Below are 72,089 nucleotides of genomic sequence, written 5' to 3'. Positions count from 1 at the left end.
ATGTAAAAACAGCTGTTGAGATGGAGCAAGTGTTACGGCATCTGGACCAGACGTCAGGTGGCCAACACATGCGGACCAGGCAGACTGAAATGGTAAATATCGTGAACTGCCAAAGAAATCCTAATTCGGTCGGTCAAAAGGACCACGGGACAAGTACGCGGGAGCTGTACGCTACGAATAATGTTTCAAGGGAGAGTAGGTGGAATCCTCGTCCATGGAGAGAGGATAGACGAAGTTATGGTCGGCAATCCTATACGAGAGATAATTACCGTAAGGACCGGCGACCCTATCCGAACTGGCAACCTAGAAACGATAGGAATCCGCAACCACGGGGAGATTATCGTCAGGGTGACCAGAACGACCGTAAGAAGGAATCTCAACGATACGTTAAAGAACTGCGCGAGGCGCGAAGTAATGGAGATATATGGGAGCAGCCCATAAGGCAACTCTCCCAAACAAATGAGTGTCAAGGGGCAGAGAGTCTTGCGTTACAGCAGCATAACGCGAATCAAGGGAAGTTGAACCCCTGTGCGCCAGAGTATGAGGCCACTGAGGGGAATCGTCTTAAAAAAGCCCAAATACTAAGCGAGGAGATAGCCGGATTTTCGGAAGCTATCGATCCTCAGGATACGTCATGGACGGTCATTACGATAGACACCTGGGTGGTGCAAGCTGATGATTTACTGGAGGAACAGTTGAAAACAGACATTAAGGTCATAAGAGAACTACCCGTTATTTACATCAGGGTTAACAAGGTTCGAGTCCGTTGTCTTGTGGACACGGGAGCCAGCGTGAGCGTTGTCTCTAGAATTCTATTACAAGAACTTCAATCCAAAAATGATATCCCGGTTATCCCAATATCAAATGTCAAGGTTCGTGGAGTAATTCCGGACAGGACCACAATCTGCAATAGCCAAGCGTATCTGGACCTGGAGATTGGGAAGGATATTATTTCCCATCCATTTATCGTTTTATCCAAAATTGAATATAATATCATCATCGGTTCAGATTTCTTAAGGGAATATAAAGCCCATATTAATATGGAAACAAACGAAATTTGTTTAAAATTTGATTCGGCCCAAACCGAGATGAAGTTAAATGATTTTGAGGACTTAGAAACCGAGGAGAGAATTTGGACGACACAGATCTGTTCAGAAAACCCGGAGGGAGAAGAAAGCGGGATAGGATTGGACGGAATCTGCCACAAAGTCTTTGAGGAATCTGGAATGACAATCGCAGCATTGGAGACAGAAGAGGAACCATCGTTGGATTCAACCATTCATGGGAAAATTCATGAAGCCAAAATTGGGGAAAATGAAAAGGACCAATTACTCAAAAATTTTGAACAATGTAAAGAAGTTTTCGGTTCACGACCGGGGAAGATCCCAAACTTTCAATATACCTTGGTAGTCAACAATTGGGAACCATTTATACAACGCCCGTATCCGGTACCAGAAAAGTATCATGACAAAGTCAGTAAAATCATTGGCGAGATGGAGGCTAGTGGTTTAATTATGAAGTCCCCAACGCCTTTCCTGAATCCACTCGTAATTGTCGAAAAGGCGAATGGGTCTCTTCGCGTTTGCCTTGACGCGAGGGCTATTAATAAACGGTTAGTCCCCGAGTATGATCAAGCCCCCTGTATCAAAGACATCCTGAAGAAATTTCGGCATATGAAGTTGTTTTCTGGGGTCGACGTAACTTCCTCTTTTCATCACGTAGAGTTAGACCCGAAGACCAAAATTTTGACTGGGTTTATGTTTGACCAAACGACATACGTCTTCAAACGGCTTCCGTTCGGCATTATGAACGCGGGATCCGCTCTTATCCGAGCTCTCGATAGAAACCTTAGCGACGAGGTAAAGGCATTTACGGTAAGGTACATTGATGATATTTTGGTGGCATCTGAAACCGTCGAGGACCATCTCGAAAAGATCAGGAAGCTCTTGCGCGATCTGGATCGAAACAACTTTAAAGTCAACCTTCCAAAGTCACAGTTCTGTCAAAGGAGTATTTTATTTTTGGGACACGTGATTGACTCCGATGGCGTGATCCCAAACCCCGTCAAAATTCAAGCAATTCAAAACTTTCCAAGACCAACTAGGGTCAAGCACGTTCGGCAATTTTTAGGGATCTGTAATTTCTTCTCTGATCATTGTCCTGGGTATACCGAAGTCGTAGCACCCCTCCAAAATTTGCTAAAGAAAAATAACCGTTGGAAGTGGGACGAGGAATGCGAAGTTGCTTTCAATAAGACGAAGGAACTCCTCGCCAACAGCATTAAATTAGGTTACCCAGATTATTCTAAGAAATTCATTGTGCAAACAGACGCATCGAAAATTGGGGTCGGTGCTGTATTGTACCAAGAAGACCCGGAGGCGCGACCAAAAATCACATATCTGGCATTTATGAGCCGCAAATTGAGAACTCACGAGCTCAAATACACAGTGACTGAACTAGAGATGTTGGCTATCGTCACAGCCCTAGGTCACTGGCGGAAGTATATCTATGGCTTCCCCATTGTCCTTCGGACATACCATAAGGCATTAACTTTCATGCTCAAGTCAACAATGACGAGCGAAAGGGTCAATCGTTGGTGTCTTTTCGTCCAACAATTTGCCTTAACAGTTGAGCATTGTGCTGGAAAGAACAACATTATCGCAGATGCACTAAGTCGAAACCCGGATCCCAGCGAAACTTCCATTTTTCACATCCAGCTGGAAGATGAAGACCATGCCACTCTAGAGAAGTTGAAAACTATAGGGGAGGAGCAGGAAAGATATCCGGAAACGGGGAAATTGATCGAGTTCTTCAAGCGGAAATTACAACCGGGTACCGCCGAGCACTCAGAAATAGAGAAGAAGGCAGAACGGTACAATTACTTCAACGGGATTCTCCATAAATTTGTCGATGATAATCACACTCGATACAGGATTGTAGTGCCACCCGTTTTACAAGAGGACTTAGTCTGGTTGGCCCACCGAGCCATTGGTCACGCCGGGATTGACAAGGTTGTATCAACGTTAAAGGAAACCTTCATTTGGCCAAATATGAGGAAGATTGTCCGCCGTGTATTGATGACATGCGATATATGCCAGCGGGTGAAGCACAACACCTTTTTGCTTAAACAATTGCCGCGACCTTTGTTGCCGAAACAGCCCAAAGAGCTCTTCGCGCTAGATTTGTACGGTCCCTTACCCAAGGCACGACGCGGGATGCAGCATATTTAGGTTTGCGTCGATGTCTTTTCGAAGTTTATCCAACTTTGCCCTGTACAAAAGGCAAATACCAGAGCTGTCATCAATCAGATAAAGAATAAAATCAGTCCGAGGATGGGTAAACCGGAGTGTATTTTAACAGACCACGGTTCCCAATTCACGTCCGGAGCTTTTAAAAGGGATATTGAACGATTAGGGTTGAAGCATCACCTGAGTTCGATTCGCCACCCCGAATCAAATCCAGCCGAGCGGATCATGCGGGAGATAGGCAAATTTTACCGGATCTACTGTTCCCGTCAACATTGGCGATGGGTGGACGTCCTTCCTATCATTGAGGAATGTGTGAATGGGACAGTCCACGAGTCGACTGGGATGATCCCAAGCGTCGTTCACTTCGACGAAGTTCCAAGGAGACCCTGGGTGAATGCGATCCAATGCCCTCAAGACCCCCGCTTATCCGTGGAACTCTGCATCCAAACGACTGCGGAATATTTGAAAGAACAGGCAGAGAAGCGATTACGGCGATTGCGTGGAAAAAGGTACCATCGTCCACTGCGAGTTGGAGAACTTGTTCTTGTTAAACGACCTGCGATCTCCGATCCCGCAAATAAAATTTATCATAAGTTTGCGGAGCTATACATTGGGCCGTATCGGATCATCGAAAATTTGGACAATAATTCCTACAAGGTCCAGAGCATGGACGGCACGACTGAAACGGTGTACAATGCCGCCAATTTGAAATTGTACCATCCTCCAGGAAGCAGCAGAATAGACGCCAATCAGGTGGACGAGAACGCCGAAGAAGAGGAAGAGGATTTGGAGAGAGACGAAGATGAGGATCCAGGGGACGACGAAGAAGATGGTGAAGAAGATCCAGCAGTCCATGTAATGACGGTGGAGAAACGAGATGATTTGAATAACCAGAGTTGTGAGGAGTGCATAGAGCTGTACCACAGACGGGACATTATGGCACGAGTATGTTTCTTGCTCCAGAGAGAAAATGCCCAGTTGAGGTTGGAATCACAGAAACTTAGAGCAGCTAAAGAAGATTGATCTTAAGACGGATTGGTTAGTAGTTGTTCAAGAAATTCGCAACTCCGTTTCAAATTTCTTGAAACCAACGGAGGGGCAGATGTGACCGGATCGGCACAATTAATATTTATTCCGAGTGATATGCTTGGTAAGGAAGCAGGCAGCAAGCTCTCTTTGTGTGGATGTTGGGAGTATCGTCAGGTTGTGCAATAAGACGCCCGCCAGAGAGGCGCCTTCACCCGCCCACTGGGTGGATTAAAGAATCCCCGAACTAGGCACACGTCATAGAAGAAGCAGGAGAAGAACACTATTTAGCGACTCCATATTGGAAAATAAATGCCAGCGTACAGCGGTGCCAAAGCGATCGGGCTAAATTTAATGCATTTTCGGCGTAAATAAGGCTTGATTAGCAAAACTGCACCCGTCAGAGCAGTGTGGTGAATTTTGGTGGAATTATAAAGTCAGGAGTTCTGATAGAAAATACTCTCCAAGCGAAAGGCGTTGGTAAACAACTTATATAACTCCGTTAGCGTACGTACGCCTAGTGAAAAACCAGATGCCTTCGGGGACTCCCTATTTCCCCTCCAAGCTGATTAATTAATTACTGCAGATCCGCCGAACGTATTCAACTCCGCATATCATAGCGTACTTGTGCATAACCAAGTCACACAGTCTAGCGTATTGCTAATTTCGACAGGCTGGTTTATCCATGAGCAGTCGAAATATGAGTGGGGATGAAGTCACTAAACCGCCCCTACCACCGGGGATAGTATAAGTTTTTGCAGTTCCAGGGAGCTTCAGCATTCGTTGAGGAGCTTTCGACGGGAAACGACGGCCGGTCCGCTATCGAATTACCGCTCCTTTGTATACTATGTGAACAAAGCGGGGGTGAAATCTTTCAGTTTTTTCGCTTATAATTTGTGATAGGCAACAGAAGATTACGGTAACGAGATGTACTTTAGATCTCGGTTGCAAAGTAGACTAAGACTTCGTGAAATATGAAGTAGGGTTTTGTATAGCAACAACTACTTGATAGTACGCAGAATTTCTGTAGGAGAACTAATAACTGTATAAATCCACGCTGTTTCTGAATAAAGCGCAGGTCAGATTATTAACTGATTAACAGGTAGTGAGGAGTGTTCCTGAACTATTAAACCATACAGAAGATAGGGATAGAAAATTCTGCGTCATGCGGATGCTGGGAACGCCCGGCTTAACAGTGTAATAGACTAGCTGAAAGTATCCGATATATTCATCTCCATGTAACTGGCAGTGGGTAAACAAAGAAGTAGTAGGAGTGAATGGTGACACGTGAGCAAGAAATCGATAAATTGTGTAAATTACAATCTAATTTCAGTGATCCGTGTGCTACAAAAATGGATTACGCGAGACAAGATATGGAACTTCTGAACTCCAGGACTACAGGATCCAGCGCCATGGAGTAATCCAACATGGGTAGGCCTCCGGAGCTTCCGGATAGGGCCGAAGACATCAACCGTTGAGTACAAAGTTATGTTTCTTCTCCAATGCTAGTATTTCCCTTTGTAAATAACAGTCATGAAGTATAGGGTTAAAAATAACATATATAAATAGGCTTAATCCGGCTGAGAATGGTCGGGAATCCTTTTATTCATTTTGGTTTTAATTAATTAGATATGGGAAGGGAGTGATCCTATGTTAGTGTATAGAATATGGGACCTCTTTTTGTGGCTAGATTTGCATGTTATCATATTTTGTTTATTTAGTGCTGAGAAGGAATTGAGGGGGAAAAGGAGTAGAATGCTATGTAGATTAATAATGTAGATCTCATCTGAGCTATTGCCTAAGTTACGCAGGGACTAGCGAGGAGACAGAGTCATCAACAAGTGCCCGTATCAAAGGAAAGGCTTTTGCTAGAATCAGCACTATGTTCGTAAAGATATAGTTTGTTGCATGATAATATAAGTTTTGGCTGTAACTGAAGATGCTCAAGGAATGACGTGCCGAGGTTTGAACCCATGTCCCCCCCTACACTAATGAGATTACACATAGAAGGTCTGTTAGTGTTTTGGCAGGATTTAATAATTTTAATTAATCTTGATTATTATTATGATTCTTATTATTATTATTATTATTATTATTTTCTTAATGTAACTTGATCAGTGTTTTGATACCGATACATTTCAAGCAAAAGGTTAGAGGGTTATTATTATTATTATTATTATTATTATCATTATTATTATTATTATTATTATTATTATTATTATTATTATTATTATTATTATTATTATTATTATTATTATTATTATTATTATTATTATTGTTATTATTTTACCAAAGGTATTTTGATTGATGATTTATACCGATAGATTTCGAGCAATAGGGTAGTATCTGATAGGTACACACTCTCGCCTCAGAGGCGGAGAAATAGGAGTATTGCTGTGGTCAGTGGCTAACGGATGGTGGACTTTTGGAAGGAGAGAAGATACGAGTCGAACTCCAGACCTCCAGAGATATGAGAGAATGAAATGTGAATTAACGGTCGAATTTGAGAAATGATTCTCGTGTACTGAAGGTATGTGGGCTGGCCCAAGCATTGAGTGAAATGTGCCAGTTTTCTAATGAATTAATTTGATGGACACAGAAAGAAAAATCCTAGCGGGAAGCAGGTTGAATAGTGTCTTTAGTCTCCGGACCGTGGGACAAGTGTCAGCCGTGAATTTATGGCTGAGAGGGGGAGAATCTGGAACAGGGAGGAATAGATACAAGCAGAAAGGTTGGTCGGACCAACAGTTTGTTTTCTTTTGAGAATAAAGACAGCAAGTTCTTTAATTGCCACGCCGTAGACCATGACCCACAGAGCAATATAGATGTTTATTTTGTTATGACTGTTCGATACATGATTAGGTTAATTAGGGCTTGATTATAGTACCCTGGATGGAGACGACCAGAGTCTCAGGTTCAAACCTCATGTGAGCACAGCAGGGATCAACAGCTCGTTAAGAAAGCGGGTTACAACGGGTTAATTACAGCCATTGTCTTTATTGATACATGTGTTTGATATATTTCTTTTCCAGGAAGTGTTTTGTTTACTTATAATCGATGTCGATTTGAATCTAGACTTCTTGAAAGTCCACTGGTAGTGATTGCAAATGATAATTCGTTGTTAAAGTCTGTTTAATTTTATATGAAAGACTTGAGTCCATTTTTTATTTTCCTTCTCCGTGATTTAGTGACGGATTTCTGATATGGTCAGAATGTTCGGATTAATTATGTTTTAATATTTACTTTAATGATTTCTTAAGTTAGCCGACCATTCAAAAAAAAAGCGGATAGTTTTCTTGTGTGTAAATAGAGTCTAATGTGTAATACGGGATTCAGTCCCATGGAATACTCGCATTGGGGGAACATGGCTTGTTTTGTTTTTGTGAATATGGTAGGGTCATTTTATTGTGTATGTCGTACTCAAGTGGTTTATGGTAACCGGGTGATAGAACGCACAAAACAATCGCGATAATACACAAAACAATTTGTGTAGCATACATCCAAACTAATGTAATAGTTATGTAAGCAATATAGGACACAGGCAATTCAAAGTGATAGTATGTGAAAAAGTGAGATCATATTAATAACCTCTCGGTAATTCTCTGTTTTGGTAGAGAGGGATATGGATATTTACGTCTGTGTCAAAAGGGAAAATTTATTGGATTAGAGAAAGTACCAGTTAACGTTGCCGTCCACATAGATTTTGGTCTGTGGAATGTGGAGGTAACATCTGATGTCAATGGCAGCCCGGATTTTTCCGCTGCTAAAATAAGTGATTGCTTATATCAATTGTGTAAGAAGTATCAAGAGTGTATGTAAATTTTGTATATTTCACCGAGTGAATAGTAAATTGTTCCAAACGATTTTGCGCCTATCTATACCGAAAACATGCATCCAGAATCCTCTTCCGTTCATTGTAGGCCTTTAAGATAGTTTATGTTTGATAGCCTCTATATGCCGCGAATGGTCTTCGGCCCTGAGGAGTCCGTGTTCAGACCTCAGGAACGGGAGAGTAGCTTCGATCTAGCTGAGTCGTATGGCCGATAACCTTTCATGTGAGTGGATTAAGTATACAATCCCAATGAGGGGAAATCGGCACAGACCAAAAAGATCCCTTGACTATCGACTTCCATGGAGCATGGTCCCATGTGTTCGTGACCCGAAAGGGTTGGTTTGTTGTCACATGGTCCCATGAGTCATGTGGGACGGTGGGAAAGGTTTCAATATTAAACAACATTTCAATGATCTGGTCCTCTCATCATCCATGCTGCGCCCTCGGGCTATCCCATCCCTTGACCTCGGCAACTTCCTTGGGATTTACACCATGTTAAATATTAGCGTTGTCATGGTGAAGATTGATGTGTACCCAAATCGGCACATTATTTATACACTAACAACATACGTCTGATTTTATACACACACGTAACACACTTCTTCAATTTTTTTTTTGCTAGGGGCTTTACGTCGCACCGACACAGATAGGTCTTATGGCGACGATGGGATAGGAAAGGCCTAGGAGTTGGAAGGAAGCGGCCGTGGCCTTAATTAAGGTACAGCCCCAGCATTTGCCTGGTGTGAAAATGGGAAACCACGGAAAACCATTTTCAGGGCTGCCGATAGTGGGATTCGAACCTACTATCTCCCGGATGCAAGCTCACAGTCGCGCGCCTCTACGCGCACGGCCATCTCGCCCGGTCTTCTTCAATTTAATTCTATGTTATAATACTAACTGTTATACTAGCACACTCCCGGTGATAATCTCACTCTATCAGGGTGGTGTGACGCTCTACTACGCTTACATAATTTCCTATCAGCTGGTCACTTCAGCGGGGAAAAAAATGGCCCTCTAAAGTCTAGATCAACAGAATACCTGTCCAAGTAGGTTGGCTGGCAATTGTTTACCGTCTCTCGTTCATTTTCTTCTGCTTGTTGGACCAATGAGCTCAAGGACAGGCTAGCGAACTTTGAGACTGGTGAATACACAAGAGGTTGCCATTTACCAAAATGTTCCCTTCTCCACCTGCTAAGAATATTCAGTTTGTCTGGCTAAATTTAGCCCGTCTAAATCCACTGTTCTTAAAACAAACCGGTTACTTTTATCCCGACGTTGTATTTGCAACTTGTTTCGTGAAATCGTACATTGTCCTAGACATCAGTACGTTTTTACGCTAAGAAAGTCACCTGCTTAGAGTCGATCCTCTCCACTGAAAGTGAATCAATATAGTTTATGAATGTTCACTTACATTTCCTAATAATATTGACGTAAGCCATGAATAGTTGGTTACCTGGCGTTCACTCGAAGTCGGTTGGACACGCACGAGGTTGATCGCACTGAGAGTGAAGTAGACTGGGTGACTGACTGACGGCCTACTGTCTGCTCACTAACTGACAGCTCACTTTCCAACTGACCGAGGGTTCGGTTCACGTCTCTGTTATAAACTTCCGGTCCGACTACGTGATATTATCTCAACTTCCGGTGATAGCACGGAGCGTCGCAACTTAATCCAGTGGCATCGACAAGTCTTTAACAGGTGTCCATTGTTCCTTGTTTTTCTGGTATCACGGTATGGAGCTGAAAGTAGGTGTACGGTCGTAACGTTTTGTATAATTCCCCTGACGTGGGTTCGATTAAACTAACGTCGGCCATTTGTTCGATGGCGCCACTTCGTTCACTTCCGCTTGTATTCACGTCATCGACACGTAGTCAGTTGCACACAACGACTGTATTTCGCCTACATTGTAATTATTTTAACTAAGTCCACCAAAATTTATATTCACTCCGATACAGTCATTAGAAGCCCAGTTGACCTTCAATCTTACACAAAATCCCGAAATATAGTAAAATATTCTCAGCGGAAAATTTCGGCACTTAAAAACGGAGAAATTTGATTGGTTGAGCCGTTTTTCTACGGGGTCTTCTCATCTAATCAAAGGATTTCGGCTATCCTCTGTCCTTTTCGCACATCTCAGGTTTCTCTGCCTAAAAAGATGCGTGGAAAATTTAGAAAGTTTCTGTTCCCATGGTGCGGCGAGCAAATGTTCACAAGTGTAGCTTTCCTCTAAGTGCATTTGTGACACATTTGCTTAATAACCCCCAACAGACCGTGCCCTACCTCAGCTGAGGTGGCTTAAATTTTCTTAGTCGGTGGGCTGTGGAATGTTCTGTAGTCCTTGCTAGAATTGTCGAATGCTACTTCGTTTCTACTCAGAAATTAATGAATTAAATATTACACCATATCACCTGAGACAAGTTGGGTGCAATATTGTTGTGTAACTTGTACGTCGGCTAACGCGGATGGTGAAAGTGGATGTATCCTCGTGTGGAGAGACTTCACCTGTGACTAATAATGTGGTCCCTGATAAAACTGATAACGTTTCTCACCGGCGAACATTGTACGAACCTGCCTTCATATCATATTCACACAACGAAAGGATTTATCACATGCTTTACAGTACTCTACAAATAGTAAATGCATGGGTCCATCCACGTACCCAACCGTGTGATACAAAGCTGCGGTGGTAATGGAATGTTGGGTGCTTGGGATCTGAAAATGTCCTTGAATGATGGAGCCGTAGTAAATACCTTCTTAGTTAAGGACACAAGCTTGTCAACTTCATGGAAAATTGATCTGATTTCTTCGGTCACTCCGTGAAAAGCATGAGCTAGGAAGGTTACATGTACCAATTTTGACTAAAATGCTTTGATTGCATTGGCAGCTTTAACTATGTAAGGCGCTGCATCAGTCACAAAGAGCAGAACATCATCATAACTTACACCCTAAGGCCATAGTAGTCCCATTGATTTATCGAAGAGGTGACATATTGTAGAATGGTACAGAGTGCAAAACTTCGGTCGTGAGCAAAAATATTTTTTCAGCCCTGTCTACTACTAACGAACCCACGTTAACATTGGTAATGTAACGGCCCTCTATATCACTGGTTTAATCGATTGCAATGAATATTTTGTTTTCGAAGACTTCTTCTCTAATATTCCTTATTGTGTCGTCATAGCATTGGGATACATAGTTCTTTCTCAGAGTAGACTCATCCGGAATTACACGGCCCGTGTACCTTTCTAAGAAATCTCCCAGTTTAATATTCTTCAATTTCCAGAGTGGAATGTTCAAAGAAACCAAAGCTTCATGCAAGTCTTTAAAAACACAGAGGAAGTACCGCCATCGGAGGGTGACCGTGAGAGTAACAGATGATAAACTTTTCGTTTGCTACTATTTTGGACTGCACGTATGCGCTCTTCTCGACTGACATGATGCTGAACGGAAAATCTCCTATCTCCTGCCACTTGCACTTCACATATTTTGCAGAAAATAATTTCACCATCGGTGGTAAAATATCCTCGCCAAATTCCGGAATTATTTGTTTGAAATGAACAGTTTTAGATGGCTTTAACTTTGGCATTTTAAATAAACTCGAAAAACAATCGTGGCAAATAACGCATATCCACTTAGCACACGTATGGTTGCAATGAGGTACTTCTCCAGACTGGCATTACCGGGCTTACTGTTGCCAGTGTTCCGACTCCCTTGATTTCAACATCGCTTTCGGATTAGCTGAAAACTCAGGTGCGTCTCCTGGAATGTGAATGTTCCAAGAAGTAAGTTTTGAACAATGTTGTGAAGATTCTCATGTCTTCGTATTAATCCCCACTTTCAGTTTCGTTAATATCCAGTACTATACGCAAAAAACGCATCGGAAACCATTAAGAATATGATAAAATGACTCACGTATAATATATTCCATAAAATGACACAATAATCTCGTGAAAAGCGAGAAAATGACCTAAAAATAAAATACTTTGCAAAATTGACTCAATAAAATAATATGCATTTCTGTAATATGGGGGCCATGAACAGGATTTGTATATAAGTTAGCAATGTCTGTGGTGGTGAGGAAAAGTCATATTCTTTTACTGAGCTTATTTTACGAGAAATATGAAAAGTGTGAATGATGAGTCCCCGACCCCATTTAAAGCAATGTTATGTTCATTCTAAATGCACATTTTGGCCGTTTTGATCGTTTCGATCATGTTTTGCTCATTTAAATTATACCCTAAGGTCATATTTGGTCATATCTTCAGCATTTTTTGCTTAAAGTAAGGCGTCATTTTAATAAGGTAAATGCTAATTACGTCGATATTCATACACAGGATTTCCAAATACTGTAGTAGATATACTTTTTTTCCCGTAGTAGACAGGTACCAGCTTTAGAAGACCTGATTGCGATAAAGAGCAGCTGTGCGGACGTCTTAGTAGACAGGTACCAGCTTTAGAAGAGCTGATTGCGATAAAGAGCAGCTGTGCGGGCTGTGCGGACGTCTTAGTAGACAGGTACCAGCTTTAGAAGACCTGATTGCGATAAAGAGCAGCTGTGCGGACGTCTTAGTAGACAGGTACCAGCTTTAGAAGACCTGATTTCGATAAAGAGCAGCTGTGCGGACGTCTCACTCAGGAGGATGTCCGGCTCCATGGCTAAATGGTTAGCGTGCTGGCCTTTGGCCACAGGGGTCCCGGGTTCGTTTCCCGGTAGGGTCGGGAATTTTAACCATCATTGGTTAATTTCGCTGGCACGAGGGATGGGTGTATGTGTCGTCTTCGTCATCATTTCATCGTCATCACGACGCGCAGGTCGCCCACGGGAGTCAGATAAAAAGACCTGCACCTGGCGAGCCGAACATGTCCTCGGACACTCCCGGTACTAAAAGCCATACGCCATTTCATTTTTACTGAGGAGGATGTCACTTCAGTAGATGTATCTAACTGAAAAGCAATTAGCAAACAAGGAAATTGCATGTTTTCTCTCACCCAGTTCATCCTTGACGGCTCCAGTTTACAGCTCTCTTTCCCTTTCACCACAAACGAATTTCAACAGATTGGCCACACTTCTAGTACTACAGTGAATCCCATCATACGTAAAATGAAGTGCGCTGAAGATGTAAAATAAGAAATTCATGTGAAAGATTTTGGTGAAGAGATCTTCAGTAGGCCTACTCACAAAAAATGTCTCTTTCGTAAAACGTCTGAAATGAAGGTGCACCGATCTCGATAGCTGCAGTCGCTTAAGTGCGGCCAGTATCCAGTATTCGGGAGATAGTGGGTTCGAAGCCCACTGTCGGTAGTCCTGAGGATGGTTTTCCGTGGTTTCCCATTTTCACACCAGGCAAATGCTTGGGCCACGGCCAATTCCTTCCTACTCCTAGCCCTTTCCTGTCCCATCGTCGCCATAAGACCTACCTGTGTCGATGCGACATAAAGCAACTTGTAAAAAAGAAATGGAAATGAAGGTAGTGGCAGTAAAGCGATTTAACGTGAATTCATGTTGAAAGTTTTAACATACTGTAGCTCTGTCACTTGGCATGATTTAATCAGTATTCTGTATTATCACTAATCACTTTTTTGTATTTAATACATTTAATGATAGTAGTAGTAATCTCATATTTGCTACCTATCGCCGTGTTGAAACACCGGATCCCGTGAGATCTCCGAAGTTAAGCAACATTGGGCGTGGTCAGAGTTGCATGGGTTGCCACGCTCTGTTGGTGGGGGTAAGGGAATGGAGGAGCGGAAAGGAACTGGCTACCCTACCGCACGTAAACTCCGGCTCAGGAACACCTCTGCGGAGGTTCGGACCTGCCTTCGGGCAGAATAACCCTTACCTTACCTACTAAATTCCATGAGTGATACTTGATCTTTGCTTGGGTAAAATTTACCTAGTTTTTAGGTCATATTTGATTAAATATTTTGTACTTCTTTAGGTCATAAACTTACGAACCCTAACAATAAGAATGCAAAATTATGTACGGAACACTGCCAAGTAATTGATGATGACAGTCATACTTCATGCGATATACTGTTGTCCTAACAACCATGCGCACTTCTCATGGAATTCTGCTCGATACATTTTGTTAAGTTATTTAGAATGTGGAAGAGCACTTTACGATTTTCCATATAAAGCTCTTCGAAGGGAATAGTTTCAACAAATATGGCGATAACAGTTTATCCTTCAGCTCAAGTCATGCTGTCTTCACAGCTGCGGTGGGAATGTGGTCGTCGTGTTCTCGCCCATGTGACATAAGGAATTCTTTGTTCCCCTTTAAAGTGGAGCCGAAGGAATTACAACCATGTTTTCCTCATTCCTCGTCTCCACAATGACAAGAACTCACATCTACGGCAGTGGAGTTTCGCAAAGGTATACTGATACCTGTAGCAAAGGTCATAGAGTGTAGCCTAAGCTGAATCGCTTATGTACTAATGTGTACGAAAGTTATACAGTACATTTAGTGTCGTGCAGGTGTGTTGAGATACGGTACATGACAGATAAAAAAGTATAACGTCACGAAGGTCAATTTACATTATGACCACATGCTCGAAGTTACTTAGTTTTATTTATTTATTTATTTATTTATTTATTTATTTATTTATTTATTTATTTATTTATTTACTTACTTACTACTGCACCTATCGTTGACGAGTATGATTTGTAGAATTGAGCACTACATTAGTGGCTGCAGTAGAGGTCTAAAAACCAAACCAAACCAAACCAAACCAAACCCCATGGCACAACAGCCCCAAAGGACAATGGCCTACCAAGCGCCCGCTGCTCAGCCTGAAGGACTGCAGATTACGAGGTGTCGTGTGGTCAGCACGACGGATCCTCTCGGCCGATATTCTTGGTTTTCTTGACCGGGGCCGCCATCTCACCTTCAGATAGCTCCTCAATTGTAATCACGTAGGCTGAGTGGACCTAGAACCAGCCCTCAGATGCAGGTAAAAATCCCTGACCTGCCAGCCTGACCTGGCCAGGAATCGAACCCGGGGCCTCCGGGTGGGAGGCAGGCACGCTACCCCTACACCGCGGAGCTGGATAGAGGTCTAATAACAGTCAGTGTAATGTTATTGTTGATTCGTTTTCGAGGCTCTGGAACGCAAACATTAACGCATAAAACCGGAAAACTGAATTTTAAATAACCATGATGGGCTTTATTTTCTGATGGACTAATCGTTTGCCTATTGTTTTGGCCTCTAGCGGATAAAACATGCGCAAGTTCAGTACAACCCTTAGGCATATGTTTGAATGGTAGCCATTTAAAAAAGGTAAATCATTATTGAAAAATGATAATAGACTTGCATTTGAACCGATTGTATGAGACATATCTATACTAAATTTCAGATCAAGTGTGCCGGGAGTAAAGCGAAGGTATAGTTGTATGTCTACCCCTTAGCCCCGTTTCTTGATACATACGGTATTGGCATATTTTACGGCAGGATGATCTTCCTGAAGGCAACCACAGTCGAGGAACTAATGAAGCTGAAATAAATGATGGTGAATGACACTAGGTAAAGAGATTGAAAGAATGAGCTGTGGCTTATGTATATGAACTCTCCGGCATTTGGCTGGAAGTGAAAATGGGAAACCACAGAAAACCATACTGAAAACAGCTGAAATAAATATAGGATAGAAATATATTTCTTTAAAGTTAATTACAGTTAGGACCAGAGGTCCCTTTGGCTGTAACTTAAATGTATGAAATAATTTACACAGTCTAATAAAAAGAATACATAACAAGCGTAAGATACATTTTCCTAGACTGAGGATATAAGAATAAGATTAAATACTAAACATCTAAGAGATTATAATAATACTTTCACCATTACATAAACATAGACTATACTAACACGGATTTTATTGCCGAGGATGAATAAAGAATAAAATTGAGCATCTAAAATGTATCTGGGAGATTATGATATTTCGTACTATTTAATTAATTTGGTGAAAATTCACTTACATGGTTTTTAAGATATTTTTTTCTGAGTTCCCATACTACTTTGCTGTATTTCATATAGTTTAAGGTCTTGTATAATTGAGAGGCAGTGACAATCAACGACTTACTGCACTTTGACATACGATGCTGTGGAACCTTAAAGGGTGTTAGCTGTAAACCTATTGTTCCGATCATGCACTTGACTCATTTGAACAACGGACTTGGTCGAATAGGAGGGAGCATTCGATTTTAAAATTCTCAGCAGTTAACAAGCAGCTGAGGATGACCGTCTATCCCTGAGTTTCAACCACTCTGCGGCTTTGTAGTAAGATGTTACATGACAGTCTTTACGAATATTGAAGCCGAATCGCAGACAGGCATTCTGAATACGCTGGAGTTTGCTATTACTGTATATTTCTCTGATATATCACTGCAAATTACTGCGCCGTAATATAAGGAAATACCATAGCTTGGATCAACATCTTTCTCACCGTAAAAGGAAGATACAGCAAGATTCGTCGAAACTGATGTAATATGCCAGACACTTTCTTGACCAAATGTTTGGCATGGAAGGTCCAAGACAGAATGTTATCCATTATAATACCTAAATTCTTAACACATTACTGATACTTCAGTACAGAACCGTTCATAATTACTGGAGGAATGTCGCTGTTGAAAAAAAATGATAAATTTCTCCTATACCCCAGAAAAAATAGCTAAGGATTTGTTTTAATTTAATAGTAAATTATGACGTAGTGTATACTGATGTACTCTTTCTATATCTAGATATATTTTACTAATAATTTCGTCAACATGATTCACAGGAAAATGGTGATAAGATATGTAAATCATCGGCGTACATATGATGTCTTGTGTGGCGTAAAACTCCAGGCAGATCGTATATATACAGTGAAAGCAAAAGGGGAACCCAACACGGAACCTCGAGGGACACCAGAATGTACATTAGACCATTTAGAGAAATTTTGTTTGACAAATACTACACGCTGAGACCTCCCTTTCAGGAACGCTTCAAACAAAGAGAGAGCTAATAGAGATATGCCCATTGTATGTAATTTAGTCTATCAAATGCCTTGATTAAATCGAATAGTACCAGAAGAGTTAGTTCCTTTCTGTCCATTGGAAACTTGACATCATCGGTGACATTGAAAAGTGCCGTCGTAGTGCTATGGCCTGTTAGAAAACCAGACTGAAACGTGTTAGGAATAGAATGAATATTTAAATACGAAGTGAGTTGTTGGTAAACAATCCTTTCTAATCCTTTACCCAATATTGACAAAATACTGATTGGTCTGAATTCATCAATTTTCTGAGGAAAAGGAACTTTAGTAACAGGTCAGATAATAGCCATTTTCCATAAAGCTTGAAAGACTCCAGAATGTAAACAGAAATTATACAGGTGAGCTATGATCGGAGTGATTATATCCAAATAGTTAATTAGGAGGGAATATGAGATATCATCTGGTTTAACAGCCTTGATATTCATGCTCTTAAATACTTTGACTACATCCTCTCGGTAAATGTACCAAAAGTGAAAGAGATAATGTTGAGGTTCATTTGTGTTCATGTAGCTATGAATAATTTCGGATGTTCTGTGAGAATTGTTCAGTGGTGCAATTTTTAAGAAACAATCGTTTTGCAATTCTGCAGATATGAATGAGGTGGTAGGTTGTGAATCTTTCTTAGCAATACCTAGTGATTTTATAGTTCCCCATGGAGCAGACGGAGTTGATCTCATCTTGACTTTGGAATCTCGGATTGTGAGTTTGGTTTTAGTACGCAAGGTGTGAAAAGTCTTCAGGTTTCCTGGTTTTGATGTGCTTTCTTTTTGCGTTGTCCGCGCAGAGATTAATTTCTTAATTGTAGATATTATCCACGGGTTATCTGGGTGTTTGGCTCAAATTGCGTTTAATGGGGCATGTTTGTCGTGCAACGCAAAAATTAAAGTAGGGGAAGGTCGGCAGGTATCGGACGGCGGCTGGTATCGGACAATTCACAGATGTCTTTGTTAGCAGCATGTGGCAGAACCTGTTTAGCTACTCACAGGTCCGCCTCCATGTTTGAAGGGTGGGTACATCCTATTCAGTCGAAAGGCAGGGTCGTTTATGAGTGGTGGTGTATTTTTGTCTATTGTGTGATTTTCGGCCGGCACGGATTTATTTTTACCAAGAAGTAGCAGCAACAAGGACAAGTTGCATTGAACTTCAAGTACATTAGCAGAAGCAGTATTCCTTACTCTGTAATATCGCGGGTTTAGAATCAGTTTGTTTTCGAACGTTCTCGTTCAGTTCCAATTGTTCATTAAGGGAGTCATTCGGGCGGTATCGGACACATAGGTTGCAGTTCCGTCCGGGTTACTGATAGTATTATCCTTTGTTTTAGGTAAGCATCGGGAAGATACGAGGATAATGGGAAGAAAGCAATATAGTATTAGCCGTGAATAGTGTCAGGGACAATAGAATGAGTATTAGAGAGGCCAGTCAATGTTCCTCTGTTCCACAAAAGCACGTTAGATGATAGAATTAAAGCTCTTGAAGCTGGTAAAGAGATTCCAATAAAAGCGTGTACGGCGAACAGTGAGACTTTTCAGAGAACATTCTCAGATGAAGAAGAGAATGGCCTGTACATGCATATCAAGGCCCCGACAGTCAGCTCATGCCACTCATCAAAACAGAATTTTTAAAACTTGTGTATCAATTTGCTGAGGAATTGAGAGCTGAACATAGGTTTAATAAAACTAAAATGATGGCAGGAAAGACACTTTTTATGATTTTATGAAGAGGCATTAAGACCTCCGTTTGAGGACAGCTGAGTCTATCAGCTTGTAGCGAGCTGTAGGCTTCAACAAGGAGTAAGTGGACATATTTTTGATAAATTAATTTATCTTGTGACTAAATATTTGTTGAGTCCATCAAGAATCTTCAACTCTAATGAGTGTGATATTTGCAGAATGGCTAAACGTTAATTTGTTTTATTTTGAATGTGAAAAAAATAAATTTTTGTTAAAAAACATTGACCGTCCGATACCACCCTCCATTTTTCAAACCTACGAAAGTGTAATGACCTTCTTAATTTGTTAATATTGTCCGTGTTTTTAATTGTGATTAAATATATTCTACTGAGTACGTTGATACAAGAATATAGATGCCTATAAAATGCATTACATTATTTTTTTCCTATTCCATAAACACATTATGGCAGAAAAGTTAAACTGTCCGATACCTCCCGACTTTCCCCTATTAAATTGAGTGACTTTTTCATCGAAATTACGATGAGAAAATATTTCATACCAGGGAGCTGAAATTACCTCTTTTGGAAAACCTTCAATAATAAAACTGCGGAAATCTCTAAATCTCTAAATTTTCTTTCATATTTGGGTATTGAATCAGTCTGCAGTGATAAGAATCGAGGGCTTTGAAAAGGAAGCAGCAATCCAGAAAGGAGTGAGGCAAGGCAGCAGTTTGTCCCCTCTCCTTTTCAATGTTTACATAGAACAGGCAGTAAAGGAAATCAAAGAGAAATTTGGAAAGGGAATCACAGTCCAAGGAGAGGAAATCAAAACCTTGAGATTTGCCGATGTTATTGTTATTTTATCTGAAACTGCAGAAGATCTCGAGAAGTTGCTGAATGGTATGGATGAAGTTTTGGGTAAGGAGTACAAGATGAAAATAAATAAGTCCAAAACAAAAGTAATGGAGTGCAGTCGAACGAAGGCAGGTGATGTAGGAAATATTAGATTAGGAAACGAAGTCTTAAAGGAAGTAGATGAATATTGTTACTTGGGTAGTAAAGTAACTAACGATGGCAGAAGTAAGGAGGACATAAAATGCGGACTAGCACAAGCAAGGAAGAGCTTTCTTAAGAAAAGAAATTTTCTCACTTCAAACATTGATATCGGAATTAGAAAGATGTTTTTGAAGACTTTCGTGTGGAGCGTGGCATTGTATGGAAGTGAAACATGGACGATAACTAGCTCAGAAAGAAAGTGAATAGAAGCTTTTGAAATGTGGTGTTACAGAAGAATGCTGAAGGTGAGATGGATAGATCGAATCACGAATGAAGAGATACTGAATCGAATTGGTGAGAGGAGATCGATTTGACTAAATTTGACGAGAAGAAGAGATAGAATGATAGGACACATCTTAAGATACCCAGGACTTGTTCAGTTGGTTTTTGAAGGAAGTGTAGGTGGTAAGAACGGTAGGGGTAGACCAAGGTATGAATATGACAAACAGATTAGAGCAGATGTAGGATGCAATATTTACGTAGAAATGAAAAGGTTAGCACAGGATAGGGTGGCATGGAGGGCTGCATCAAACCAGTCTATGGACTGATGACTCAAACACACATCGAGAAGACAGCATATAGCATATCCATGTCCAGAAAATCCACCCGCTGAGGTCTGCCCAAATTTCCGAAGGGTTTCATTACAATTCGAGGCTATGGAATCGAGATTAGGATGACAATATCCAGTGTGGTATGTGTCATCAAATAGTATTCTAGTCAAATTGCATGAGTAAAGTGCATCATCGATTACTACAGTTTCCGGGGACCCTGATCCAAAATGCCCATTCATATCACCTGCAAGTATATTATGTTTATAATGAAATACGTAATTACAAATCGCCTGTACAAACGACTCCATGAAATCAATTTGGGGAGGACGGGAGATGCATGAAAATAATACTTTACCCACAGCTAATTCAAGTTCGAGGAAAATATACTCCGGCTTACGACAATATTCTGCAGGAGAGGTGTGAACTTTTTTACATTTTATGTTGCTCTTTACGTACACAGCTATTCCTCCTCCTCTTTTGTCCAATCTATCGTTTCTATTAAAGCCAGGAATGTTAATCTCTGAGTCTCGTATGGACTCCTTGCAAAATGTCTCATTTATAGCAATAACATTAATATTTGAATTAATAAAGCAGTCAAAAAACCTCATCGAAATGTACCTTATCAACTAATGACTGTGCATATAAGTGAATTATTTTCAAATCAGAGGGATAGTTTTCTGATAGATCTTCAATGGTTTTGTGAATTTTAGAAGAATTAAGTTTTGAAATATGCATGAATTTGGATGGTTAAAAAAAATCCCGAAAATTAGTATTCAGTTATAGGTTCTAATAACATTACATGGAGTTTTCGATTACGTGAAGCGAAAGTAGAGAAGAGAGTAGTGAATAGAACATACTAATTTAACTTCAACAAGGAGAGATCTTTTTAAGTTCAGTAGTATTTATCGCATGGTGTTTTTAACTCCCCTTGTAACTTAATACGATAATTGTACCATCAGAAGTCCATACCTGCTTTTCGCAGAAGATGGAAATTGCCCGTCCAAAAGGTGATGTCTGGTGGAGGTAAGATCTTCGCGAATCGTCAGCTTAGTTCTACGTAACAGCCTCTTCGCACGAAAACTGCTGATCACTTGGTGTAGGAAACAAATTTACATATAATATCCCTTGAATTCCCAGATCCAGGGGCTCCAACCTTATGCGAGCGGTCAATATCTTCCGCGCTTAAGGGGACCTTCAATGTTTGGTCTACATTGAGCACTAACTGAGTTGTAACCTCACCAGATTCTTCGGGCTACCCAAAAATTCTAATACTATTTCGCCTTTGGTATTGTTCAATTTCGTCCATTTAATGGTTTAATAAAGACTTTAACTCCATAATTTTATTTTCACGAGATGGAGTTCAAACCCACGCGACTCCTGAATGCAGAGCTTGGCTCCATAGGTGCAGCGTAGAGCGTGGACACGCGCGGCCGTTCCGCTCGGTAGAAGTTTAAACGTAACTGAGTGAGAAATATACAGATGCCACTTCATTTTAACGTTTTTTGCGACATTTTTCAAATAATATACACTGCCTGACATAAAATGCAGGACATAAAATGCAGACTAGCACAAGCAAGGAAGAGTACTTGACAGTGAATGAGATTACATATGCTGAGGGACCATGTGCCTTTATTGAACTGGTTTCAATATGGGATGAAAGAGACATGGACGTTGGCAGTTACAGCGGGAATGTTGGCGTCAGGTCAGTGTCGCACCCCACCTGGCACCGTGCATGCCCTTATGCGGTTCGGAATGGCATGAAACGGCCTTTGGATCCTCTCCTGATGCAAGTTCGTCCACAGTTGTTGCAGCTGTCCCTCCACATCCCGCAGGATGATACTGGGACGGAGTACTCTTCCAATGTCATCCCACACTTTCAATGGTGGAGAGGTCCGGGGATCTTGCTGGCCACGGGAGGACCTCAACCTGCTCTAGGAAGTCCATAGACACACGTGCTGTGTGTGGGCGTGCAATATCATGTTGGAACACTGTTCCAGGGTGCTTTGTCGTAAGGGATAGGACGTGTGGACGCAGAATGTCTGTGAAGTATCGCTGTGCCGTTAAAGTCTTCCGAAGCACTATCAGAGGTGACCTGAACGCATAATATATGGCTCCCCACACCATGATGTCAGGGAGTACGCCTGTGTATCTTTCCACAATATGGGCAGGATCTGCCCTCTGCCATCGACGCCGCCAAACCCGCACACGATGGTCATCGAAGGTTATGGAGAAGCGGGACTCATAACTGAATATGATGCGACGCCAGTCGTCCTCTGTCCATGCCTCTCGGGCAAGGCACCACTCCAAACGCAGACTATGGTGTTCTGGTGTCAATGGTAACCGATGCATGGGACTGTAGGACTCCAGTCCGGTGGATGCGAGTCGTTAAGGCACTGTGCGGGAACTCACAGGATATTGTAGGTTCTCCAGTACATGTTCGCGGATGGCGGCTGCCGAAGTTATGGGCTCCCGCAATGCATGGCGCACCATAAGACGGTCCTCCCTCGGGGGTAATGTTTATTGGTCGACCTGAAACTGTATGATGTGATTGGATAACCTCATGTACCCATTGAGTCAAACATCAGGCTACTGTGACATCTGAATGGCCCACATGCCCGGCAATTGCATGATACGACGAACCAGCCTCATGCAGTCCCACAATGCGGCCTCTGTCAAATGCTGGCTGTTGGTGGATAGGCTGTCTAACGCGAGTGTGAGGCACTGCAGGTGCTTCGTACTGTACGTAGTCCTTTCTGCACGTCTTGTTTAACTGTCTGATTCACAGCAGTTGACTGGTAACAAATTACCAGCAACAGGATGATTTCATTTCGAATGCACACTGGTGGGCGTTCAACACATTACAGATCCTTGTAAGTCTAATCATTTGTTCACACATCAGTGGTATGAATGTGTACAAAAATGGGATAATATTGGACCTCTTATTCTGGATGTTTAACGTTTTTTGTCAGGGATTATATTTTCAAGTCAATATTTTGAATCAAACCATAGTCAGTCATGAGAATGACTTTGAGAAGCTTTGCCCAAAAGGTTCATACAATTCTTTCATGAAATGATATCTTTCGGAAGACAAACAGACAGATGTCATGCCTGTCATTTTATTTTACATAATGGTAGCAACGGGAAACTACCTCACTCCTCATTTCCCTAGTACGCCTCTTCAGTGATGCCTAGGCCATCTATGACAGCTTATGGCGGAGCTGTTGAAGACCCAACCAGCCTTAGAGCTGAGGACCAAACACACACACACACACACACACACACACACACACACACACACACACACACACACACACACACACACACATTTATTTATTTATTTATTTATTTATTTATTTATTTATTTATTTATTTATTTATTTATTTATTTATTTATTCTTTTCTTTCTTTCTTTCTTTCTTTCTTTCTTTCTTTCTTTCTTAATCTGCTTACCCTCCAGGATTGGTGTTTCCCTCAGACTCAGCGAAGGATTCCACGTCTACCGCCTCAAGGGCAGTGTCCTGGAGCATGAGACTGGGTCGCGAAGCCACAACTGGGAAAGAGGACCAGTGCCTCGCCCAGGCAGCCTCACCTGCTATGATGAACAGGGGCTTTGCGGAGGGACGGGAAGATTGGAAGGTATAGACAAGGAAAAGGTAAAAAAGCGGCCGTGGCCTTAAGTTAGGTATCGTCCCGGCATTTGCCTTGAGGAGAAGTTGGAAACCACGGAATACCACTTCGAGGATGGCTGAGGTGGGATTCTAACCCCCTCTGCTCAGTTGACCTCCCGAGGATGAGTGGGTCCCGTTCCATCCCTCATACCACTTATTCAAATATCGTGGCAGAGCCGGGAATCGAACCCGGACCTCCGAGGTTCGCAGGTAACCATCCCTAACCAATACACCACAGAGATGGAGATGTATTTATTTATTTATTTATTTATTTATTTATTTATTTATTTATTTATTTATTTATTTATTTATTTATTTATTTATTTATTTATTTATTTATTTATAACATTTTCCAGCAGGCATTACTGCTCACTGTCCGCCTCCGTAGCGTAACAGTTAGCACTGTTAGCTGCCGTTCCCGGAGGCCTGGGTTCGATTCTCGGTTTAAGAATTGTAGGAGGGCTGGTATGAGGTAAAATGGTACATGCAGCCCACCTCCATTGGGGGTGTGACTGAAAAGAGCTGCACCACCTTAGGAAGGGGAAACGAAATTACTTTTACTCTTTAAAGAACAGGTGTAATATACTCACTACCCATGGCACTTCATCCCTGATAGGGCCTCAGCGTAGCAAGCGACAGATGCTCAACCAGAAGGCCTGCAGATTACGAAGAAACATGTGGTCAGCGCAACGAATGGTATCGGCTCTTATCCCTGGACTTCTAGACCTGGATCGCTATCTCACCGGCAGATAGCTTCTTAATTTTTCTCAAGTAGGCTGAGTGGCTCTCGAATCATTCCTCAGAGCCAGGTAAACATCCGTTACCTCCAGGTAAGAGGCAGGTTTACTACCCTTAGGCCCGGCTTCTCCAACAGTATGTTAAATTTTACTTAACAAATGTTAACTAACAATTGTTATTAATTTAACACTTTGTTTAAATGTGCCCTGTTTCACGAACACATTTCCAACATTTGTTACGAAACAATTGTTGAAGACAAATTAACACATTTCAGTGAGATTTCTGAACGCGTTTGGCAGTGAGCGTCTTTTGTTTCTTTACATAAAGCGCTCCTAGTGGTGTGTTGAAGTAGTATTTTGTCACACAGACAGATAGTTGACATTATTATAGGTTATGGTTAGCGGAGACCGATAAGTTGTAAACATGACAAGTAAGAGGCAACAAAAGCGTTATGATGAATGCGAGTTTTTATTTACTTTTAATTTAAAATTATGCGACTGTGCTTAAAAAATGAAAGTACGGACTGTTATATCACAACATTCGATATAGCATATTCTTATATTCTTAACACCGGGAAAATGTGATAATTTATGTGTTTTGAATTGTTTTCGAGCATTATTTTATTGCGGTGAAAATAACGTAATGCCCTGTTAATGCTGCAGTGACAGCAGGAATCCTTTGCAGGATTCTACACACTTTTCTTTTGTACTCGTGAACATAGTCGCCTACAATTACATGGAAAGTGTCTCAAGCAAGTAAAGCCCAGACCCTGCGGTCAACCGATTTCGCCGAGCTTCAATGTACCTGTGGGGAGACACTCAATGGTAACTCGTGTATAAGGGTTTAAGTCAAAACGCTTTCGTTTTCGAAAATAATGAGGTCAGATGTCATTATACAGAATCCCCTTCGGACAAAGAGGAGGTGGTAGAACAAATTTTACTTAAACATGTCAGGTCCGAAACCTAGTAACTTCTGAAAAATTGATGAATCCCCGATTACAAAGCAAGGCATATATACTTGGGAGTTAGGCCTACATCACAGCGGAGCGGAGTGGTGGCCAAGTGGTCACCGTATTTGTCTGCGAACCTCGTAGACGTGAATTCGAGTCTCGTCGCAGCTATGATTTTTGCACAAAATAAATTAATATGTCCGCCTCTGTGTTGTAGTGGTTAGTGTGATTAGCTGCCGCCCCTGGAGGCCCTGAGTGGATTCCCGGCTCTTCCACGAAATTTGAAGAGAGGTACGAGGGCTGGAACGGGGTCCACTTAGGCTCCGGAGGTCAACTGATTAGAGGTGGGTTCGATTCCCACCTCAGCCATCCCGGAAGTGGTTTTCCGTGGTTTCCCACTTCTCCTCCTAACTTAAATCCACGGCCGCTTCCTTTCCTCTCCCTTCCAATCTTCCCATCCCCCAGCAAGGCCCCTGTTCAGCATAGCAGGTGAGGCCGCCTGGGCGAGATACTGGTCATCCTCCCCAGTTGTATCCCCGACACAGAGTCTGAAGCTCCAGGACACTGGAGGGTAAACAGATAAATAATAAGAAGACGATTAAATTAATATTTGAGGGAACGCTAAGATCAAAATTGGAATTTTTTTTTTACAGAAATTGCAATACAGTTTATTTTCTACCTGAAATTAATATAGGCCTAAACGTTCTCACAGTTACTGCTGGATCTTTTTCTATATATATAGATCTTTCTATTAATTTTAGGTAGAAAATAGAGTTCCACTGCAATTTAATTATTCATTTTATTCACATTTTGCCTTCACATTCCCTGAAACAATGATTTCATTTGTATTAAAAATGTATGTCTATGGCTGGACTTGAACTCACGTCGTCGCGGTTAGGAGACAAGTACGACGACCACACGTCCACTGCTCCACTTGCAGAGGTTGCAACTCTTCAAGTATATAAATGTTGTATTTGAATCGGGGGTTCATTCATTTTTCGGAAATTATTAGGTTGCAGACCTGACAAGTTTCAGTAAAATACGTTCGCATTTTAGTGTTCTATCACCTCCATGTGGTCCGAAGCGGATCCTGCCTCATGATATTTGTCCTCACTGTTGGAAACTCTAACGTATTTTCAATATCGTCTAGTATCATCATCGTCCGCCTCTGTGGTGTAGTGGTTAGCGTGATTAGCTGCCACCCCCGGAGGCTCGGGTTCGATTCCCGGCTCTGCCACGAAATTTGAAAAGTGGTACGAGGGCTAGAACGGGGTCCACTCAGCCTCGGGAGGTCAACTGAGTAGAGGTGGGTTCGATTCCCACCTCAGCCATCCTGGAAGTTTTTTTCCGCGGTTTCCCACTTCTCCTCCAGGCGAATGCCGGGATGGTACCTAACTTAAGGCTACGGCCGCTTCCTTCCCTCTCCTTGCCTATCCCTTCCAATCTTCCCATCCCTCCACAAGGCCTCTGTTCAGTACAGCAGGTGAGGCCGCCTGGGCGAGGTACTGGTCATTCTCCCTAGTTGTATCCCCAGACCAAGAGTCTAAAGCTCCAGGACACTGCCTTCGAGGCGGTAGAGGTGGGATCCCTCGCTGAGTCCGAGGGAATAGCCGAACCTGGAGGGTAAACAGATGATGATGATGATGATGATGATCTTGTTCATTATGGCTTTGGTAATTAGAAATATATCTTCTGACAACTTTAGTATGGGTCGTCCTTTGCCTTTTCAGCTTATAAATAGTCTTCATACAATAGTAAAGCTTCAAACTTACGTCTTATACATGCCTCCATTTTGAAATTTTAGCATTTGTTAAGAGGTTTAACACAGGGCTGCTGCCAGGTTAATTTAACACAAGTATTAACATTTGTTAGAGTTAACAATTCTTGATGATACGACCATTTTGTTAAATTATGTGTTAAGTCTCCTTAACAGCTGAGTTAACACTTAACATTCGTTGAAGAAACCGGGCCTTAGACCCGCGGGCCAGCCGTAATTTTCCAATAATAATTATGTACCTATAAATCTCAAATGCATCAAATGACCTTATAACATTTTCATACCGTAAGGGGCACTATTTACAAAACCAATGGTCACGCTGTAAAAGAATTACGAATTCGAGGAAAATTAGTTTTACTTTATGATAACACAATATTCTTACACGTTTGAGAAATGTTTAACTAAGTCAAGTTCTCAGTGTATATGCCTGTGAAATAGGTTAAATTTAAATGTAATTACAAAAATTTCTTTTTTTAAATTTGCTTTACTTCTCACCGACACAGATAGGTCTTATAGCGACGATGGGATAGGAAAGGCCTAGGAGTTGGAAGGAAGCGGCCGTGGTCTTAATTAAGGTACAGCCCCAGCATTTGCCTGGTGTGAAAATGGGGAAACCACGGAAAACCATTTTCAGGACTGCCGATAGTGGGATTCGAACCTACTATCTCCCGGATGCAAGCTCACAGCCGCGTGCCTCTACGCGCACGGCCAACTCGCCCGGTCAGATAGGTCTTACGGCGACGATGGGATAAAAAAGAGCTGAGAGTGGGAAAGAAGCGAATGTGTCCTTAATTAAGATACAGTCCCAGCAATTGCCGGATGTGAAAATGGGCAACCATAGAAAATCATCTTCAGGGCTGCCGAAAGCAGGGTTCGAATCCACTATCTTCCGGATGCAAGCGCACAGCTGCGCAACCCTAGCCGCACCGTCAACTCGTCCGGTACACAACATTTCAACAGGGCACATATTGCGTAAGCCCTTCAATTATAAGGGAGGGGTGGCGTTTCTTTACCCAGATCATATGTTCAGGAAAGAGAAAAAAACATAGGAAAATGATGTGAACCGATAACTGAATAGGCCTTATGGCGACGGTGGAATAGGAAAGGGCTAGGAGTGGGAAGGAAGCGGAGATGGCCTTAATTAAGGTATAGTCCCAGCATTTTCCTGGTGTGAAAATAGGAAACTACGGAAAACCACCTTCAGGGCTGCCGTCAGTGGGGTTCAATCCTACATCTCTCGAATGCAAGCTCACAGCTATGCACCCCTAACCACTCGGCTAACTCGCTCTGTAGCCAAGTTTCCTGTTATCTCCGATAGAGCTCGTATCATGTCTGGACACAGAGTAGCCACATTTCGTGAAAATAGGGAAACCACCAGTTTTAAAACTGTCATGGCGAGCGCCAGATACGACTATTCTATGAAATTAATAACTAGTTCGGTAGAAGGCAGTTCGGTTTTAGGAAAGGTTATTCCACTGAAGCTCAACTTGTAGGATTCCAGCAAGATATAGCAGATATCTTGGATTCAGGAGGTCAAATGGACTGTATCACGATTGACCTGTCTAAAGCATTCGATAGAGTGGATCATGGGAGACTACTGGCAAAAATGAGTGCAATTGGACTAGACAAAAGTGTGACTGAATGGGTTGCTATATTTCTAGAAAATAGATCTCAGAGAATTATAGTAGGCGAAGTTTTTTCCGACCCTGTTATAACTAAGACGGGAATCCTTCAAGGCAGTATTATTGCACCTTTATGTTTCCTTATATATATATAAGTGATATGAGTAAACAAGTGGAATCAGAGCTAAGGCTTTTTGCGGATGATGTTATTCTGTTTAGAGTAATAAATAAGTTTCAAGATTGTGAGCAACTGCAACGTGACTTCGATCATGTTGTGAGATAGACAGCAGGCAATGGTGTGTTGATAAATGGGATTAAAAGTCAGGTTGTGATTTTCACAAATACGAAAAGTCCTCTCTGTTTTAATTACTGCTCTGATGGGGTGAAAGTTCCTTTTGGAGATCATTGTACGTATCTTAAGTGTTAATGAAAGGAAAGGACTTCATTGGGGTAATCACATAAATGGGATTGTAAATAAAGGGTACAGATCTCTGCATATGGTTGTGAGGGTGTTTAGGAGTTGTAGTGTAAGGATGTAAAGGAGAGGGCATATAAGTCTCTGGTAAAACCTTAGTAGAGTATGGTTCCAGTGTATGGGACCCTCACCAGGATTACCTGATTCAAGAACTGGACAAAATCCAAAGAAAAGCAGCTCGATTTGTTTTGGGGTGATTTCCGACAAAAGAGTAGCGTTACAAAACTGTTGTAAAGTTTGGGCTGGGAAGAATTGGGAAAAAGAAGACTAGCTGCTCGAGTAAGTGGTATGTTCCGAGCTGTCAGCGGAGGGATGTCGTGGAATAACATTAGTAGACGAATAGGTTTGAGTGGCGTCATTAAAAGTAGGAAAGATCACAATATGAAGATCTTGGAATTCAAGAGGACAAATTGGGGCAAATATTCATTCATAGGAAGGGGAGTTAGAGATTGGAATAACTTACCAAGGGAGATGTTCAATAAATTTCCAATTTTTTGAAATCATTTAAGAAAAGGCTAGGAAAACAACAGATAAGAAATCTGCCACCTGAGCGACTGCCCTAAATGCGGATCAGTAATTATTGATTGATTGTTTTGGCATTTAGCACATTCGCTTGGCTCGGCTGTTGACGTGACTCACTCTGCATGCTCTTGTCACTGTCACTTCTTGTCAAATTGTAGGAGGAGCAAGTCCACACAACAAGAAACAATGCGATTCCAAGTTCTACTCTCGAACATAGTATACGCTACTGTTGCTTTGTCACTAAATGTGCCGAAGTTAACAAGCTTGCAGAGCGCAATATTATTACGTCGACTGAGCCGCGCCATCTTTTACGATCTGGGTACAAGAGCTTTTCTAAGAATTATACGTAAATTCACTTCAAAACAGATTTTCTGAATTAGTTTCCATTCTCTTTCACGCTAAACTACACCATAATTATACAATTCATCATCATCATCATCATCTGTTTACCCTCCAGGTTCGGTTTTTCCCTCGGACTCGGCGAGGGATCCCACCTCTACCGCCTCAAGGGCAGTGTCCTGGAGCTTCAGACTCTTGGTCGAGGGATACAACTGGGGAGTATGACCAGTACCTCGCCCAGGCGGCCTCACCTGCTAAGCTGAACAGGGGCCTTGTGGAGGAATGGGAAGATTGGAAGGGATAGGCAAGGAAGAGAGAAGGAAGCGGCCGTGGCCTTAAGTTAGGTACCATCCCGGCATTCGCCTGGAGGAGAAGTGGGAAACCACGGAAAACCACTTCCAGGATGGCTGAGGTGGGAATCGAACCCACTTCTACTCAGTTGACCTCCCGAGGCTGAGTGGACCCCGTTCCAGCCCTCGTACCACTTTTCAAATTTCGTGGCAGAGCCGGGAATCGAACCCGGGCCTCCGGGGGTGGCAGCTAATCACGCTAACCACTACACCACAGAGGCGGACAATTATACAATTACTTAAACAAATTCCTGGTAAATCCCGCTACAACCAAGTGAAGGTTGGGAAACAAACTTTGTTACGATCAACTAAACAAACAATATGAAATTATATTTAAAACAATACCTGCCAAAATATTGAATTCTGCATAAATATGACTAGCATTCTTAGTCGATGGTTTGGCCAAAATAGGACCTAACGCTAATATATTGCCTAATATTTACATGACCAATAAAAATTGCTTCATCGTGTTCACAAATGTTAGAAACGTTCTTAAATCAACTGAGATATGGAAAAATAAGCCAGGGATATGACATGTCATACAAATCCGATCATTAATTATGACCTAGTTTAAATTTGTTCCGCATAATCACTCGCTATTCATCCCTTCAAACTATTTTGTAAGGAAATACGTAGCTTGTATATCAAGCATCGATGCTTAAAAGATTAAATAGGGCAGTGTATTGTATGAAGAAAAAGAAATGAAGTTGCAATCTTTTGACCCATGAATTTGTGCCACTTCCCTTAATACATCGTACTTACGTATCTTCTATCAGTAGCCTATATACGACTTATCGTGCTTCAATTGATCATCTCTCAGGAAAATTTCATACAAGCCTGTCACGAGTAAACACACGATGATCAAACAATAAACACTTCCTGTATTATTGTTCCTGATAATGTACCTGCTATCTCATGCATACACTGATAAAACAGCAAGTATCTCACTACCAACATGCAGTAATGACTGTTTATTTAGACGAGGCAAGCAGAAGTGAGGTTTCATTACAGCGAACTCTCAGTTCCAATTGTATCCTGAATATCGGTGTGACCGGATGTACGTGAAAATGACACAAAATAGACAAAACCTTTCATTCCATTTTTCTAACGGTGCAATGCGCATAATTATGAAATATTTCCCGTCGAATTATTTGCAGTAAAAGGGAAAAGTTTGTACCTGGAAGAGAGGACTTTGCATTTGGGAGATATGGGTTCGAACCCCACTATCAGCGGCCTTGAATATGGTTTTCAGTCGTTTTCCATTCTCACACCAAACAAATGCTGGAGCTGTATCTTAAGTGAGGCCACGGTCGCTTCCTTCCCGTTCCTAGCCCGTTCCTATCCCTTCGTCCCGTAAGAACTATCCGTGTGTGTGCGACGTAAATTGTAAAGAAAATAAAAAAATAAAAAGTAAAGGTAAAAACGAAAACTGGAATCTACGTCCTGAAAATGAAATCTGTCTTTCAAATCATCAGCCCAGACGCTGGTTGAATGCTCAGGTAGCACCAAAGGAGATTGTGCACTTATAAGAAAGCCGCAGTGTCATAATCAGGTGTATTAGGTAAGATGGCAAGGGAGGTAGTTTGTCATCGGTTTTCTCATTGAGCCAGACGACTGACCCTACGAGTGGCACCTTTCGTGACATACAGACACACTACTCGCAATATGAGACTGAGACTTCCGTGGAAACTACATGTTGCTCTGACCTGTGAAAAAAAATATTCCAATTTCTATATGCTGACACGTATGGCATACACGACAAAAACTTTTCGAGAGCTATTCAATTTCGATAATGCTTGATGATGCTTGTTGTTTAAAGGGGCCTATCATCTAGGTCATCGGGTCTTTTCTTCTATCTTGTTTTACTGTGAAACAGTATTATCTATACAAATAAAGTTATGGTACTGTCTCTACTTCCCTAAAAATTGGAAAGAGGGAATTAAGTTTTCGCTTTATAACATGAGAATGCAAAATTCATCGTAGTTTTATTTCCCTTTGTATCCGTTTGCCTGGATATCGGTAGGTGTACTTCTGCATCATTTGTATGTTCAGCAGAAATTATTTCATGTGCCAACGCAAGTCTGATATATGTGAGCACCTTCAAATGCAAGAGAATTGACCCGATCCAAGGTCGAACTCGCCAACATGGTTTCGGAAACTCGGCCGTATACCAAGTGAATCGGTCAGGCTGGCGAGTGTAAATTATTATTATTATTATTATGCTATTCGTTTTACGTCGCACCGACACAGATAGGTCTTTGGCGACGATGGGATAAAAAAGGCCTAGGATGTGGAAGGAAGCGGCCTTGGCCTTAATTAAGGTACAGCCCCGGCATTTGCCTGGTGTGAAAATGGGATACCACGGAAAACCATCTTCAGGGCTGCCGACAGTGAGGCTCGAACCCGACCCACTATCTCCCGATTACTGAACAGTGGCCGCACTTAAGCGACTGCAGCTATCAAGCTCGGTGAATTATTATTATTATTATTATTATTATTATTATTATTATTATTATTATTATTATTATTATTATTAATTATCGTTACGTGGTTTCCCGTGCTACGCAGAGGTGAAAGAAAGTGCCGGGGTGAATGGGTCTAACTACAATGTCAAGAAAAGAATTTAAAAATCGTCGCCATAAGACCTATCTGTGTCGGTGCGACGTAAAGCCCCTAGCAAAAAAAAAAAAAAAAAATTTAAAACTTAAACTGAAGGTTATATTTTCAGAACTTTAAACTTAACCATTTTTGTCATGCCAGTATTACAGGTACAAGTAGCAATCATAAAACCAGACTGGGAAAAATCCAAGATTTAGAACCTTAACACCTTGGGCTTTAAGCCCCTAGCTTTACATTTCCTGAGCTACAAGCTCAAATTTACAAAGAGCATAAATATATTCAAGGGCGCAAATCCCCTAATTCATGCAGCACTTGCTCCCAAAATACAATATCTAGCCTTGTAGAGGCACTCGTTACGATCACAAAATTTGAAAAAGGGCTAACAGGCTCTCAGTTTCTTACTGCTTACTCAAGGCAACATTACAATCACCCTCTGGTCTCTCAAACCACCATTTACAAAATTGAACTTACTTTTACAGGGGTATTAAATACCCGACCTACTAGGCCTTCGTGGAATCAGAATGTCTGTCTATCTGACTGTTAGGTCATCAGCCCAGAGGCTGGTGGGATCCTCAAATAGCACCACCAAAGGTTATGCGGTTATAAGGAAACCCCAAAAACCAATGGCAGCACCAAAATGAGGCGTACTAGGCAAGATGAGGAGTGAGGTAGTTTTCCATTGCTTTCCTCACTGGGTCAGAAAGTACTATTGCAGTACGACTGACCCTATGAGCAGCACCTTTCATAACACTCAGATGCACTAGTCATGCTCTGAATGTCATTACTCAGCACTAGTCGTACCCCAGCAACTTCCATATTCTCACAGCCATGGATATTGACTGGGACTTCGGTGGAAGCTACACTTTACTCTGGCCTGTGCCAAGAGATGGATGCAAAAGTACTGTATCCATCAAGAAATGACAGCAGGCAGAGGAATTAGAATAACAGGTTTAATAAATGACCCGAACACAAAATGAATGGAGGCGTATACTTGCACGCCTAGATATGAACACACAAAAACAAAGAGGCTCTAGGCCGATGAAACAGGTGCTATTCCCAAACTACTGAGGTGACTCGTATAGAAATTACATTAACACATTACAGTAGGATAAAACGTAGTCACCTCAAACCAAGATGAAGGGAAGCTCGAGATGGTAATTCACTTTCTATCCCCGATTTACAGTTAAAGATTTTATGAAGTTTTAACATTAGCCGACAGAAAGTTACAATTGTAGAAAAGCAGGTTACATAGTTAACGATTCGGATCTTTCCTTCTGGTTAAACTGCGGAGTTAACAAGAAGGAAAGATGTTATGTGGCCATTACCTTGTAGATGTACTGCTGACCGATGAAAGAGGCCGCCCACCTCCTGCTTTGGCTCACACACTTAGTAAGATGGTCAAGAGACGAGAAAAGCCGCAGTTTATAAACCCTCACGGAAGGTTCGAGATCATTCATGATGAATCAGGACACGCCCTCTTGATTTTATTGGTTAAACACAAGGTGAAAAAGAAACACGGGATTGGTTGGAAATTAATTACAAAAATTAGGGATTGGCTAGATTCAAAATTGGCGGAAATAAAAGGAAGAATTGACAACCCAAAAATAAATGAATATCATTCAGTTACAGAAACCTAGAAATACAAAACTTCTTTAAATCATAAGTTCTTTCACTTCGCACCAGGGTGCGTGATCATAGTTTTTAGTGGTGTCATCTGTGAAAGAATGTCCAAACTTCCTGATGAATGTCAAACAAAACAAGTAGAAATTCACTCAGGTTAGGAAACTGCACAATAACAAAATTACTCAATATTTAGGTGGTGACATCCTCTGATTAAAGTTCCAAGTTGGTGTAGTTTCAGTTTCACTGTTTCACCAATAGAGGAGTTCATTTAGGCGCTGAATTTGAATGCGTGGCGTTGGGGTGTACCTACCGGTACAATTATTATTATTCTTATTCTTATTCTTATTATTATTATTATTATTATTATTATTATTATTATTATTATCATTATTATTATTGTTATTATTACGTGTGGCTAACGCTAACCTGGCTAAGCCCTTGTAATATGGACCCTCCGACGAGGGTGAAATGTATTTGGCATGTTAGTGTTATGGAAAACAGTGTTGTGTGCGGTATACGTGCTACAGGTATAATGAGGACAGTATAAACTGTCAGGCCCGGTTTCTTCAATGAATGTTAAGTGTTGACACTGCTGTTAAGTAAACATAACGCACTGTTTAATAAAATGACTGTTTCATCAATTTTTTATTTTATTTTTCAATTTGCTTTACGTCGCTCCGACACAGATAGACCTTGTGGCGACGATGGGACAGGAAAGGTCTAGGAGTGGGAAGGAAGCGGCCGTGGCCTTAATTAAGGTACAGCCCCAGCATTTGCCTGGTGTGAAAATGGGAAACTACGTGAAACCATCTTCAGGGCTGCCGACAGTGGGATTCGAACCCACTATCTCCCGGATGCGAGCTGACAGCTGCGCGCCCATAACTGCACGGCCAGCTCGCCCGGTACATCAAGAATTAACACTAAGAAATTGTTAATGCTTGTGTTAAAGTAACACGACGCCAGCCCTGTGTTAAACTTCTTTACAGCTGTTACCATTTCAAAATGGTAGCATCTAGAAGGCGTAAGTTTGAAGCGATATTGATGTATGAAAACTATCTATAAACTGAAGAAGGCAAAGGATGAAATGCACTTTTAGAGTTGCCAGAAAAAACATTTTCTACCAAGATTCCTATTTGCCGAAACCATAATGAACAAGATACTAGAAGAAATTGAAAATAGGTTAGAGTTTCCCACAGATTGAAAGTTATTAGTGTCACCAGTGCAGCAGTAGTTCATAGTTTTTTTAGATATTATGCTTCAGACTCTTTTCATGTAATTGCGGCCGACTATGGTCATGAGTGCAAGACGAGAATGTTCAGAATACATTGTGCAGAGTTTCCGCTACCATTGTTGCATTAATATTAATGTTATTGGCTTTACGTCCCACTAACAACTTTTACGATTTTCGGAGACGCCAAAGTGCCGGAATATATTCCTGCAGGAGTTCATTTACGTACCAATAAATCTACCGACACGAAGCTGACTTATTTAATGACCTTCAAATGCTACCGGTCTGACCTAGGATCGACCCTGCCAAGTAGGGGTCAGAAGGCCAGTGCTTCAACCGGCTGAACCACTGAAGCATTGGCAAGGTATTACATTATATTCCCCGCAGTAGAAGGTTGCCCTAAAATCAATGATCACATTTTTTCGGTGTTGTAGGAGCCTTAGATTACGCTCATATAAAGATATATTGAATTTTGTGATATAAACGTTCATTCTTTTATTTTTAAATCATACCTGCATACTTTCATATTAAATTAATATTAAGGATTCTCTCATATTCATCATAATGACGCTTCTGTTGCCCATTAATGCTCATGTTTACGTCTTCGAAGTCTCAGTAGACCATAACCTATGTACATGGCCTCTCAAACGCCCAAAATATCAAGCGTGCAAACCGAGGCGCATAGGCTCCGTGCACATTGCATCGGTCCAACTCGGCTTGCCTCGGATGGTGTAGTGTGCTAAGAGCGATGAAGCGTTCGATGATAGACGGCTTGTTTATCAGTGAAATAGATAACCGCAAGACAACAGTATAATAATGGAGCAACCTGTTCCGAAGAAAGCAAACGCTTCCGAAAGTCCATTTCAATCGAACTGGGAACTTTCGTATTTTTTTCTCAGTCGTGACGATAAAGCCAAATGCTTAATCTGTGGGACAATAATTACATGATCATCAAAAAGATATATTTTTCAATACAAATTCTTTGCTCGAATTTGCACGAGAATTTGTCGAAGGAAGATTTTCCTAAGCTGCATCTAGAAGTAGCTAAGATTATCTCTATGTTTCGTTCCACATGCATTCTGTTTTGACTTGCATGAAAACTAGATTACTTGCGAGTATTTCTGATTGCAATTTAAAGAACGCTCTCAGAGCTGCTGTCAACCGATCCCTTGTTCCAGACATCGCTGGTATAATTGCAAGGAAAAGGGAAAAGAAGAACTAGAGAAAATAAATTGTCTGCTCAAACCAAATTGAAATAAGAGTTTTTAACACCGGTAACATTGTCCAATACAGCAGTATCTCCGCTCGTCGCAGATAAACATTTCGCATTGAGGGGAGAATCAGCAGGGAAGATGAAGAAGAATGTGGAGACAGGCCAAACAGTTGAGAAAGATGTAGGGAAACAGGAGTGGGTGTTTGCACTCTGGCCAACCTAGTAATGTCGTCTCCTGCACCTTGCAGTGCACCGGCGCATGCACCCTGACACGCCCTGACCTATGATAATGCAACCACATGTTACAAAATATCATTCCAGTACACTGCTCTGAGCGCTTTATATAAATAAACAAAAGACGCTCGCAACCAAACGGGTTCAGAAATCTGAGGGAAACGCATTTATGTGTCTTTAATAATTACTTCGTAACACATGTTGGAAATGTGTTCGTGAAACAGGGGACTTTTAACCGAAGTGTTAAATTAATAACAATTATTAGTTAACATTTTTTAGTAAAATTTAATACAGAGTTGAAGAAGCCGGGCAACAGTCCTCGAGCCAAGGGAATTAAATGTTTAATGTTAAAATACTTCGAACACTGTCAGCAGTCGAACGTGGTGATCCCAATAACCGAAGGCCAATATACTGACCACTCAGCCATAGAGGTAGACAGGGCAATGTCCAAGAGGCGTTGATTATAAGAGGAAAACATCCAATTTGAACAGGATGGGCCAGGCAATGTACACATGGTCTGAAAGGAAACAAGGGGCGACGAGCAACCGGCTGCGTGGTTTGAGTCACCTAGCGACTAGCTTGAGTTCCGGAGATAGTAGGTTCGAATCCCACAGTCGGCAGCCCTTAAGATGGTTCTCCATTTACACATCAGACAAATGCTGGGGCTGTACCTTACTTATGGCCACGGTCGCTTCTTTCCCTCTCCTAGCCCTTTCCTATCCCGTCGTTGCCATAAGACCTATGTGTAGGTGCGACTTAAAGCAAATTTTAAAAAGACAAAAGGTATGAAGACAAAAAAAAATCCTATGGCTTACAAACCTTAAAATCCGGATGGTATGAGGACAAGATTTGACAAGGGAAGGCTGGATAAGAAACTTAAATGGAAACAGTGAGACATATGTAAGTACAACTAATGACCAACTCAAGCGAGGTCCTGTGGTCACTATACTGAGCCTCATTTGTGGGAAGAATATGAATTTACTGTAGCACTGTGGGGTGTAAAATTGCCCTCCATTGTGTACCTACAGTTTCCCCACCTCCTAGTTACCAGCTCCTCGATCTAATGCCATTATCAATTTCCTCTTGCCTTGCTTGATGCTACCCTCAGTTTAATGTGGAAGGCACGCGTTTCATTGCCTGTCAATGACACGTAGTAGGAAACACGACGAATATAATGGGATCTAATGGAATCAAAACACTGGCGTTAACCCCCACGTAACAAGGGTCGCTCATACGGTAGGATGTGTTTCTTTTGAAAAGGCCTTTCGATCGGTAGTTCTCGGGGTTGGTGGAGACGAGGGTCCTATTCTTTCTTCTCCCCTTGTCTCCCAGCTACTGCTTCCCTAGTGACAGGTATTTACAGTTTACAGCCGTTCGCGTTGTCTTTCGTCGCTTAAAATACCTGAGAGACGAGTGTGTTCACTCGAGGAAAGGGAAGCCAATAAGAGAGATAGCGTAATTTCATGTAAAATGATATTTTCACTTTGTAGTTCTAGAGGAGTCACATATCGTTAGTGCAGTCCGGACTCTCTCAGTGTCTCACTAGTAGAGTATCTGACTCGTATTTCAAGTTATATCCCGTCTGGGGCGGTCAAAAATCTTAACACACTATATCAATTTTAACATGTTATAAATCGAATGGACTCTGTATCACATGAAAAAAAAATCAGCATTAGTATCCGTCCAGTAGAATTCCGCTTTCTTTGTTACACAACACTACAACAGTGTGAATGTCGAAAATGGCAGGCAGCCACATGGTATCAATCTCGTCTAATGTGTACAGTACTTCAGATTAACAAAGGTCTTGCCTTTAGAGCTCGACGTGCCTGGTTCGATGACCGCTTCTTCCCATTGTGGTGTTCAAATACGCTATCCACGTGTGGGTAGATTTACTGGCAGAAATTGTGGGAGGGAAATATTTCCTACAATACGACGTGTCCGAAAATTTAGATAGTACTCAGTGTGACATTCTCTCTTCTTTCTTTACCTTCCAGGATTGGTTTTCCCCTCAGACTCAGCAACAGGTCCCACGTCTACCGTCTCAAGGGCAGTGTCTTGGAGTGTGAGACATTGGGTTAGGGAATACAACTGGAGAGAATGACCAGTACCTCGCCCAAGCGCCCTCACCTGCTATGCTGAACAGGGGCCTTGCGGGGGGATGGGAAGATGTTGGCGTCAGAAAGGGCATCCGGCCATAAAAACTTGCTATATAAATTCATCTCACCTCATCCCCGATCCCGTATTACAAACGGGGCCAAAGGGTATACATTATTATTATTATTATTATTATTATTATTATTATTATTATTATTATTATTACCGGGGTTTCATGTATCAGAGAGAGGTGAAAGATGGTGTGTGCTTGAATGGGTCTATATACAATATCAAAGATTATTTTAAACTTTGAAATAAAGGTTATATTTCTTTTCAGAAAATCAGACTTAACAACAGTGTATCAGGTACAATGCCAATTTTGATATAAAAATAGAAACCCTAAGAATAGGAAATTTAACAGTTTTAGGGTTCCAGCTCCAAAATTTACAAGATTACAATTACGCTGATGTAGAGTTTAATTAGACACAAATTTCCAGAGCAATATGCTCCAACCATTACTAATTTACGGCCATCGAAAGGCACCACTAGTTTCACACAAAAACCAGAAAGAGTTTGCAAGCTCTCCGAAATCAACAGAGGAGACTGGCTCCCGATTTCTTACAGCCTATTCAAGGCAACATTACACAAAACCTCTGGCCCCTCTAGGCACAATCTCCAATTTACAATTTTTGTACACAGGGTCATCTAGTACCCATACTCCTGGGCTTTCCTGAAAGGGAAGAACAGGTTAATTTACTGGCCCAAATTCAAAATGGATGGAGGCGTACACTAGCGCTCCTTGGAAACTCGGTTTTAAAACCCTACTTGGGCTTGTGGCCCGATGATGCAGAGGCTAATCCCACACTACTGAGGTGACTGGAAGAACAAGTTACTTTGTGATTTACAGGAGAAAATCGGTTAAAAAATCGTACTCACCTCAAGATAAATTGAAGGGGAAATCGAGAGGGTAACGCACTCTCTATTCCCGATTTACAGTTTTAGACTTTATGAAGTTTTACATTAGCAAGAAGTGATTTACGTTTTAGAAATCGCACGGTTACATAGTTAAAGCTTAGAACCTACCCCTCGGATAAGTTGGCGAAGATAGCTACAGAGATAGAAAATTGGTGGCCATTACCTGGGCTGATGTACTGCCTGCCTGAGGGTGAGGCATCACGTGTCCTGTCTTAACACACACATTATCAGAAATTCGTGGATCTATAATACAAGGTACCTTGAAAAAGCCGCAGCTTATATACCCAAGGGGATGATTCGAGAAGGCCCTGGACTAAATCCGGACACACCCTCTCACTTTTATTGGATAGTTTAAAAGTTGCAAGAAACCTATGATAGGCTGAAAAATAAATACAATAATTTCTAATTGGCCAGATTCAAAAGCTGGCGGGATGAGAAGGAAGTGTTGCAACCCTTGAAATAACAAAATAAATGAACGTTGATTTAGTAATGAAAACCTAGAAATACAAAACTTTTTAAAATCACAAATTCTTCCACATTGCACCAAAGTGCATGACCTCAGTTTTTAGTAAGGACATCTATCTATGGAGAAAGGTTCAGACTACTAGCTGTACACCAAAACAAAACAAATCAAAATAAATCCAGTCAGTTTAGGAAACTTTAAAATAACACAATACTCTGTTATTTATGAGTGACATCTTCTGATTAATGTCCCAACTTCATACAATAGTTGTTTCACGTTTTGTTTGATAGATAAAAGTTCCTTAAGGCGCTTCTTTTAAATGTGCGGGGTTGAGGTGTACATCCCGGTACAAATATTATTATTATTATTATTATTATTATTATTATTATTATTATTATTATTATTATTATTATTATTATTATTAGTATTATTATTATTATTACTTTATTCGCTGTGAGTTTCAACTAGAAGGTCGTTAAGCTCAGGCTGGAAATATTACGTTTCACCGCGGATTGACAGTTGCAATGGACATCCCTATCAGCCCGCTAATAATAATGGAGATCCTGCAGTGGAGGGTAGTTTTAGCAGTCAGCTAAGGTCCGCTGTACTCTATCCGTTGTATCTTCAGGGGTGAGAGGACAAAAGATCTGACGAATACGATTATAAGCAACTTGCCTGCCGTATGCGTATGATCTATTGCACGTAGTCCGGCCCTTACAGAGGCTGTTTAAAGCGACAGCCACTTCTTACCCTGCGTTTTTTCCAATATTCCCATGTCGATTTCGGAAACTACCAGTTAGCCTAAAACTCGAAGCTTATTTTTATTAGATGAAAATTTTATGGTAAGTACATTATATCAACAAAATTTCAGGCAAGTTGTGATATGCTCTCATTGAAGCTTTCTTTGTAAGTGGATGCAATGCTTGGCTTTGTTCTGAGCCGCGTAGTCGCCAACCCACGCTCCTAAGTATAGAGACCCTGTGGCCTTGTGGGTTAGTTACTCTATTTTGTTGTCTCTTACGACGGGAAGGTAATGCAATGGATGGGAACTAGTCCGTTATTATTATTATTATTATTATTATTATTATTATTATTATTATTATTATTATTATTATTATTATTATTATTATTACTTAATAATTATTATAAACATTACAATTAAACATTGCAATCTGCAACTACTGTACTACCACCTCCGAACTAAACAGAACCTCGAGGAACGACTGGATGGATTCTTAGAAACTGCATGCCTGTCTATTCACAGAAACAACGGGACGCGATTAATTGGCCAAGCTTTTCTGTACACAGGTGAAATGTAAGATGCCTTCCCCCCATCCTCCTCAACAACTTAAACTTGCTTACCTGCAACCGCACTTACAAAACAATTGACCGTGTTGGGTTTTAGTTTTTTTCAGGTAATCTCGTAGACAAGTCTTGAGTCCGGTGCAGGTGTTGTGATGTCAAATAAATAAAAGCGTACTTCGTGAAAGATAAATTGAACAAAATTGATCGTGTGAAGAATGAAATGTCGAATGTGTGCATTTAAGGTACAGTGTCTTTCATAAAATTGTGTTCTTTCGCAGCCTGTTATTTCTTTCCCAATCGTCTGTTATATAAAAGCTCATTTTCCCTATACCGGGGTTACACTGTTACGCGGGGTACAGCATGACCCCCCAAAACTACGATAAATCGAGCTTCTACTGTATTTTATAATGTAACTATTAATTAATGACCAATTCATTTAATTTAATAATATGGTAATGATGACGATAATAGCAATATGCCAATGAATACAGAAATATTCACAGTGACATTACAATACTCAGGTTAGGATTCTATGGACATATTAAAAGAATGGACATACTGTAGACAGTCTACCAAAGCAAATAGTCGAATTCTATGTTATTAGGATTAAAGCCAAAACAGACAAAATGAAATGGATTGGGGGGAATTAAAAGCGATCTGAAACAGGCAGAAATTACGCCCGCAAACGTTCACAACCGGGTAATCTTCATATCCAAAATTAACAAATAGCAAGTTGACCAAGGGGAAAGACCAAAGGAGAAGACTAGAACAACCTGGTCTGAAGAGAGAAAACAAGCCCGCAGTAAAAGAATGAAAGAAATATGGACACAAAGGAAGGCAGAAGCCCGCCTCTAAGAACTTTGAGTAGTCCTAGTGGCCTTATTCGCTAATAATAATAATAATAATAATAATAATAATAATAATAATAATAATAATAATAATAATAATAATAATAATAATAATCGTCGACATCATCATCACCATCTTCATAATCATTACCAGGCTGAATGGCTCAGGCGGCTGAGGCGCTTGCCTTCTGACCCCAACTTGGCCACAGTCCGGTGGTATTTGAAGGGGCTCACATACGTCAGACTCGTGTCGATAGATTTACTGGCTAGTAAAATAACTCCTGCGGCACTTCAGCGTCTCCGAAAACCGTCCAAAGTAGGTAGTGGGACGTAAAAACAATAACAGTATTATTATCATTATTACTAAATAATTTATCAGCACTGTGTTTTATGGATAGTGTGTCTACGTCTTACCCGAATACCTCAATTTCGATTCCCGGCTATTCCAGAGATTTCAGTTCTAGTCTGCGAGCTGGAACATGGTTCACTCAGCATCGTGAGAATGACTGAAGAGCTATTTGATATGAGAGACAACGGACAGTTAAGAAAACCAGGTAATAGGCTGTGGATGTTCCCACGCTGACCACGTCATGGTCACAGTTACCTCAGTCTTTGGCATATCACCCTTTCATACAGGCTGAATGTTTAATCAACTATGTTGGCCTAATACAATTCAATAAACTTGGACCCGTTCCTAAGCTCGTGCTAATAATTTCGTCATCTAAGACAGAACACGTCATTGCCGATAAATATGAGATTTCATATTCAGTAAACTGACAATAACCTCAATAAATACACATGTTAAGTAGAGAATAGAACTGAAAAACTAGCCACTGATTAACTTACAAAAACTAAACTAAAAACAAAAATAATATTTAGGAAACAAACACATAAATAAATGCATGAACCAGCAACTACTAACACAGTGCCACTCCGAATAATATCACACAAGCGACTGAGAGCACGCTAACCCACGTGGCGATATGATCCTTAAATGTGGCATCTCTATTATCGTTGCCATAGCAACAGACCATTTTCTAGCAGCATTAGTCAACTTTTTCTCGCCCGTGGCGCTAAATGTCAGACTTCATCTCTCGTGCGCCCGTCGATACATATTTTGACGAAGTGACTAAATATTTTCGTTGTTAGTCGACACTCATTCATTCTTATGAAGCACCTATAAAATTTCAGTCTCCTCTTACGTATGGAGTCTGTGATCTTCACTCTCTGACTGTCTGTATAGATCTTCATCTCTCCTCTTTCTTCATGTACCAACGTTTCTTTTTTCGAGGTCCTAAGGTCTTTCTCTTGATTTTTCTGTCTTCTCTAGCTCATCCATTTCCCCTTTCTTATTCAGTGTCTGACATTCTGAACTCTTACCATCTGGCTTGATAACCGTGGTGCAGTGTGTCTATTCCTAGCCTGGTGCAGCTCTTGTAAGACAGACCCTCCGACGAGGGTGGGCGGCATCAGCTATGTGTAAGAAACTGCGTGTAATTGTGGTGGACGACAGTGTAGTATGAGGTGAGTGAGTTGCAGGGATGTTAGGGACAGCACAAATACCCAGTACCCGAGCCAAGGTAATTAAATATTTAAGGTTGAAATCTATGAACCGAAGAGCAAAACGCTAACCATTCAGCGAAGAATCCGGATATTATTATTATTATTATTATTATTATTATTATTATTATTATTATTACTATTATTATTATTATTATTGTTATTAAGGAAGTGTTGTTGAAATTGAATTACAACAAGAGGTATTTGTTTTGTAGGCAATTTTACCTACAAAAAACGTCAGTCATTTTCAATCTGTCTTTAAAAGCGATCAAACAGTAGTGGAAACGGACAGAATCGGTTGATGCCCAAATGGCATACTGCCAAGCTATTTTATACGGCCCGAGTTATATTCATCCGGTGATCAAATAACTTAGTAGCGACGGTAGAACATCTTTTGCAAATACGGCACTGCAACTTTGAAAAATGTTCATTTACACACACAGTCAGCATTAATGTACTTGCCCAATTTATTGTACATCGTGTTGTTATAGGATAGCGTGCATTCGCTATGAGCTCTGAATTCCAAGCAATGCGAAGTTTCAGCTGGAGATATTATGTGCAATAGCAAAGAGTCTAGGAGATGATTTGCATATATTTACTTTAGTACGGTAAGATAGTCCGCCTGTGTGATGTAGTGGTTAGTATGATTAGCTGCTACCCCCGGAGGCCCGCATTCGATTCCCGGCTCTGCCACGAAATTTGAAAAGTGGTACTAGAGCTGGAACGGGGTTCACTCAGCCTCTCGAGGTCAACTGAGTAGAGGTGGGTTCGATTCCTACCTCAGCCATCCTGGAAGTGGTTTTCCGTGGTTTTCCACTTCTTCCAGGCAAATGCCGGGATGGTACCTAACACTTTTTTTTTTTTGCTTTACGTCGCACCGACACAGATATGTCTTATGGCGACTATGGGATGGGAAAGGCCTAGGAATGGGAAGCGGCCGTGGCCCTAATTAAGGTACAGCCCCAGCATTTGCCTGGTGTGAAAATGGGAAACCACGGAAAACCATCTTCAGGGCTGCCGACAGTGGGGTTCGAACCCACTATTTCCCGATTACTGGATACTGGCCGCACTTAAGCGACTGCAGCTATCGAGCACGGCCGCTTCCTTCCCTCTTCCTTGTCTATCCTTTCCTATCTTACCATCCCCGCAAGGCCCCTGTTCAGCATAGCAGGTGAGCCCTGTATCCCCCGACCCAATGTCTCACGCTCCAGGACACTGCCCTTGAGGCGGTGGAGGTGGGATCCCTCGCTGAGTCTGAGGGAAAAGCCAACCCTGAAGGGTAAACAGATTAAGAAAGAAAGAAACAGTAAGATAAGTGTGCATGATTAAAGAAACATGCTGTACGCAACATAACAAGCAAATAGGAGCCCACAAATTAAATGAACAATCTGTGTACGAATCATCACATCTCATAGAGCAGAAAAAGCAGGCCTATGTTATGTTGCGTGTCAAATATTGAACTCAGGACAGCTATTCTGTCCAGGGTTGAATCCGAATGTTGATACGAGAACGTAGAAGGAATAGTGTAACTGATAAATACATGTGCTCAAATGAATGAAAGTTGTAGCATAAAACTTCTACAGCTAAGACATAATTTAAGCTGGGTTATGAGACTTTGTGAAATGAGGAAAAGCAGGTCTCTTGGGAAAGGAACGAGTAAGCATAGGAAGGAAGCAACCATGACCTTAATTAAGGTAAAGAGTAGGTGAAAATGGGAAACCACGGCAAAATATCTTTAGAGCTCCTGCCAGTGGGGTTCGAAATCATCACCTCCCGAATGCAAGCTCACAGCTACATGGCCCAAACCACGTAGCCAAATCGCTTTTCTATCTTTCTTCAGCTTATGCCAATTATCTCTGGGGTCACTGAAGCCACCCAGGGTCATTTGAGTTTCGGCCGGGGGTTTTACGCCGGTAGCTTTCCTTAAGGTACGTGAATTCTGAGAAAAAATTCAACCTGGGATAGACCTGGATTCGAACCTCAACCTTCCAAGATGGGAAGATAGCAGCTAATCCTGCGAGTTATCACGCCACCACCAACGTAACCAAAACGCTCGGTACCAAACTAATATTCTTATCTCGTGAAGGAAGATTAGATGCCTTGGAGAACACTGCCTGATTCTCCTCATGATTTAACATTTAAGTCCTAATAAGTTATAGAACACGAGAGTGTTGTACAAGGTGACGTAGGGCCTCTTATGCAGTTGAAGTGCTACCATTTGTGGGCCCTTTGGGCGAATGGAAGGTAATTGCTTTCTAGTTCGTAATCGAGCATTGTTGAAAGGCTGATGTACGGATTGATGGCAAATGTAGAATTAATAGGTGGAGTAAGTACAGAGACTATCTTCTCTTTCACACGTAGCTCGCCCCACCAGTTCCATGGGGAAACGCCAGGAATAATATCCACCGAAAATAGGAAGTGACCTAGGTAAAAAAAAAGGAACGATAGTTACACATATTAAATTGTAGGAGCAGGAAAGATAGCAATCTGAATTTTGCCAAGTTTGGGAGAATTGTCGACAAGACCCATATTTAGTTGAGGAAGAGTAAATGTTGGGAGATATAATCATTTTCCTTGCATTCTTCAACTTATATTGGCTCTGAATTCTTGTATCGCTTTTTCATTTCAGAAGATCCATAACATTTTGAGGGTTGAGTTTTACGAGGTACATGTCGTCTTTCACCCTGCCCAGCTAATGCATTTATGATCATCCCCGAGGTTGACGCGGTGACCTTCCGCGTTCAGTTTAAGGGCGGCGCTTTGCTGTGAAATACAGTACATGACCATACCATCGTAAATGTGATTTCTGCATTTTCTGAGTGACTGGAGCAATATTTGCATGGTCTAGTCGAGTCAAGCCATTGAAGCATCACAGTATCTTCATTTCCATGTTATGAAGTGTCTGTTCATGTTTTGGTCTTCTGGCTCAGCATTATATCTCATCAAGAGCCGCCCGTTGTTACCGTAATAAAGTGTGCTTGCTTTTAAGAACTCGCATCATCCTTCGTGGCGATGGCGTTGTCACAATATGCTAATGCCGTAATTGATCTGCTGCGTAATTGGCGATAGGAGGTATTGGAACATCCAGCACTTCAACAGAAATGATGCCGTGCGTTTATGATTTCTTCAAAAAATCAAGTGACCTCTCTGCTTTATAACACAACAGAAGTCAACATTCATGCTGGAGGTTGGTAAGTGTGCGACATCGTCAGAAATTGACGCCCTGACGGTGTAGAATACCTTTCACAAGGCAGTAGAAAGATGGAGACATGGAAGGAGAATGTGTTGAGCAATGTAACTGTTATTTCCTGTGCCAATAAAGCTGGGTAAACGTTATATAAGTGTTCCATTACTTTGAAGATGGAATGCGTTTTTTCCGCATAATCTACTTTGGCAAAAAACGACTCGCGGTGGCCGTTATCAATAGCCTTATTGTGCATGCGTGTATTCTGCCGTGAGATAAGCGAACCTTTTCTTCGTCTTCTGGTGAAGATTTGTGACACTCATGGAGAATCATTCCCTTATTTCCGATATCACAGTTGCTGTTATCGTGGATGTCGAACGACTGTCGGAGGTTCTGCATGCAGGATAATCCTCAACGCCCACGTCCACATTTCCCTTCTATCTAATCCTTTATAATCAGTTTTATCGGGTTGTATTATTTTGTCATTTCAGGAGATATGACCAAAATAGAGTGTTGAGACTTTGCCCAATTTACCAGGATGACGTAGTGCCTTCTCATTGGTGTTGTAATTTGCCCACCGGAGTTTGAACATTCAACGCTACATCCACACTTCAAAAGCATAGAGTCGCTTCATTGGCGAAGCCCTTATGGCTGGTTTACACGTGGACAGTGTTTAGTACAGTAGTAAGTGGTAAGTTACTACTTAACTCACGTAGGCTTGTTTAAACGTAAGACAGCGTTTAGTACAGTGGTACATGGCAGTTTGTCACTCAAGCCACGTGATTCAGTCGTTCCTGTGTCGTCAACTAGATCAGAGATAAGATGGACGGCCATCAACAACGTGTTAGATAACGTTTTAGAGGAAGTTGAGGATGAGGTGACCAAAGTTAGGAGAAAAAGAGAATGGGAGCGAAAATGGATTACCAGAAGGAATAATCTCGGGGCAAGTACAATTCTCTTTAAAGAATTAGCCGAGGAGGATCGACAGGAATATTTATGTTATCCTTGCGAATGTCACAAGTAACATTTAATGAGTTACTGCATAAAGTTGAACCAATGATACAAAAGACAGATACCATCATGCGTAGAGCATTATCAGCAAAGCTGAAACTGCATATCGTGCTGTACATGCTCGCGACTGGAAATAATGTCCGAAGCCTTCATCATTTCTTCAGAGTTTCCAAAGCCAGTATATCTAGTGTTTCCGGAAGTATATGAAGCTATATATATACTGCTCTGAAAGATTTCATACAGGTAAGGAAAAATACAAACACATATTGGTTACAATATTATATATAAGCAATTGTTTAGCAAAACGACTATTATCAAAGGTTTATTGCTTTTAAATTTCAGTGAATACACATCAAAAACCTATCACAATAATTAGTATTGTTTCCATTCTGCAGTGACTTAAAAGCTTCTGCCCATCTAGCCACTGTTGTCGGCAATTATAATGAATGATCAAAAGAAAACAGGAACTCACAACGATGATCAGCTTCGTAGCTTTACCCACAACTTATGAACTTGACTAAATTGTGCCTGTTCGCACGTGGTAAGTTGCAAGTACAGTGCTCCCCCACTACTCCGATGGGTGCGCGCGCAGCTGGTGAGAAGTCTACTTGAAAGGGAAAATAGACTGGATTCTATTCCACTTTACTAAATTGTTACTTAATCGTTTACTTACCACTTACCACTAAAGTCACAGTTCACACGCTGCAAGTCACTTAAAATTAAGTTAAAAATTTAGTTACCACTAAATTACTGTCCGCGTGTAAACAGGCCATTAGTGTCTTCATCCTTCGACACCGTAAAGCAACACCGGTAGTACATAACACCAGACGTCTTGCCAGCGGGTTCTGCGGGTTTTGCGGCTGCATGCAACTTGCATTAATCTCAGAAACACACTTCTTAAGATACCGAATTTTGTTTCTCTGTTTACTGTACATTGGATCCAAACTTGGATTAGCCGCATCCTAGTTACATTAAATATAATACCTTCCAGCAGAGGCGGCACATGACTAAAATTTTTGGGTCTTATCAAACATTGTTTTATATTTGTCATACAATATATATTTGAAAATATTGTCATTATTATCATTCCACAGACCACAACATTTGAAACAAATTTGAGTAAATAGTTCATTCATTTAAACTTTACTCACATGACTCCTTATTTGTAAATATATTCCCATTTCCTGTGCTTGGATGAAGCAAGTTTTTATCCATCTTGGAACGTGATTATAATACCTTTTGGTTGATGAGGTCCTATTATTTTTATTTCTAACTTCGTATTCAGAGGTATAGAAGCAATTGATTTGTTAATAAAAAATTCTACTTCATTCATTTTCCTATGTCCAACACAATCAGCATTATAAATAACTAACACAAAAGTTACTAACACGTCATAAATGTATATAAATTAACTTAATTCACACATAACCCACTAACACACATGTACTTGGAACACCAGACAACTGAAACTGTATAAATATATTTTTGTATAAAATCTGAACTTCAACACCCATCTCCCCTGAACCGATTTGACCATGCAGACAGAGACAGAAGCACGAAGTGAAATAGAGAGATCTTCTAGTTCACTCCAACGCAACGTTATGGCCAAATCCTCCAGGCCCTTCAAGATAAAATAAAATCCTTTCATAGCACAGAAAAATTCGCGTGCAAGACAGTGATTTGTCCACTGTTTCCTCACTCGGCCCCTCACTCCATATACTTGATAGTATACGGAAGGTTCTGTAGAGTGGCTCTCCCTAATGTTAATTAACTTTAAATAACTGTATTTCTATTCTATTCTATTCTATTCTATTCTATTCTATTCTATTCTATTCTATTCTATTCTATTACAATGCATGGTACAAGACTGTTAGGAACTTACGCTAGGGATGAATTATCTATATCGAATTCTTTTTAGAAATTCGAGATAGAAAAGCCACGTATTTTTAGTAGAAAATCTGCATACATACATAAACATTATAGACCATTATGCTTTTTAGCGTTCAGTCTGCAGGCCTCCGTGAATTTACCAAACGTCGCCACAATCCTCTATTTGCAATTAGTGCTGTGGCCTCGTTAGGTTCTATACATCTTATTTTTAAATCGTTAGAAACTGAGTCTAACCATCGTCGTCTTTATCTCCCTCTACTACTCTTATCCTCCATAAAAGGGTCCATTATTCTCCTAGGTAACCTATCCTCCTCCATTCGCCTTACATGATCCCACCCCCGAAGCCTGTTTATGGGTACAGCTTCATCCATCGAGTTCATTCCTAACTTAGCCTTTATCTAGTCATTCCGAGTACATACCTACCATTGTTCCCACCTGTTTTTACCAGCAATCATCCTCGCTACTTTCATGTGTGTTACTTCTAACTTATCAATAAGATATCTTGAGTACATCCAGCTTTCGCTCCCGTAAAGCAAAATTGGTCTGAAAACAGACCGCTGTAAAGATAGTTTACACCGGAAGCTGACTTCCTTGCTATAGAATACTGTTGATCGCAACTGCGTGCTCACATTGCATTAGCTTTACTGCACCTTGATTCAATCTCACTTATATATTACCATCCTGGGGGAGCACACTTCCTAAATACTTGAAATGATGTACCAGTACCAGCTTTGTATTGAACCCGTAATTCTACGAAGAGATATTTTTTAATTTCTCAATATTTATTTCAAATAAAAGTTTCTTGTTTGAGAGCGGCCATTTCATGAGTCTGGCTGTCTCGTGGGAGCGAGCGCCCCTTGTCGGGCCGAGCCGAAAGCTCGTGAAATACCGTGACATTTCGGTGGACTTCGAATATTCAACAATTTTTCAAATTCAAGGAATTCTTGGTAACGAGAGATGTTGGCAACACAGTAAATCCCGAAACAAAGAATCTAAATTATTCTTAATCCCTACGTGAAGACAGAACCCACAGGGTAAATATCAATGCAGTTAAGCCTAGAGACGAATCCGAGTCCGATCTGCGGACTAGTGACACGTGCCAAGGTCGATGAATGAAGAAAACCCGCGAAACGCCCGGGTAGAAATTATTTATTTCGCCTGTTGCAAGTATGGGAAAATTATGATATTAACACCTAAATAAATTGTAATTCTGTCCGAAGTCATGGAACAAATTTCAGAAAGATCGGTCCATTGGATGCGGAATTAGCATATTGCACTACCAAGCCCCATGGTGTGAGCGGCGTAATCCCATAGATTATAAAAGAAACCTCCCTCCGTATATTTCTCAGTGTCTGTCTGGTTTCTGGAGCAGCGGAGCCCACGCCCCTCGTCGGCAGAAATGTGTAAAAATTTGGTCTCCAAATAACTTACTACGTGTTCGTGGCTATGGTTCGGATCTACTGTTAGAAATGGAAGATGATAGAAATTTTTTGAGCTGCCGCTAATGAAACTTTGAAGGTTTAGAAGTGATTGAATTTCTCTCGGTATTCAATGTGTGTTTGTTAAAGAGGAGTTTGAAGTTAGCTACTGCGTCTGGTTTCTTATCTGTTGGAACACCTGAGCCTGTTAGTAGGGTGAAGGAGGCAGCGGTCTTGTGAACGCAGTAGATGTGGTCATTTGAGCAGAGTGTTCGTCGCTTGCTAAACGTTTAAAAGTGCGTAGGAAAGTGTTGTGTAATTTAAGTTATATTTGAAGAAGATGTATAACCTAGCTATGGTAGGCTAGACGAGAGGTTTGCTGGCTAAATGCAGCCAGAACTCCAGGATGACGGCTGAGATCACAGGTCTGTAACCTTTTTATCAATGTTGTAGTCAAATTATTGTTTGTCCCTACAAATTTTTCATTGCGTGTGCCGGGTTGATATTTTGTAATGATCAGGAAAAGATATTATATTTTTGTTCAGCGTGTGAAAATCTTTAGTTTTGTAAAATTCACAACAAGAAACTATAAAATGCGACGTTTAAATCTTGTGGTAATGTTCTTTGAGATATTGTCCGAAGTGAGGAAAATTTAGGAAGGTGAGAACGGTAACGTAGTCGTGGCGAATGTCTTAATTTCGAATATCGTTTGAATTCAGAATTTTTTATCGAAATAATAATAATAATAATAATAATAATAATAATAATAATAATAATAATAATAATAATAATAATAATGTCTACCGCGGGGCAAAATTTTCCGACGTTAAAAGGTGGATTTAACAAGTATGTTCTACAAGGTTAGCGGGCGTTTAGAAAATTTCCAGTGAAATCCGATAAAGTTATGTTTTATTTATGGGAAGTAAAATTTTGTGACATCGTGTATGTCGATGATATGGAAAATCACGGTGTGTTGTTGTATTCTCGAGGTCCGAAAGTTGTAGTAACAGTAAAATAAAAAGGTGTATTTTATAAAAGTTTTTTTTTCACGAGAGGGAGGTTTGAAAAAGTCTTGAAATATAAGGAAATGGATTGAGAGCGAAGAATTTATATATGTGGAGATAAGAGTGGTAGAAATGTTGAAGGCAAAAGGGAGCCTGTATTTTACGTAATACCGCCATGAGAAGGCGATGACAATGCATTTTTGAGACAAGCTATATTTGCCGAGGAAGAATTTTTGAGACAGGCTGTATATTAAATGTGAGATTTATGTGGCAGGCTGTAGATATTCCGCTAACAATCCGAAAGCTGGGACCTGGAGAAGGTCGGTTCGAGATAATTATTGTGCGAAGCACAGTAAATGTCAAATAAGATCCCAAGTGAAAAACGATTTTGTTGACGATGGTAACTCTTGGTGGTAAAATGTCAAGTGACGAGTTACGTAAAGTCAGTAATGAATATTAGAATAATAGGACCTCATGGATAGAAGAGTATTTTGAATACACGGTTGGTGTTGTTTGACTGTAATGGCAAGTTTTCCAATCAATAAAGTTCATAAGTTACAAGGCGGTAATTTATCAGTAAATTGGAAACATTTCTGGGATGAGATATTGGACGTTTTAAAGCGATATGTTTGACTGTGTAGATTCATTGGGTTTCATTTCACTGGATAGTCATGGATATGAATATTTGGAAAATGACGGTAGGCGATCTGAGGGTCTCACCCTAAAATTACAGTGTGGATTTGGCGATGGTGATGCTTATTGCTTTTTTGACGACATCCACTAAATGATAGACGTGTGTTGGAAGATATTATTCTTTCCTAAATTTCATTGCGCATGCTGAGATCGCGTCTGTGTTGTGGATTGTTCGCCACGCGATATTTATTTTCAAGTTCACGTTTTGTTTTTGTTTTTTGTAACAAGATAGAGACTTACTGCATTTTCCGACTTGCGTTCGTTCTGTGGCAAGAGTTGTTTCGTTGTGTGTTAGTAGTTTCGACCAGATTTTCAGTTAAAAATATCAGAGTTTGTTTGAAATTACGATTTCGCCTGATATGCTAGGGGAAGCGTACACGACCCAGTTTCCGCCCGACAATAGATTTAGGACGTCACATGTTATCCTAGGAGTATACTGATGACGAGACGTCCTAGTTCACGCTCAACAATAGAATTAGGAAGGTACGTGTACATAGAGGTTAGTGTTAGGGTGTGCAGGTGTTAAGCAGGCCCGACGATAGGTCTGGAATGTCAGCTGTACATACCCAAGTCTTATATTAGATGTTTTTGCGAAGTGACCTGCTCAAAAGTAGTGCCTACAGTCAAATACGAAATGGGTAGAGTGTTAGCTCGGTAATAACGAGGCCAAACTTGCGCGCAGCCCTCAACAGCTGGAAGGTGTTTATTCAAGATTATAGAATCACTGACGGCGTGCATAATGATGGTTGTCCAACATTGGGTACTGAGCTAACGGTGATTGAATATTTTACTGCAGTTCTCCGTGCGTGTTTGAGTTCAAATAACTTCGATATTTTATTTTATTTTACGGACTTAATTGTTTTGTCCTTCTGACGTCCGTTTCGCTTTGATAGTGTTCATGTTGACACTCAACGTATTAGTGCGAGACTTGAGTTACGAATACGGATTCGATTCGTCAGCCAGTAATATATTTTAATTTCGATCTTTGTCGTTCTTTCATTCTTATACGTAGTTGAGTTCGATCAATTGATAGCTTTGTAGGTAGTATGTTGGGACAAACAATAAGTAGATGGATCTGTGATGGTAGTCATTGTTGAGCAGGAAAGAATTCTGTAATTTGTGTATTTTTTTCTCTGTGGACTTGTAATTTTATTAAGCGTAACGTAAACATTCATAACCTGAAAGTCGGTTTTATAATAATATTTTTCAAGTGATTTACCACTTTTTAATTAACTTCAGTGTTTGGCATTTCTTCTAAATGCGTGATGAATAAGTGTTTCCTGCATTTCGCAGTTTTGTTCCTTCAGAACGACGTAATGTAAGATCCTCGCGGATCGTGTTGTTGTTGGTTCCTTCTGAACAGCTGTTTGTGTGATGCACGTTTAGCATCGGGTATATTTTATCACTTAAGGGTAACATGAAATGACAAATACATGGTGGAATTTTGTTTCAATTGTGAATGCTGCTGTTAACTTGTAGCGAACACCATGCTTTCCAATAATATTTCGCAACCTATCCAAAGCAACTGATAGTCAATTTGGTTCGATTAAGGGTCCATTCGGCGGGTGTTCCCTATCCGAAAGGGTATTCGACTGGTGGATAACCTTAATTAAGAGTAAATCAGGCGTTCTACTTGTTGAAGGTCAGATTTTCCACGGATCGTGTAGATTAATTCTCAGTTATCGTTTGGATTAATAGGTGCCCGATTTTTCAGGTTTTCTTTTCACTTTTTTAGTTTTGCTGTCCACTAATTTATTACTTTCCCTGAAGCAACTCTTCGATATTGCAGGAAATGAATTAACGCTACGCAATGTGACTGCGTTTGAAACATTTAATACGTGATAATTCATTTTTCTGTCAAGAATTTATACAAATAATAAATTTTTGTGTCATTGACAGTTTAATAGAAGTTAGTAAGCACATATTTAACCCTCATTTCAAGTAGTTAGGCTCCCTTCTGACCCCATCGTTTGGTTAAGATCGTGACCGAAACATTCCTGCAACAACCCCAAGATTTAAGAGTTCAATATTGCTCTACTGTAGCAGCTGTGGCCGACCAACGATGGAATGGTAAGTCAAGGGTTCAGTATCACCAATCTGACATTCAGTTCCGTTGGATTTCTTACCTACTGACATCAATTTAGACTTCGAAAGGCTAATTTTCATACCATACGTATTGCACGTATTTTTAAGTTCCAAAATATTAGACTGCAAGCTTTTGGCACAATCTGCCATTGTGACCAAGACATTAATAAAACACATTTTGTGAAAGAACGGTCTAACGGCCTTGGGTGGGCCGGGCTCTTTCGGCCCTTAATGACGTACGCCCGTGCCTTCCCGACAGTGTTTCCGCCCATCTTTGGCGATTTTCTGCTTGCTGATTACCGTGTATTTTGTTTTCTGAAAATGTAAGTGCTATGACTCTAGCGTCTGAAATAAACCAACAATGTCTTCCTAGGGTAAGTGTTCATACCCTTCTTTATCGTATCAAGTTGAACAGCCTTTACCGGGGAATTGAGGGAGAAAGTGGAATTGATGTTACAGTACATAGCCGAGAAGGAACCAAAGTGGTCTGGTGTTATGAAGAATAACGGACGGCTAGGTTGAGCCCATACAAAGGAACACAAGAGCTAGTGTTTGGTTGTGTGTAAAGATGTGCTTGTCTGCTATGAAGCCATTAGATTTCAGTCGACTGACTTTGAAAAGGTTTGAAAATTCCCGACGGATACTCTTAGCTGACACTTGTTGGTCAATGCGTGCAGAAGTGGCAGATGTGGCAAGTGGCAGGGGTATACAGCATTTGTTCTCAAGCTACTAGACATTCAACTCATTGTATAATTAAATGAATAGACGTAAAAGAATAGATGAATGACAGAATCATCTCAGAACTGTGCAAGTTCACGTAGTTCTTGATTTCATGGTGACCCTTCAGAAAGTTTATAAAATATGTTTCTTATTATGTGGTGCAGAAGTCCTGGTTTTGACTCTCCATCAGTCCTCGAATTTCATTCATACACTGAGAATGGGACCGGGATTCACTGAGCCTCGTGAAACCAACTGAGAAGTTGTTGATACGATTGGCAACGGACCCGGACGTGGCAAACAGGTACTATCGCTGAACATTTCGTGAGTATGACCTCGCAATCTGAAGGCAATCAGCCTAGGCATCATTGGTTTTGACAGGCGAAGGCTTAATGGCCTACATACACGAAGTTTTTTCCACGAACCTATTACGTTCACGTAGCAGTGGGAGAGGTGATGATACTCCCACGTGGCGCGTCCCAGATGGCGGTTAGGGGGGTTCTAACCGGCTTGCCGGTGGACTTGAAGGAAATAAAGTACCTCTCGCAGACCAAACACACAAACCCCTATGGATGCGGGACGCAGACGAAGAATACATCCACGGTATCCCCTGACTGTCGTAGGAAGCGACTAAAAGGGGCGACCAAGGGATGATTTTATTAGAACCATAAAACTCCTTTGGATTACTACCACCACGCGGGGAACACTATGGGTCGCTTTTACTTGCGCGTAGTACCACTATGTTAGGTAAAAAATAGGTTTGTGATTAGTAGCGATAGTGTGTGGCTCAGGATGCATTTTGCAGTACCTGTGATTCGTACCCCTATATGAGCAACACCATGGGATGAGCGACACCATACTTCTGCCTTGCCTGTACTTAGTACCCACTATGTGAGGAACACCACGGGATAGTGCGCGTCCCTGTTGTTAGTCCACTTATGTGAGGAACGCCATAGGTTTGCGTTGCCTGTAAATGGCGCCTCAGTGTGCGAAACGCCATAGGTCTGTGTTAAATGTGCGAATTTCATTGCCTGTGAATAGTGCCATGATGTGTGGAATACCGCGAGTCTGCGCTGCTTTTGATTACAGTAGTACCGCAGCATGACAAATGGCATGGTTCTATTTTCCTGGCGATGAGAGCCATTGTGAGGGGGGCCTATGACCTGGATTTTGGACCCGTTTCGACCACAAGCATCATCGATTCAGTCCGACTCGTTGGCTGAACGGTCAGCGTACTGGCCTTCGGTTCAGAGGGTCCCGGGTTCGATTCCTGGCCGGGTCGGGGATTTTAACCTTAATTGGTTAATTCCAATGGCACGGGGGCTGGGTGTATGTGTTGTCTTCATCATCATTTCATCCTCATCACGACGCGCAGGTCACCTACGGGTGTCATATAGAAAGATCTGCACCTGGCGAGCCGAATCCGTCCTGGGATATCCCGGCACTAAAAGCCATATGACATTTCATTTCATTTCATCGATTCAGTATTGTGCTTTCGAAGCGGTCCCTTGGTCGGAAAGACTGTTGCTTGACACTAGTTTCTGGGAATGTGGGGCGTTGCGGGTAGGATCCACTGATTGTTTTAACTTCATAACCATCCATTCATTCTTCGTTCTCATTTTTTCGAATCTGGTCAGTGGAGAATTATGGATTTTTAAACTATCATAACATTTCGTCCGATTCCCTACCATTAGGGGCCGATGACCTAGATGTTAGGCTCCTTTAACAACAAGCATCATCTATTTTTTTTATTTACTTTGTTCATAAAGTTAATTGGAAAGTTATAGTAGATGGGAATACGTGAATAATACTGTTATTGATTTTACCGTCCACTAATTACTTTTACGGTTTTCGTAGACGCCGAGGTGCCAGAATGTTGTCCCGTAGGAATTCTTCAACGTGCCAGTAAATCTACCGACACGAGGCTGACGTATTTGAGCATCTCCATTAAACACCGCACTGAGCCAAGTTCGGACCTGCCAAGTTGGGCTCAGAAGGCCAACGCTATATCGACGGAGCTACTCAGCCCGGCCTGTGTGTATGTGAGATGCTGGACATATTAATACTTTTTTCTAGATTAGATCATGAAAGTGAGTGAGAGAGTATAGGACGACCAAACACAGCATTGGTCTAGGCCATAAATTGTAAGGAAAGCAACGGGGGAAGAAGAAAGTAGATCGTTCCATCTGCATTATGTTTCAAGTTTAGACGCTCGGAAACAGAAAAATGTACAGAGCTAGCTGCAAAGAAAATATATTAGTGGAACTTCTTAGAATGTCACACCCATTAATCAGATGGTAGATCAGGGTAGCGGGTTCAATTCCGGCTCAATCCGGTGGTATATGAGGGGACTTAAAGACGACATCCTCGTGAAAGCTAACCCGCGGGACAAAATTGTGGCACTCTATCAGCACTATTTGTTTTTTATAAAATAAAATAAAAATGTCCATGTCCTAAGTTATGGTACATCTGTTCTAACATGGGATACTATTTGTTTTATTTTTTGGGCCATGTTTGGGGCATTAGAGAATACACAATTGTATATATACGATATTACACAAGAAATTAACCTTTATTCACATATAAAACTACCTTGCATATCTTTGATACCAATGTAACCTTCAAAAGAAATTTAAAAGAGAGAAAAACCATTAAGAAAATCTGAAAAATGTTCTTTCTTTCTTCCTTCCTTCCTTTCTTTCTTTCTTTCTTTCTTTCTTTCTTTCTTTCTTTCTTTCTTTCTTCTTCTTCTTAATCAGTTCACCCTTTAGAGTTGGTTTTTCCCTCGGACTCAGGGAGGGATCTCACCTCTACCCCCTCAAGGGCAGTCTCCTGGAGTGTGAGACATTGGGTCGAGGTTACAACTTGGGAGGAGGACCAGTACCTCGCCCAGACGGCCTCGCCTGCTATGCTGAACAGGGGCCTTGTCGGGGGATGGAAAGATTGGAAGGAATGAACAAGGAAGCGGGAAGGAAGCGGCCGTGGCCTTAAGTTAGGTACCATCCCGGTATTTGCCTGGAGGAGAAGTGGGAAACCACGGAAAACCACTTCCAGGACGGCTGAGGAGGGAATCAAACCCTCCTCTACTCAGTTGACCTCACGAAGCTGAATGGACCCTATTTCAGCCCTCGTACCACTTTTCAAATTTCGGGAAGCGAACCCGGGCCCCCGGTGGTGGCAGCTAATCACACTAAACACTACCTCACAGAGCCGGACGAAAAAAATGTATTTTACAGAACAAAAGTGTATTTACTCCTGAATTCAGACACCGGTTCGGACCCTTTTAATTCTTTCTAATGGAATACGGTCATCAACATCCTCCACATTAGGATAAATGAAAACATCTAGAAATCCCATGTAAGCTAATTTTGTGGAAGGAACTGTCATTGTTATTGCCTCCAATAAATGGATTTTTGTGTTCCTTTTTTCTTGCCTGGACGTAAACAATTTCAACAATAACAAAATCACTTAAAATGGGTTGGGAATCTTCTTAGTGGCTAAACATGCCTCCAGCGCAATTTTTCAACTTGCAGAGGGGAATGGAATCCACGTAATGTTCCACCTCACCTACACAGACTCGTAAAAATTGTATAGTCACAGTTTATTGCTAAATACTGTTACTACTTACACAGTTTAACTTGTCCACTGATTCATGCCCTGGCTATTCCTCGTACTGACAGCCTGTGCTCTGTATATCACTTGATGTGCATGGTCAAAGGAGATGATGCTGAATACATTTCATGAAGAGTATGCCTATTACAGTGAGTCTCAGTGGCTGAGATGGCAGCGTACCGGCCTCTCACCGCTGGGTTCCGTGGTTCAAATTCCGGTCACTACATGTGAGATGTGAAATATGATAATAATAATAATAATAATAAAATAATAAGAAGAATAAGAATAATAACGATAATCCAAAAGAAGTGGATTTCGCTGCGATATCTGATCTTGATGTCCGAGATTACTCAAAATTCTGTGATAAGGTCATTGCACGTTCTCCACTCCCACAGGAAAGATAATAAAATTTATAAGCCGGGCTCAAGTGATTATGGGAACAAAAGCGAACGTCCTGAAAGAACTAGTCATAAGCACATCCAAGTGGACTTAAATTAATGAAATATTGATTCGACATTTCCAACTAAGAAGGAACTTCGAACTTATGTTATAATGCTAGTAATTGCTTTTACGTCCCACTAACTACTTTTGTGGTTTTCGGTGGAGACGCCGAGGTGCCGCAATTTATTCCAGCAGGAGTTCTTTGAAGTGCCAATAAACCTGCCGACCGGACACTGACGTCTTTGAATACCGTCAAATACCACCTGGATCGAACCTGCCAAGTTGGAGTCACAAGGACAGTGTCTCAACTGTCTGAGCCTCTCATCCCGGCGACTTCAAAATTATTTAGCGCAGTCTTTCTTCTTTTCTTTCCCCCAGTATCTCTTCATCTGTTCGCTGAGTTCCTTTCAATTTAGGTTTTTCAACAAACTTGTGTCTGTTTATTACGGTTCTAAATTTTGTTCTATCTTCAATTCAATTTCATTCACCACTGATCCTCAACTAGGGCTGTCGTCCAGGTGGCAAATGCCCTATCAGTTGTATACTTATTTTGTTATTTAATTTCAAATTTTTCTTCTTAGCCTGCTTGCCTTCCAGGGTCGGTTTTTCCCTCGGACTCAGCGAGGAATCCCACCTCTACTGCCTCAAGGGAGGTGTCCTGGAGCTTTAGACTCTGGATCGTGGGATACAACAGGGGAGGATGACCAGTAACTCGCCCAGGCGGCCTCACCTGCTATGTTGAACAGGGGCCTTGTGGGGGATGGGAAGTTTGGAAGGGATAGGTACCATCCCGGCATTTTCCTGGAGGAGAAGTGGGAAACCACGGAAAACTACTTCCAGGATGCCTGAGGAGGGAATTGAACACCCCTCTACTCAGTTGACTTCCCGAGGCTGAGTGGACCCCGTTCCAGTCCTCGTACCACTTTTCAAATTTCGTGGCAGAGCCGGGAATCGAACCCGGACCTCCAGGTGTGGCAGCTAATCACACTACCCACTACACCACAAAGGCGGACTGTTTATTTCTATTAGCCAATAGTTGTGGTGTTTCATGGACAATCCTAGATTTAGAATATTCTTTATTACTAGTACTAGTTCATTCATTTACGCTCAGCAGTTAGAATTAATTTTTGGCAAAATTTTCATTAAAATGCAAATTTCTCGATATGCAGATCATCGATTGGGACAGGTTCAAGCTGTATTATATTGCACACACTGGTGATTCTAATAAGAGCAAGGGCGAGTTCTTGGCGGAAATGTCTAGCACGCTCGGCTCAACTTGCAAACTGATCGTGGGCGGCGAGTTATTTCTTTAAGATTCATTATAAAAATACCCTCTTGCGAATTTTGGGTTAAGTCCTCGAGTTTCCCATAAGTGACCATACTTGCCTTCTTTAAAATTAATCTTTCTGTTAAGAAGGAAACGTACTGCAGCTGGTAAGGAAGGAACTTGCTTATTCAGTTGGTCGACACACCCTCTAGCTGCTTGTCCCCCTGTCAACCCCGGAACAGGCGCCAGAATAAACACTAGTAAGGATTAGTGGCATTGCGGAGAGCAGATGTAGCCAGGCTGGGCCAAGCCTGTCGGCCTAACTCAATAATAACAAGTTGGAAAGACAAAAACAAACTGAGAGGAACACAAGGATGCTGTTTTTGGATGTCCACTCAGTTGAGATCAATCATTGGATAACGTCAATAGCAGCCACTCAATCCTACCCTTTCTTCAAATAGCGATATAGATCTTGTCATGAGCTTTAGAAAATCCTGCTACTGAAAACAAACATTATAGCTGGTGTAACGAATTCTTGACGCCTTGGGAAAGAGAACCATCATCTTGTCTACATCCCATTTGTTTCAGATTACCATACGTTGATAGAACTGCTGATCAAACAGAATTAGAAGGAAACAAAGGTAAATATGCTGTTTCGATCCAGCGATAGGTGAAAATTTGAAGCCTTTGACTGGGATTAACGAAGAGCTCCACTATAAGGAGAACTTGACCTTATTATGTAACCAGTCATTTATGTTTTTAATATATTTTGACGTGCCATTTGTCTTTCATATCTCTTTTATCACTTTATCAGAAATAGCAAATCATTCAGTAATTAAGCGTTGTATGAACTGACGGGAAACAAATCCACCGCCTTTACTACAACTACAGGGAATATTTGGGAATAAGGAGAGGAGCTGCTACACTAAACGGTATGTTCCAGGCTGTCAGTGGAGAGATGGCGTGGAATGACGTTAGTAGTCGAATAAGATCGGAGTTTAAAAAAAGTTTTTTCTTTTTTGATATTTGTTTAACGTCGCACTAACACATCGAAGGTTTTCGGCGACGGAAGGGTGGGAGATCGGGAAGGTAGCGGCCGTGGCCTTCATTAAGGTACAGCCCCAGCATTTTCCTGGTGTGAAAATGGGAACCCAGTATATCCCGAATGCAAGCTCACAACTTCGCGATCCTAATCGCACGGCCACTTTCTCGGTGTTTTTAAAAGTAGGAACGGTCATGGTCCTCATCTGTGGTGTAGTGGTTAGTGAGATTAGCTGCCACCCTCGGACGCCCAGGTTTGATTTCCGTCTCTACCATGAAATTTGAAAAGTATTATGAGGGCTGGATGGGGGGTTTGCTGAGCCTCGGGAGGTCAACTGAATAGAAAGGGGTTCGATTCCCATCTCAGCCATCCTCGAAGTGGTTTTCCGTGGATTCCTTCTTCTGCTCCAGGCAAATGCCGGTATGGTACCTAACTTAAGGACACGGCCGATTCCTTCCCTCTTCCCGGTCTATCCCTTCCAATCTTCCCATCTCCACACAAGGCTCGTGGTCAGCATAACAGGTGAGGCCGCCTGGACTAAGTAATGGTCCTCTTTAACAGTTGTATTCTCCCACCCAAAGACTCACGCTCCAGGACACTGCCATTGAGGCGGTAGAGCTAGGATCCCTCACTGAGTCAGAGAGTAAAACCAATCCTGGAGGGTAAACGGAATAAGAATTAATTTTCGTGTGGCTATTTCTAGCCGAGTGCAGCCCTTCTAAGGCAGACCCTCTGCTGAGGGAGGGCGGCATCTGCCATGTATAGGTAACTGCGTGTTATTGTGGTGGAGGGTAGTGTTGTGTGTGGTGTGTGAGTTGCAGGGATGTTGGAGACAGCACAAACACCCAGCCCCCGAGCCATTGGAATTAACCAATGAAGACTTAAATCCCCGATCCGGCCGGGAATCGAACCCGGGACCCTCTGAACCGAAGGCCAGTACGCTGGCCATTCAGCCAACGAGTCGGACAACGGAATAAGAAGAAAAGAAAGAAAGAAGAGAAGAAAGAAAGAAGAAATATCATAATATGAAGATAAAGTGATAACGTTGGATTTCAAGAGGGCTGATTCGAACAAGTATGCATTCATAGAGAGATGAATTAGCGACTGGAATATTTTACCAAGGGACATGTTCAATAAATTGATAGAGAATCACAATTTGATACCTTTTCGGCCCCTTTAGCCCTTCATCCTTCGGCTCAATCGAGAAAATTGCTTAATTTCTTGTTTTTCGTGTTATGTGGACCCCTACTTTGTCTGTTAAGAAATGATTTCAAAATTTAGAACAGGACTTGTTGTATTGCTACCAAGTGCTATTATCATCTACTTGAATCATTTCTTAATGTAGTGTTAAGATTTTTCACCGATAGTTTAAATTCGTACGGTTCCTCAGAAACATTGACGTTAGGAAGCTACAATCTGAACAGAATTTCTACATCCATGCTTCCAGCAGCGCCGGGTTAAATGGAGCAGTGAGAGCTTATGGTAATTGTTTACAATTCTCCAGCACCGACGGTGCACATCGGCCTCCTTGTAATGTGTGCCTTGTGGAAACGCCAGTCGATGAATTTAGTTTCAACACTTATCACTGTTACCCAGACTTGACGGGGAGCAGCCAGCATTGCTTCCGTTGAGGAGTCGTGACTGCTTCTTATGGTCTACAGCGGCAGGAAGACGAACAGAACATTCCTTTTGAACATTCCCATTTCATTGTCTTAGCCTTGATCTCGATATGTGGCAAAATAAACACAGAATCAAACACGGGACATAAACTGCCCATTAAGGGCTTTGTCCTGCCACGACAGTTGCTACTCAGCCAAATGACCAGCATATATTGAATTGTCACGTGGTCAATGCGACGATACTCAGTGGTCCTTTAACGCTATCTGGCCACGAAAATTTATTTGCTACATAAAAGAGGTCTAGAAACCTTAAAATAAATATAAAAAATACACTCCCTTACTCATATCGATGTAAATCGAGTTCAACTTGGGCTGAAGAAACAACACAGTCAGTAAAAGATTTAGAAGGAGTTCTCGCGTTGAAGCTTCTTCCATTTTTCATTCGCATAATATAATATTCGGCAGCCCCGCGCTGCGTGCCTGCATCTTACCCGGAGATACCGGGTTCGATTCCAGTCCAGGTCAGGGATTATTACTAAGATCTAAGGACAGGTTTGAGGTCCTCATAGTGTACACGAAAGCTGTTCAGGAGATATATGACGGTGAGATAGAACCCCAGTTTCATAATCAAAGAATATCGCTCGAGAGGAATGGTCACGTTGGCCACGCATCCGATCATAATCTCCTGGCCTTTGGGCTGAACAGCGGTCACTTGTTATGTGATGTAGCGCCATGCATTTTGTTTGTTTGACATCATTTTCCCTTCTAGGCAAGCTGCGTTTTGTGACTAAAACTTACTCAGAACTTAGTGACTCGCAATCCATTTCCTTTGTAGTTGCGCAGAAATTATTTTGAGGTTTTCTATAAATAATTTTTCAGATCATTATGTTCTAATAATCAAATAGTTCATCTCGTTTTCATTTGTCATCTACATGAGCCAAACTTTAACGAGCGTTTTTTGCAATATTCCCTCAGGCAGCACTATAACGAGGCAAAAAGGCAAAATAGCAAAAATTTGCGGATCTTCTTTACATAGAAGAAAGAATATGACTCTAGCTTCACCCTCCTGGAAAAAAAGGTTTACCATTCAATGTGATCCATACGTTTCTGGGTCTAGGCATAAAAACATTTCAAACTAAAATGTAAAGTGGTAAAAAATGTGAACTTTCAAGCACTTTGTGCTTCGAAACGGAAAATTCTAGATGGCTTTGAAATATCGCAAGCAAAGCACATACCTTGATCTGCCATATCCGTCAGATTCCGAGAAAAAACAGTCAAACGAATACGTCCGATGACAATTTAGAATTTCATGTGGCTATTGCTAGCCTGGTGCAGCCCTTGTAAGCAGACCCTTGGATAAGGATGGGCGACATCTGCCATGTATGTAAAACGCGTTTTAGTGTAGCGGGGAATTTGTTGTGTGTGGTGTATGAATTTCGGGGATGCTGGGAGAAGCACAAATACCGTTTTCCAGATCCAAAGGAATGAACCATTTAAGGTTCAAATCCCGGGCCCAGCAGCAAATCAAACCCGGGAACCACTACGTTGACAATTCAGCCAAGGAGCCGGACAGCATGTCCTGTCATGAACAGTTGACCTTGTTTGAGTTATCAGTCCACAGACTGGCTTGATGCAGCTCTCCATGCCACCTTTTAATTTCTACGTAACTGCTGAATCCTACATGTGCTCTAATCTGCTCCTCTGCCCATAACATTCTTACTGCCTACACTTCCCTCAAAACAGCTGCAAAAGTCCTGGGTGTCTTAAAATGTTCCCTATCATTCTATCACTTCTTCCGGTCCAATATAGACAAATCGATCTCATCTTACCAATTCCATTCAGTATCTCTTCATTCGTGATTCGATCTATCCATATCGCCTTTAGCATTCTTCTGTAACACCACATTACAAAAGCTCATATTCTCTTTCTCTCTGAGCTAGTTATCGTCCATGTTTCACTTTCATACAATGTCATCCATGCTCCAGACGAAAGTCTTCAACAACATCTTTCTAATTCCTGTATCAAAGTTCGAGGTGAGCAAATTTCTTTTCTTAAGGAAGTCCTTCTTTGCTTGTGCTAGTCTGCATTTTATGTCCTCCTTACTGCTGCCGACATTAGTTATTTTACTAACCAAGTAACAATATTCCTCTACCTCATAGAAGGCCTCATTTCCCAGTCTAATATTTCCCGAATCACCTGACTTTTGTCCGACTGCACTCCATTACCTTTTTTTAAAATAATTATTTACGTTCATCTTGTACTCCTTACCCAAAACACTGTCCAAACCATTCAGCAATTTCTCCAGATCTCCTGAAAGTCTCAGAAAAAATAACAATACCATCAGCAAATCTGAGAGTTTTGATTTCCTCTCCTTGGATTTGATCACCTTCCCAAATTCCTCTTTGATTTCTTTTACTGCCTGTTTTATATAAATATTGAAATGGAGGGTGACAAACTGCAACCTTGTCTCACTCCTTTCTGGATTGCTGCCTCTTGTTCAAAGCCATCGATTCTTATCACTGCAGACTGATTTTTGTACAGATTGCAGATCATTCTTCGTTCTCGGTAGCTGATTCCGATCATTTTCAGAACCTCAAATAGCTTAGTTCAATCAACATTGTCTAATGCCTTTTCAAGATCTTCGAACGCCATGTATGTGTCCTTGTCCTTCTTCATTCGATCCTCTAAGATCAGACGTAAAGTCTGGATTGGTTCAAGTGTTCCGACGTTTCTAGTGAAGCCAAATTGATCTTCTCCCAACTAGGTTTCAGCTTGTCTTTCCATTCTTCTGTAAATAATACGCGTTAAAATTTTGCAATCGTGAGATACTAAACTAATGGTGCGGTAGTTATCACACTTAACAGCAACGGCTTTTTTTGGCAATAAGTATAAAAAGATTCTGCCGAAAATCTGATGGCACGCCCCCTGCCTCATACATCTTACATGCCAGATGAAATAACATCGTCATTCTGGTTTCTCCTAAAGCAGTAGTAATTCAGAGCGAATGCCATCAATTACAGGTGCCTTGTTCCTATTTAGGTCGCTCAATGCTCTGTTTTATCCCTCAAAATGTGGTCTCCCATTGCATCAGCGTCAACAGCCTCTTCTTGCTCCAGAACCATATCATATAGGTCTTGATGCAACAGTTACATATGTTCCTGCCATCTTTCTGTCTTGTCTTCTTTCCATAGAAGAGATTTTACATATGAGCTCTTAATATTCATACACCTAGTTTAGCTTTCTCCAAAGATTTCCTTGATTTCCCTGTATGCAGCATCTACCTTTCCTAGGACCATGCTTCCTTCAACATCCTCACACTACTTCTTCAGATATTCTACCTTAGCTGTCCTGTACTTTCTATCCACTTCATTCTATAATCAACTGTATTCTCTTCAACCCTCTTCATTTTCTTCATTCTTGTATTTTTTTTTTTTTTTTGGTAGTTGCTTTACGTCGCACCGACACAGATAGGTCTTATGGCGACGATGGGACAGGAAAGGGCTAGGAGTGGGAAGGAAGCGGCCGTGGCTTTAATTAAGGTACAGCCCCAGCATTTTCCTGGTGTGAAAATGGGAAACCACGGAAAACCATTTTCAGGGCTGCCGACAGTGGGGTTCGAACCTACTATCTCCCGAATGCAGCTATCGAGCTCGGTTCTTGCACTTTCGTCGTTCATCAATCAGTGCTAGAATCTTCTGAGTTATCAATTGATTCTCAGTTGATCTTTCCTTTCTCACTAAAATTTCTTCAGCAGCCCTGGAGACCTGATTCTGCACGTCTGTCCATTCTTCCTCAGTTGTGTTTCCTTTAGCCTTTTCATTTAGTCCTTATGCAACATGTTACTTGAGATAGTCCCTCACACTCTTTTCCTTTAACTTGTCTAGATCCCATCTCCTTGCATTCCTTACTTTCTTCCATTTCTTCAACTTCAGACGGCATTTTATGACCTACAAGTTGTGATCAGAGACCGCGACTGCTCCTGTGACAGTTAACTATCCAAAACCTGGTTTCTGAATCTCTGCCTAATCATAATGAAGTCTATCTGATACCTTCCTGTGTCTCCAGGTCTAGTCCACGTATACAGCCGTCGTTTGTGGTGTTTGAACCGAGTATTAGCAAGGACTAAATTATGCTTGGTGCAGAATTCAACCAGCCAACTTTCTCTTTCATTCCTTTGTCCCAATCCGAATTATCCTTTTGTATTAACTTTTCTTCCCCGGCCTACAACTGCATTCCAGTCTCCCATCACAATTCGATTCTCGGCACTTTTCACATATTGTATTAAATCTTCTATCCCTTCAGATATTATTTCGATTTCTTCATCATCTACTGAACAATTAGGCATATAGACCTGCACTATTGTGGTGGGCATTGGTTTGGTGTCTAACTTGACAACAATAATCCTTTCATTATGCTGGTCGTAAAAGTTTACCCGCTACCCTGTTTTCTTATTCATTATTAAACCAACTCCTGCATTTGCCTTTTTTTTAAAAATTTGTTGATAATTCTGTAGTCGCCTGACCAAACACCCTGCTCTTCCTGCCAATGTACTTCACTTATAAAAACTACATTTAACTTTCGTCTATCCATCTCTCTTTTCGGATTCTCTAACCCACCTCAGCGATTCAAACTTCTAACATTTCACGCTCCGTCAGTATCCATCTTCCTGATTATTGCACCTCTCGTGTAGTCCCTATCTGGAGATACGAATGGGGAACTATTTTACCTCCGGAATATTTTACCTGAGAGAAAACCATCATCAGTACTGTACCTCATTCATACAGATGGAGCTGCATGTCCTAGGGAGTTAGTTACGTCTGTAGTTCCCCGTTACCTTCAGCCTTGTAGCAGTATCAACACAGCTAACCCATGTTGAGTATTATTACAAGGCCATATCAGCCAATCATCCACATTCGTACCCTTGCAACTTCTGAAATGCTGCTATCTTACTTTCCATGAACCATTCGTTAGTCTGGTCTCTCGACTGATACCCATCCGATATTGTTGCACCTGCGGCTCGGCTATCTGCTTCATTGGGACACGCAAGTTTCCCCACCGCGGCAAGATCACATGGTTTGGAGGGGAGGCATGAACGGTTATCTCTATAATTATAAAAGGAAGTGTTTGTCTGTCTGTCTGTCTGTCTGTCTGTCTGTCTGTCTGTCTGTCTGTCTGTCTGTCTGTCTGTCTGTCTGTCTGTCTGTCTGTCTGTGTGTCTGTGCGCGATGCGCAGCAAAATCTACAGCACGTAGAGATCTGAAATTTTGAACATAGGTAGATGGAAAGGGGTCCGAATGCACCTCGAAGCCGGAATTTTCATTTTCGCTTTCGTTGGTGAGTTATGAACGAAAAACCATCGGAAAACGTGCATTGGGATATGACAATCCAAAGTGCTGTCACCAAGATTAAATTCATAGAGTCGCTGTCGCTAGGCAACGTACATAAGATAGGTAGAGAACACAATATTCAAGGAGCCATTTTACGTCCAGGACGTAGGAAGCTGTTTTTGGTCTTATATGGTGGGAGGGCATATGATTCGTCCGTCGGATCGGGACGTTAAGTCTTGAGCTTTTCGAGAGGAGTGGGCTATGTGCCGGCGCCGGGTTTCATCCTCTTCATTCTTGCTATCATATATCATGTCATTCATTTCTTTCAACACGCAACTTTTACAAAAATTACCCGATGTTCTACACAGTTACAAGTCTATCGACTACACGGCAGAGTTTCGAAAGACCTGGAGTCACCTGGAGTACCCTCGACATCTTAGAGGGGACAATTGTGGCACCAATTATCCTTCTTAAGTATAAGACCTGCCCTCTGCAATGAACACGACTCTGAAACTGATGACTAATATTATTGGAGCCATTCTCATGATTGGGCATACCGCGAGCGAAGTAATATTCATTCCTCGGATTGGAATAATTTCTTCGGATATACAGTTTAAGTTTAGATGTCTGCATTGTTCAAAATAAAATAAATAATGTAATAATAAAGCAAGCATAATCTTCTTCTTCTTACTGTCTTACTATATATAAAAATGTATTGTACCAGGAAGGCCTAGGTCCTGGTCCATATTAATTGAAAGAAATGTTATTTCCAGCATTAAAGATCCGACCGACGTACGAACATCCATGTAAAGAATGTTCCAGTATGTGCCAGACCCTACGAGTACGCTAGGCGGAGTCAAGTGACGTCACCTGTCGCTCGAAGCTCACCTCCCCTAGAGATATTTCTCGAAAGAATTTTTCTTTTAACAGCTTTTTAACACCTTAACCAATTTCAACGGGACAAACGCTGAATTATAGCAAACATCATAAAAGTTAATCCCTGTAAATTTCAAATTAATTCATCAAACGGTTGTTGAGTTATAACAATTTAAAGTCTCAACGAAATTACGTAATTACGGTCACATGGCCGAGAGAGAGCTGCCACCCCTCCCTGCGCTGGCATCTATATATGTCAAGGCCAGATAGCCCGCAAACCAGTACAGTGCAGTACAGTACAGTACCGTACAAGGACAAGCAGACAACTGTGTGAGTGAGATAGTGAAGAGACCGGCCCGCGTACAGTATGTTTGCGCAGTCACGGTAGAAGTACTTTCGTCGTATCTCCAGAACGCGAAATTCTATCGCCGATAAAGGACGTCGCACTGCAGTTAGTATGTCGCGTCGCGATTACAAAATAATCCTAAAGAGACATTTAAGACTGTAACACGAGTGAACTTATTGGAGTACAAATATTAACTATTTCATTACGTGTGGACTTAGGCAACGTCAAGTAACATTAAACTTCTACAGAGCCTAATACTTAAGAATCACCAGAACTTTTTTTTTTTTCTCGAGTATTGCATTATATTTCTTTATTCACGTCACATCAATATTTTGAATGAAAAAGTAAGAACTTTTCTGAGTTAATATAACAGGATTAGCAGAAAATCTAACTTAATGACTGTGTTCACAGACTGTGCTTATCGACTTGCTTTCTTTTTTTTTTTCTTCAAGTGTGAACTGTGTGATTAAGAACGTTTCAATAACGACTGTAAATAGTATTTAGTACAGAAAGGACTGTGATTCTTCATACGCCATAAATAGTGTTCAAC

This window comes from Anabrus simplex, chromosome 3, assembly GCF_040414725.1.
Source record: "Anabrus simplex isolate iqAnaSimp1 chromosome 3, ASM4041472v1, whole genome shotgun sequence".
Classification (NCBI taxonomy): Eukaryota; Metazoa; Arthropoda; class Insecta; order Orthoptera; family Tettigoniidae; genus Anabrus; species Anabrus simplex.
The sequence above is the reverse complement of the archived record's forward strand: the minus strand, read 5'-3'. Positions refer to the sequence as shown.